This window comes from Tiliqua scincoides, chromosome 5, assembly GCF_035046505.1.
Source record: "Tiliqua scincoides isolate rTilSci1 chromosome 5, rTilSci1.hap2, whole genome shotgun sequence".
NCBI classification, from domain to species: Eukaryota; Metazoa; Chordata; class Lepidosauria; order Squamata; family Scincidae; genus Tiliqua; species Tiliqua scincoides.
In genome coordinates, this window is record NC_089825.1 from 121,234,366 (window position 1) to 121,304,773 (window position 70,408).

Consider the following 70,408-nt stretch of genomic DNA (forward strand, 5'->3'; position numbering starts at 1 on the left):
AAGTTACACTGACCATGCATTGAGATGGCTAGAGATTAATGATTGGAACTCCTGAGGTTAGTTAACTGACAAATGTGTGTGTGTGTGGGGGGGGGGGGTGTTGTCATGTAGATTTTGATCTACACTGTCATTTCAGTCACACTCAACAAGAAGGGGGAAGCAGGACTGCACCCACCAGCTCAGCCCCTGACATTGGGGCACTCCCACACCCAACCCCAACATCAATGTTCAGCAGAAGATGGGCAAAGGAGCACTGTGACGATACCACTGTAAGCACATACCTCTCCCACTTCAGACAGTCTACTGCATCTATGGATGACAGACTGGGAACAGGAAGAACACCTCCATTTCCTCTCTCCATATATTAAGGGGCAAGCTACCCATCACAACTGCATGCAATTGCCCCGCCCCAACAGCTGTAAATTAGGAAAGGGGCCAATCTTGATTAGAACCTCAACAGGGGCAAGAGGGGAATTATCCACACATACCCATGTACCCTGGGGTCTTGATTTAGAACCTCCCTCAGCTATTGGGAGGAAACAAGCACACGCTTGTCACTACAGGGTATGTGCAGCTTGGCCCCAAGGATAGTCATGGAGGGGTTTGTAGAAACATCTCTTACATTTTAGGAAGAAATAAAAGTTCAGTGTTTTAACTAGATGAAAACAAGCCACAGTAGGCTATTGACATGAGGTTTTAAGGGGAACAATTTTTTTAAAAATATGAATAGGGATGATATAGCAAAACACATTGCAAACAGACCAATCTATGCAGTTGTTTTCTTTCTGTGCTAGAGGTTTAACCCACTCCTGCCATGTCACACATGCACCCACACACCCAACCACAACAAGACTACCATGTACAAAACCAAAGTACAGCTGTTGCCAGTTATGGTGTGTTGGGTGAGCAGATGGGAGTTCCTGGGCAAGGGGACAGGGACTAGAAAGGGTCTCTGTGATGCCTTGAATGAGGGTGCAGAAGAGAAGCTGGATGCTGGCGGACAGAGGCAAAACAGAGTTCAGCCCTTACTGCTGGAAGACACTTCCTCATCTGGATTTCCTGCAGGGGCGAGGCTGGGCCAGTGGGGAGAGAGGCAGAGCAGGCTGGGAGTGGCAGAGAGCTGCACTTGGGAGAGGGGGGAGCTGGCTGCACATTATCCATATAAGGCCAGGAGAAAATCCCTCTTTACCCAGGAATGGACATTTGGTTTCAATCATGCTTCACTTCTGAGCTGGGGGGAAAAAATGAACACACTTCTCCTGGGCTTGCAGCCAAGCACACTGTCTCCCTTCCGCATCACCTCCCAAAGAGCTGCAGCTCCCTTCCTCTTCTCTCTCTCCACCATGAGACCTGTTTCCTCACTGACAGAATCCAAGAGTCCAGCCCAAGAGCTACAACTTGGAAGCCAGTCCCTCTCAAGTCCTGCAAGCTGGCCCTCATCACCACCTTGCCATAATGCTCAGGGAGAAAAAGAAAAAAAAAGAGGCAGTTGGAGGAAGGATAAAGGCAGGGACTGTGGAAAGGGATAGATTAATAATGAAAAACGAGGGAGGTGGTGTTGCACTTCAAAACATACCCAGAACAAACCGCAAGGCTCCCGTGAGCTGGCCATTCTCTGCCTATTATTGCACCATGGCAATTGTGCAAGTGCAAAGAGGTCATCAAGGCAGTTTTACAGGTCAGAACACAAAAATGAGCAGCCAGGACATGACATGGGCAGTTCTTGGAGGTCCAAAGGGGGAAAGTCCCCAACAGGAGAATCAACAAAGTCACCCAGCCACAATTCACAAGCCCAATACATTCAGCAGAACCCAGCAACTCCTACTGGACAGCCCAGTTCAGGCTGCAGGGGAGGAGCTGTGTGCCTGCACACTCCCCTGCCAAAGACCCCTCGCATATAAAAACCTAGTAAGTCAGAGGAAAGGCCTAGCCTGGAATGCTGCTTTTCTGTGCTGGTCTTTCAGGAGGTAGCAGTCAACATTTAATCCCACCACATGCAGCCTGAAGCAAAAGTATTCCAGGAAAAGTACTGTTACTCAGTTCTGCTATATGTGTGAAGTGGGCCTGGGTGAAGGACTCTTTCCAATCCTAACCTAAGGTGTGTTGGGAATAACAGAGTCAAAATTATTCTTGGCATGCACCCCAAAATGTTCTCCTAACAATAAAAGCTGTACTTAATTTAAAGCACTGCTCCAGCTTTTGAACTATTTATGTGGGGAGGGGGGCCAAAATGGGGAGTTTTTTCAAAGGACTTCTTATGTCATCACAGAAATCTTAACACAAACAGCCGCATATGGTCAATCAATATTATTTCCAGGGCATGATGTCAGGAGCCCAGCCAAGCAACCTGACTCCAGGATCCACTGGCAATAGTAGCCATTGGGCAGCTGGGCATAAGGCCAAGCTTTGCCCCAAGCCACACCGAAACTTGGCACTGATTATTCACATATCGCAAAGGAAGAATGGAGGTTAAGAGAACTGTACTGTAAGTGGCTTGCTAAAGGCCACCTAGTGGATTCATGGCTGAAATAAAATACTGAAATATTATTATGTATAGCATTGGGTGATGGGGGGGAAGAAATAACAATTAATGCTTGATGATGGGTAAACAATCCTGCCTAGGTCAAATAATCTTGAAAACATAGCTTCCCTGGTGACCCAGAACATGAGCAAGGAAACATTCAGAGAAATGTCATCTGTTACAGCAAGAAACTTTCAGTGCATAGAGGCGGAAACGCCCAGGGCACAGAGAGGCCTGCTAGGCAGCTTCGGAGGCAAGTGGATGCAGGGCTGAAGTTAACACCCCGGCTTCAAACACCATGAGACAGAACTCTTGGGAAAGGTGGTGTTCCCCCATCCAAAAAAAGATTGGGATATGGCTCCACATTTCATTAAAAATAATAATAAAATCACAAGCCTCAGAGTATGAGGGGGCAATCAACCAGGGAAATGGGGTTCTGGGGCTCCCAAGAAAGGTGTTTGTAGAATTAGAGGAGGTTCAGGACATGAAGGTTTCTCCTTTATGGGTTCACTCTTTTTTTGCATATTAACAGTCTTGAAATATTCGAAACATTTATCCCATAAACTTCCAAAGAACACAGTATCTGGATTTGCAAATCATGACACTAGCTAGGAAGAAGGGATTGTTCTCTTCAACTGGAAGAGGAAGGGTTAATTTTGTAGCAAGCTTGTTGCAAAATCCCTGGGCCTAATCAGTTTATTACCCCTGCCTCCATCCCCTTTCCTCCCTCTGTTTAGACTGAAGCTCAGATGCCTTGTGCATTAGTGGCTTCTCTATAAATACTGTAATAATGGTGCAAAGAGCATGTAGTAGAGCTGAATACTTTGGGGACATTTCTTTGAAACACTTCTTTGCCCATTCAAGTTGTTCAGTTTACTGACATTTGTTTTAGGCTGCCTTTCAAGTCCTTTCAGACCAGGCTTTTTGCTGTTGCTTGCCCTCTTCAATGGGGTTGTATAGCATTGCTAGAGGTGCTTGAAAACAGTGTCATCTGTTTTATTCAGAAGAAAGCCCACTGTGCTCTGTAAGACTTATGCCATAATCCTATCTTACAGGAAACAACTCTTAAGCACTGTTGATCTTATCAGATTGTGGTGTGTATGGTTGCTACATGATTTTTATCTGTATCTATCGTTAGTTGGCAACCTTCAGTCTCGGAAGACTATGGTCTGGATGGTGGTTCTGGCACAGCGTCTAGTGTGGCTGAAAAGGCCAATTCGGGAGTGACAATCCCTTCCACACTGAGTGCAAGTGTAGTGTGTCCCTGGTCTGTCTCCCTGGCTATGGGCCTTCCTTCTTTGCCTCTTAGCCTCAGACTGTTGGCCAAGTGTCTCTTCAAACTGGGAAAGGCCATGCTGCACAGCCTGCCTCCAAGCGGGCCGCTCAGAGGCCAGGGTTTCCCACCTGTTGAGGTCCACTGTATCTATATATTGTTTCTATTATTTGTGTTTTTTGTAAGCTGCCTTGAGTGCCCCTAGTTTGGTGAGATGAGCTAAATAACTAAGGCTGCAATCCTAACCACACTTTCCTGAGAGTAAGCCCCATAGAACAAAATAAGATTTACTTCTGAGTAGACCTGGTTAGGATTGTGCCCTCAGTGTCCAATTAGGTTGAAGGTCCTGGCCTTCACATAACTGCTTCCCTAGTCACCTATAGCAGATAAAGAATAACCTCCAGGGAACCAGGGAAGACTTTCTAAATTGGAAAGAGGGAAGTGTCTGTGTGCCCTTTTCAGGTTATCAGAATGTCACAAATGAGTAACAGTATTCATGAGCTCTTAAATCAAGCCTGCCAGAAATTCAGGTTGGGAGGTGACTACAATACAGTGAGGAGATCTAATTCCAGAGAAATTAGCAAACACTTTCTTATGCATGCCGTTTTCTTCCATTAAGCATCTGCCCTGTTAAAAAAAAAAGCTCATGCATACATGCCAACCCACTGAGCTTTCCACCACATCACAAATGTTTAACAATGCCATATCACACTCTCAAAAGCATGGCTTCCAAGCATAGCATGCAGTTTATGATCACAAATGCCCATCATTACATTACATACACACATCCATTTGCAAACTTGATCCTCTCCAGAAACCAGCCATCCTGCTTCTTACATGCACACTGTTACATGCGCAACACACTGTTAAACGCAATTTCCATCTTGCTAGGTGCAAATGCTGCTGTGGCCTGCAAGAGCCACACCCCAGGAGCTGTACACTTTAATAGGATGCTGGTTTACACAGAGGTTAAGTCCCACTGCAATGGAAGGGGCTTATTCCCCACCCCCCCCAGCAGGAGCACAGAGGATTGCAGCCTCTCTCTGCAGGCTTTCCTGTGCAAGTTTCAGAAGAGGCAGACACTGTACTTGCAACAGACCAAAAGCCTTGTGGGTTGTGTGACACTAAGAGATCTGTTGCAACACAAGCCTTCACTTAATCCCACTTTGTCCAATGAAGTGGACTCTCTAATCCACTAAAGCTTATGCCACAACAAGTAGCTTAAAGCACAATTATGTATGTTTACTCAGAAGTAAATTCCACAGGTTTCAGTAGGGTTTGCCCCCTATTAAGTGCATTCAGAGGTGCACGTTCAGATCCTAACGACACTTTAAAGTCCTTGTGGCTTATATTTGCTTGCAGGCGCTCTCCATAACACGCCCTGTTACAGATACACGCCCGCACATACCATCCGCACATGGCGCAGCCAATATTACGTTCCCAAGGCATTCAGGCTGTCTCCAAACTTTAAGAAAAAGGCAGGGGAGGAGAAAACAAACCCGATTAAACCCCAGGAAGTTCTAAAGCCCTGTATGACTATCCCTGAAAAGTTAATTGAATAGGATCTGCATCGTTTAGTTTTAATCACACATTGAACAAGCAACAAATTATCATGGGGGGTGTGGCAGTCTAAAAGAGCAGTGTAGCAAAGCTCTCTCTCCCCCACACACACCCTAAAGAGGGGGCACACCCTTCTCCCAAATTCCCTTGAGGGACTGGAATGCAATCCATCCTCTTTATCACCATCGCCCCCCAGCTATGGAATCCCAAACCTCGTGCCCTACGGACAGACCATCACACCCACCCCTCCTTATTGCCGCGTCCTGAACCCCAGCCCAGGGGAACGCAGAGGTACGCACTCCCCAGGGAACGCAGGACGGGGGGGTCCTCCCCTCTCTTTTAATCCACTAGAGCCCACCTTAGCTCCCCACTCTGCATTTTAACCCTTTCCTCTCCCCCCGGAGAACCCAGGAGTTCTGGCTCCTTTAACCACTTCATCCTCAGGATCCTCGTTGCAACCGGGTGCTGGTTCTCACTTGTAGACTTACTTGCAAGGAGGACGCCTGCAGGAAAGTGGTGCACGGCAGGCAGACAGCTCCGATGGGGCCCCGAGGCGAGGTGAAGATGCTCTGATCTAGAGAAGCGACCAGGCGGGAGGGGAGCAGGGTGGGGCAGGCGGGAGGGAGGGAGGGAGACATTTGCAGGGGAGGAGGAGAAAAGGGCTGGGATGGGGGTGGAGAGGGCGAGGTGGAGGAGGAGGAAACCGAGAACTGAGTGGGACTTTGTTGTGACTGTTGCTGGGAGCCAGAAGCATAACAGACGTGTCCTGCAACCCCCCAGGCTTCCTGTATCAGATCAAAATTTCACTTGGCTCAGCACCGTCACCCATAGTGGCAAAAAAGCCTCTCCCACCCAGTGGTATACTATCTCTGCACTTGGAGGATCCGTTTGACTTTCCCAATAGGCATTTTCTGCCCTGAATTAGTTTAATCCTTGCAAACTTAACCACTTCAGGTTAGGAGCAGGGTGGTGGTAAAACTCCTTGCAAACAGAAAGCTAGATATCAGGGAGAAAGGTTGAAGATCAGCTCTTTTTTTGCCTGTGGTGCACGTTTTCTGCTTGCAGGGAGTTTTTAAACAAGTGCAGCCCGTTAGGTCAGCTTCACATTCTACTGCATGTGTACATCAGGCCCAAAGCCAAGGACAATCACCCACTCTTGTGGCAGAAACTGGTTAAAACACCAGTCCAACATACAGCATTTTAGTAAGTTTTGAACCAGTTCAGCTACCTTGAAGATAAATGGATTGGAAAATCTTTCCATGCTACATTTCTCCATTCAAGTCTGTTGTTAAGAGGCATAAAAAGCTTAAAGGGGGCTGCTGCATCAGTAGAAGTAGTAGAACTTTATTACGGTCATAAGACCAGCCACGACAGAGCATGTTATTTCCTACAATGACCAGATACTCTCAGGGAGTCTACAAGTAGAGCATGAGGTTGTTGCTCCTCCACCAACTGGAATTTAGAGATACACTGCCTCCAACCAAGGAGGCTCCATTAGCTGTCATAGCCCATGTTTGGTGATAGGCTGCTCCTCCGTGGATTTATTTAATTTCTCTTTAAGCATCTCAGCCAATAGCACTCACCACATCTTGTGTCAACCAATTCTGCAGGTTGTGTCAAGGAAGAGGGGAAATGTACTCATACCAGTGCTAGTCTGTACCTTGTGCCAATTCATTTCTGTGACTGACTTCAAATTCAGGTATTCCTAGGCAGAACAAATATATGTCCTTTTGCTTCTTCACTCCACACATGACTCTTACCTTTAAGTTACCTCCCTCCAATAGCCTTTCCTTCCTAAGCAAAAAAAGCCCTAAGCACTTTTAGCTGTTCCTCACATTGGGCATGCGCACCAAGTCCTTAATCTTTGCCCTTTTGGACACCTTTTTGAGCTCAGGCTTTTTGTTAAATTGTTGTCAGTTCTGTGTGCTCTTTGCTCCCAGACATCCTGCCCAGGCTGAAATTTTGGCTAGACTCCCATGCCCACGATAAAGATCACAGGCTGATTCTCTTCCAGCAGACCTGTCCCCTCCTTCAGCATTACTTCCACTCACCCTCTCTGAAGAACAGAGGGTTTCTTTTACCCTCAACCTCTTTTTTCTTTATAAGCAGGGGGAGTCAAATTAGATGGCCTTTCCATGTAAACACAGAAGGCCTTTTTCCAGCACCCAAACTTTGTTGCTATATGTCTCTTGCCCTTCCCTTACCACTAACAACACTGGAGGTGGTGGGAGAAGCTTCACCTTTTCCCTCTAATTAAATTCTGGATGGGTTCAAGAGCACTCTCAAGAGGTTGGCCTCTGTGAGGGATAACTTGGGGGGTGGGGAGTGCTGGCTTCCTATGTGCAATTTAATCAGCAAAACAGCCCCACTTCTCCCAAGTATTTCTGATGCGGGAGATTCTATGTTGCTTTCACACCATACATCTTTAGCACTGCCAGGGCATTGCTTCCCCCATAATTAGCTAGAAATTAAATCAAGTGCTGTGTAGAACGTCCATTTGGAGACATTGCTCCATTATCACACCACACCCATCTCCATTGCCAGTATAGTACCCTAGTTCAGCAACAGGAAACAATAACTTTAATAACAATAAGAGATAGGACCAGCAAACAAGATACTTTTAATTAAATCTAATTAATTAATTAATTAATTAATTAATGGGAGCCCTGAAAAGTCTCAGTAGTGCTTGGCCAGTCCCACATTGGGTAGGCTGGCACTTTTTGCTCTCCACTCCCCCTCTCCTGCATTCTCTGAAGAAAAAAAAAACCCACAGGTCAATTATGCCTCTGGATTCTGGACAGAGTGAGTGAACAAAAAATGGCAATTTCAGAGAGGATAGTGTGCAATGAACCTCAGGCTGCAATTCTAACCCCACTTTCCTGAGAGTAAGCCCCATTGAACAAAACAGGACTTACTTCTGAGTAGACCTGGTTAGGGTTGTACCCTCAGTCCCCACCCTATTAACTCAAGCTTATTTAAGGCAGGTTAGTTACTCCATAACAAATCTCCACTGCCTTGTAAGCAGAGCAAGGTGGATGAAGATTTGTTCCAGACAATACATTTTGTAGACAGTTAACAGGTAACATTGCAATGGGTTGCTTATGGGCAAAACAGGGGTTCTGGTCTGCAGAATAAAGGGATGATCCTTGCTCCAGATTACTTAGTGCAGAATACCACAGGGTGATCCAATATATAACCCCTTGGGGCTGGGGGATAAGAATAGGCCCTTGGTTTGGCTGTACTTGTCCTAAGAGGTGACTAAGCAGCCACCAGGTAGGTGGGGCTCATCAGCCTGGGAAGGCAGCTCATCGGAGAGAAGGAAAACTCTGGTCGCAAACCTCCACTGCCTTGTGGCTGCATCCAGTTATGGAAAAGGCTTCAGGAGTCAATCTCGAGGCAAAATCTGGAGCCGGAGTCCCTGAGGCAGTTCATGACTGAACACAGTCATGTTCTGGCAACTCTTGTGATGCCGCTGGAACCAACTGTATTGGCTTCCGCCTTTCCATTGGACCATTTCAGCGACGTGGAGAGGGGGGATTTGCTGCATGGGTAACAGCATATCTACCTTACCCAGGTTTCGCGCACTGGAGAGGACACTCTGTTCCAGAACCACCATTCAGAGCGTGATACCATAGTCTTCTGAGACTGAAGGATGCCAACAACATGATCCAATATATGAGGTGTCACACAAAACTCAGAAATCTTGGCTATCAACCTTCAACTGCTTCTTAATTCATTGTACATACAACCATCCCAGATAACCCAAGTATTCTAGCAATTCACCCCCCTTTTTTTCCAATCCACCACACCCCACTCCATAGCTCTTCCTGAATTTTCAAAATTGTTTTGATTATTAACTACTTCCCTAGTATGCTGCTGCTGACACCTGGTGGCTACAAGTGGTTCTGCAAGCAGAGCCTCAGGCTTGCCCATTCTCTATGATAGCTCAAAGCATGGTCCATCCATCTTATCTCCTTTCAATAGTACTGAGGGTTCTTTCTAAATGAAGTGAAGCTTGACTAAGCACTACTTAATGGGATTTAAAAGTCAGTCATGTCTAACTTGTCTCATTGATTTCTAATTGTGCTTAGTCAGGACACACCTTCTTTGGAAACAGCCTTCAGCAGTAGCAAGGGATGAAAAGTCTGAAGCCCAGTAATACAGCAGAAGATTTGAATGTGGAAGGTCCCAGATTCAATTCCAGTTCTAAGTATGAGCTCATAAAAATGTGGCTAGCAGGGTTAGAAAAATGTCTGCTTGTCTAGATCTGACTAGGCCTCCTGTTGGTCAGAACTTGCAGTTCACAATCTCTGTGGGTCTTTTCCCTTTCCCTCCCCTGCCCAAACTATTAGAAACAAGCAAGGTCTCACCAGTTCAACATTTTAATTATCTTGCTTCCAATTTACACCGATAATCAAAAACAGCAGTACAATCTTTTTCCGCTCCTTGCAGGGACTGTGGGCCCTTCTGGCACCAGGCTCATTTGTGTGCCCTCCCCACCACCACCACCACATACCACCCCCACATTTCACGCCCACGGGAATGGCAGGATCAGAAAGAATGCGTGTCCATTTTTCTTCAGTGAAACAACTGAAAATTTCTTCTTCATGATGATTATACATTTGGAATGGGAACATATTCCCCAAGATTCTTCTCTGGGACATTGTTGGAGGGCTGAAAATAGACTGGGTGGGAAACAGGATTACAGGGAAAGAATGGGAGGCGAGGGGAAATGAGGAGCAGATTTTGAAGATATCATTCTTGGCGAAATAATTGAGGATTAAAAAAATTCTCCCATACTAAATTCTGGGTTAAGAGAACTTAAAAATATAAAAGGAAATTTCCCCATACACATGTACCACACAAAATCCAAACAGTTTTGATGTGAAGATTACATGTGAGAATGAACATCTCTTGCATATACTGCTGATGAGACTGGAGCTGGCAGCAGTAGAGAGAGAGAGAGAGCCCTGTGTGGGCTTGATGCAGCCTCATATTGGCCACATGTGTGGTAGAAGAAAACCACATTCTGCAGAACATACTAGGTTGCTATTTTTAAATGCCAGTTAAATTTGTGGCTGAGTTTTAACACACCCAGTTCCCTCTCAAACACATCAAAACTAACGCTGTGAACCTTTCTTGTGCCTCAACCACTCTGTTCAAGAGTTTGTGAGTGTCTTTCCTGCACTGGAGACTCTAGCAAATCATAGCGTGAGGAAGTAGATGGGGTAATTTTCTGACACAATATGACTGCTAGGGAAACAAAGAAAGTTTCAGTCACTGGATCCTAGTCTGATGGTGGCCTGTTTTAGAATTGGGCTCTTGCTCCAGAAGGCTTTCAAAAATACCAACTCAGAATATTAAAGACCCACGGGGCAGCTTCCTTTGTAGGAGAGGTTACAGGCAAATATACCGTTAACATAGACCAAACTATTTTAAGATACATTCTCTCTTACCGTCAAATCAGGGGGCTTAAGGGAACAAGCAGCACAGGGGCATTCTTAACATGCACACAGTGTATTACACATCACCTACATAGTCCTGATTAAGTGAGCCTTCAAGAAAAGGGAAGTTTCACCAAGAAGAGGAAGACTTTCCAGGATCCACAATAGAGCAAGGTTCCTTCAGGGTGCATCCAGGCACACCAGTCATCCCAAAACAGGAGCAAAGCTGCAGAGGGCACTGGTGGAAAGGTAGCAATACCAGGAATATCCCTAATGCAACACCCTGCCAGGGACATCACAGCCTCTGTCTTTTGCATAGCTGGGCAACGATTCGAGTTATCTATTTGATGTCAAGTTGAGAGGCATGAGGTTATTTTTTGTTCATGTTTCCGCTTTTCTTGAAGGAATGTGCTTCTGCCTTGCTTAGGACCTGGAGGCAGAAGAGAAATCCACCGCGTTAATTCCATGTAACCAGTCATTAAGATATGTGCTCACTACATCTCTGGAGGAAGTTGGGTAGAAGATTTACAGCACTATGTTTTACTCTGTCAAAGTATCTGATTAGGTATCATATGCCTGGATCGATGGTCCCCTCAGCAAAAGACTTTTGCTTTATTATGAATTATTTTCATTGTGCCTTTGATGCATGTAGCACTTTACAAAGAACAAGAACAAGTCAAAAAGAACAAGTATAAAAAGAACAAGTCCCTGCCAATGAGTAGTTTATGATTTTGAAATGATGCAGGAAAGACCAAAACATGCCCTGAGAGGTTAAAATGGGGAGAGACCAAAACCATTATTGTAAAAGATTGCATATTTTTAAAAGTATGTGTCCCTCTTAAAAGAGGACACATTCTTAGCCCTGAACTGTTTATTCATGAAAAAGGTTCCAGAGTAAGGGCCTGCCCCACCCAATTCCAAGGGGAGAAAAGTAGCTTCGCTCTGTAGAAAGCAAAGCAAAAGAGATTTCTGGGAACTCAGCCCATGACTTCACAGAACACAATCCTCCTTTAGACTGGAATATAGTCCAGCACACCAACAAAACAAAAAAAAAAGGCATGAAGGCATGTGCTTCCCAGGACACACAATCACACATGCCTTTCAAAGAATTCCAGAATGGTTTCTTTCATCTTCCGTCTTCACCCACTGCAAGTGAACTCAGAAACCTGGTATATACTCACATCCTTCAGGACTTTTTCTCTGAGCTCTGTGTGACTGAGGGGTCTCTGGTCTTCTTCTGCTATTGATTCGTGGCTTATTCTGCAGACGACAAGGAAAAAAGAATGGTGAAGAGAGACCCCCTTGCACTAGTCACTATAAACTGATCATTAAAAAAAAAAAAGAAGACAGCTCCTCCTAAAAACCAGTAGACCCATTACATCCCCCAAAACCCAACATTCTTCTGAGGACTTCTAACTTCCAGCAATTCCTTTCTCTTATTTAACCCACTAAATCCAATTTTCCCTTAAAAACTTGCTCCTGCTCTAAGCAAGGCAACTATCTCTAGGCTCTTTTAACAGCTGCAACAAGCAAGAAACAACACACACATTTAAAAAAACTCTTAAGAAGTACAACTTTTCCCCAGATACAGAGATGCAACAACCGGGAACTTGCACCAGTTGACTTTCCACCTGTTGTGCATGGCACAGAGCCTTTTCAACACACATACAACGCAGCCTTCATCTTAACCCACTACTCCTCAAACAACTTCTAGTTCTTCCATGCCTCCTTTCTGCTCATAAGGATCGCCACATTCTTGAATCCCAGACACATTCACTAAAGCTTCTGCCTGGCTTTTAGTTGGGAGGACAGGGAAACGAAGGCATCCTAGAATTTATTTATTTATTTATTCAGGAATTTATATACTGCCTTTCTTTGGTCGTCAGATTTCTCCTCAGACTTTAATCCAGGGCGGTTTACATAGGCAGGCTGTTCTAAACCCCTGTAGGAATTTTTTACAATTGAATGGCAACCTTCAGTCTCGAAAGACTATGGTATAAGCCTACAGTACCCGGTATTCCCAGGTGGTCTCCCATCCAAGTACTAACCAGGCCTGACCTTGCTTAGCTTCCAAGATCAGACAAGATCAGGGATGTGCAATTGAATAGCTTTCATAGAACTCCTGGATCCCTGGATCCAGCTGGATTCCTTCCCGGTCTGGCCTCCCTCTGGCCCTTCGCCTCCCACGCTCCACTTGACGGCAACTCCTCTCTGCCACTGAGGGTCAGCTCATCAGTATATCAGCTTGTCGTCAGTTCTCGGGTACTTCCGGTTATTTCAAACTGGCAGCCTCAGATCTTCAGGCATACAAGGCAGCAGCTCTATCAACTGAGCCAGACCTCCTGCCAGAATGGCACTTAGCCTTGCCTCACTTTATATTTTAAATGTCATAACCCACCTTGCTACCTGAAACAAGCATTCAAGGTGGCTTGCAATGGAATTAAAAACAACTGGCTGCCATAAAACCATTCAAAAAGAATTGCACACAGAAGCTGCCTTGAACTGATTCAGACCTTTACTAGTCCAGTACAGTCTACAGGCAGTGGCTCAGGCACAAGAAGTGCATCTGGTCAGACCTCATCAAGAGTACTGTGTCCAGTTCTGGGCACCACATTTTAAGAAGTATGCAACCAAACTGGAGCAGTTTTGGATGAGAGCAATGAGGTTGATAAGGAGCCTAGAAATCAAGTCCTAGGAAGAAAGACTGAGAGAACTTGGTAGGTTTAGCCTGGAGAAAAGAAGGCTGAGAAGGGGGACGATGAAATGTTAGCACTCTTCAAATATCTGAAGGGCTGTCACATGGAGGAGGGCAAAATTTCTTTTCTGCTAGCTCAGAAAGCAGAATTAGATCTAATGGGCTTAAGCTGAAGGAGAGTTGATTTTGACTGGGTATCAGGAATAAATTATTAAATGGTAAGAGTTGTGACCTGAGAGAACCAATGACTGAGGTAAGCAGTGGGTTCCCCTTTGTGGGTCTTCAAACAGAGGCTTGACGGGCACCTGCTGGAGATGTTCTAGAAATAATTTTCCTGCTTTTGGCAGGGGGTTGGACAAGGTGGCCTTGAAGACCCCTTCCAGCTCTAAGTCACTTGCGATCTGAGCCCTTCAGTCAGCTGGCAATGCAGGAGATTGGACTTTGGGCCTTCTACTGCTGAGCCGTGACCCCTCAAATCTGTTTAAAAACCTTCAAAAGCCAGACCATAAAAAATTAACAAAACAGGTAATTGGACAAGGGACACCACAAGTCTTGAGCAAAGAAAAATGTTCTGAATTGGCACCTAAAGCTTACTAATATAGATGTGTGTTCAATGAGGTAAGGAAGAACATGCCAGAGAGCATAAGAACATAAGAACAGCCCCGCTGGATCAGGCCATAGGCCCATCTAGTCCAGCTTCTTGTATCTCACAGCGGCCCACCAAATGCCCTAGGGAGCACACCAGATAACAAGAGACCTGCATCCTGGTGCCCTCCCTTGCACTGGCATTCTGACATAGCCCATTTCTAAAATCAGGAGGTTGCACATATACATCATGGCTTGTAACCTGTAATGGATTTTTCCTCCAGGAATTGGTCCAATCCCCTTTTAAAGGCATCTAGGCCAGATGCCGTCACCACATCCTGTGGCAAGGAGTTCCACAGACCAATCACATGCTGAGTAAAGAAATATCTTCTTTTGTCTGTCCTAACTCTCCCAACACTCAATTTTAGTGGATGTCCCCTAGTTCTGGTGTTACGTGAGAGGCTAAAGAGCATCTCTCTATCCACTCTATCCTTCCTGTGCATAATTTTGTATGTCTCAAGTCTGGGTGCTGCCACAGAAAAGGCCCTGTTCTCCACTGGCACTCACTTTAGCTCTGCAACCTGGGGGTGGACCAGGCAGGGCCTCAGCAGAAGTGCTCAACAGATGACTGTGGGCCCTATCCTATCCCATTTTCAGTGCCAGCACTGCTGTGCCTATGGGGTATGCACTGCTTCTTGTGTTGGGGAGGCAGTCTTGGAGGCCTCCTCAAGGTTTGGGAACATTTGTTCCCTTATCTTGGGGCTGCATTGCGGCTGCCTTGGTGCTGGAAAGTTGGATAGGATTGGGCCCTAAGTTCACATAGGAACAACAAGTCCTACTTACCCAGTAGTGGGTGGCCGAATATGGTGTGGATGAGAGGGAATCTCAGGCTGCTGGCCCAAGAGCAGCTGCACTGTCTCCAAAGTATCGTATGGCCGGTTGTTTTCCTAAGAGACGAGACAGAATTTGAGTTTGTGGTCAGAGTTGATTGTTCTCCCACTGAAGAACTAAAGTGAAGAAAATTAAAAAAAGAACAAACCTATAAAAGGCTTTCCCTCTCTATTAACCCAGCTCTCTCTGTTTCCTCGACTGGGTTAAAAACTAAACAACATACTGGTAGCGGCTCAATCTTTTATTTAATACATTTTTATCCTGCCTTTCCCCTGCATAGTGAATGTCCAAGGCAGCTAATAACATTTTTTTTTAAAACCCAAAAAAAGGTATACTTACAATACAAGATAAAAGCATTTCACAGTAAAAGCTCACAGCATTAAAAAAAACACTCTTATACGCATCAGCAATAGGACAATGGAGAAGAGGCTCATAATAAAGAACCAGTGGCATAAAACATCATAAATACATAAAAACACAAGCAGCAGCCACAAATGATACAGCAGTGCAGGTTAAAATGTAGCAGTAAGCACATAGACATAAGAGGAGGAGCATAAGGGAGTCAATGATATCAACATGACTCCCACCCTAACTATACAAAAGTGAAATGAAACAAAAACATTTTCATTCTCTGCTGGAAAACATCAACAGCTCTCAAATCTCCAGGGAGGGAGCTCCATAACTGCAGTGCCACCAGTGAAAAGGCCCTACCTCCCTTCCATACTCCATCAAATACAGAGCCTACAGGAGGACCCACTCAGAAAAACTGAGGATATAAGCGAGCATATATGAAAGAAGGTGGGTCCCTCACATGATCTTCATTATAAAAGGCTTTAAAGGTTGAAACCAGCATCTTGAATTGGGCCAAGAAACAAACTGGAAGTCAGTGTAGTCACTGGAACAGCAGTCAAACCGCCGACATCCAGTAACCATACAGACTGTTGCATTCTGCATCCGTTGTAGTTTCCGAACTGTCTTCAAGGTAGTAGAGCCTGTTACATACCGTAATCTAACCAAGATGTCAAAAAGGAACAAACCACTGTGGTCTGGTCTGACCAACTCAGGTATAATCACAGCTGTTGCACCAGCCTAAACTGGGCAATCCAGGAGAAGCTGCTAATCTAGTACTCCCGAACCTGCATACCTGTTGTTGAAGAGGGAGTGCAACCCCATTCAGAACAGGTGGATGAACTACCACCTGCATCATGGTTTTAGACCATGAAGACCTCTGTTTTGTCTGGATTTAATTTCAATTTGTCAGCCCCCAACCTCCTCCAGATCTTGCCAGCCCCTCCACTATTTGATGAAGAGATAGAGCTGGGTGTCATTGGCATATTGATGGAACCCCACTCCAAATCCCCAGGCAGATGTCCTCTTCCAGAGGTTTCATGTAGGTATTAAATAGCATGAGGGATAAGATGGAGCCCTGAGGCACACGACACTGCAGTGGTCAGGGTGCCAAACAGGCACCCCTCAGCACCACCTTCTGGGACCTAACAGGAAAGAAAGTACAGAACCACTCCAGAGTAATGCCTGCAAGCCCCAATTCAGCCAACCATGTGAGCAGGGCACTACAGCCAACTTAACTGAAAGCCACTGAGAGGTCCAACAGGACCAACAGGCTGTCCTCCCCATCTGGTTCCTGATGCTGGTCACTCACCAGGGCAATCTCTGACCCAAAGCCTGGCCTTAAAGTAGACTGAAAGGGAGCTAGGTAATCTGTCTCATTCAGGAATCCCTGGGGTTGGGATGTCACCACCTGCCTGATCAGCTTGCCTAGAAATGGATGGTTCAAAACTGGCCAAATATTTTCCATAGTAGTGGGATCTAGGGAGGGCTTTTTCAGGATGGTGCCAGCTATTGCTATTTTGAACTTTTTAACACTGGAATCCTGGCTTTCAATTAAAATTAATGGTTTCAGCCCTCATAACTGTAGAAATGCATTTGGGAACACTAAGCATACAACATGCTAAGTTCAAAAAACAAAACAAAAATAAAAGTAACAGTCCAATTTTCAACTATCATGAATATCACTGTGTAGCTTTAATTTTTTTCCCCCCTACAGTGGGGCAGTTAAAACTAAAGCAAAAGTGTTGAACTGATTAAAGTAAATCAATTAATATACTCAACTAAAAATGTTGTTGATTAATTGGAAAGTTGGTTTTTAATATATTATTTTTAAGTGTAAGAACTTATAAAAACTGTAGGTGACAAGTTCCATCTGGAAAGAGGGGCTTCCCCTTTTCTCTCACAATTGAGGGAATGTCTCTTCCACAATGTATGCCTGCTCTGAAATCAAAGGAAGTTTGCTTCTTTCTTCAGAACTACTGCATTTGCCCATATGCAAATTTACATAGATGACTCAGGGCCCAAACCTATCCAATTTTCCAGCACTGGTGCAGCCATTGGAACAAGTACTCCCATACCTTAAGGAGGCCTCTGTGACTGCCTCTCTGCCACAGGATGCAGTGCATGCCCCTTTGGCACAGCTACACTGGCACTGGAAAATTGGACAGGATTGGGCCCTCATATGGGTTTTAGTCAATACGTGAACAAAGATTTCTTCAACTGGGCAACAACCCCAGTTAGAAACCATTGCTGTATTATTATTATTATAGAAATTTATACCCCGCCTTCCCTATAGGTGTGAATACATAGGCTAGGACAGAAAAGAAAAATCAATATAGATTTTATGGGAGAGGTCTGTGGTCTCCAATATCCAGCTGCCACACCTTTCTGGCAAAGGCCACATGGATCTTCATATCCAATAAAACATTTTTCACATGGCAATTGCAGCAGCAGGACTGAGCTGCACTGCTGGAAGAAAATGAGAAGAATTTCACTTTGTCCTGTTTCAGGGACTTTAAGAAACTCTTCTCTCCACAAAATGAATCAGCTGGAAACATAACAAACACACACACCCTCTCCTCTATCCCTAGTTGTTTTGTCCTGCCTATTCAACCCTGCCTACCTCAGCAGACAAGAAGGAGTACATTGCCAACAACTCGTTTGTCTTTTTCTCAATCAAGCCCAGATAGATTGGAACATTCTCATCACGTGCAGCCGTCGTTCCCCCCAGCAATTTTTCCAGTGCTGAGCGGTCGCATTGCAGCTTCCTGAAGAGAGACTCGATCGCTTTAAGAGGAGTTGGAGAGAAAGCGAAAACATTTCAGACTTGGCTCCCCAAAGCCCCAACTCTACAATGCTACTGCCCATTCCCCTCCTAGAGAGCCCAGGGGGCTTGGGCTCAACATCCAAGCACTCTGATAACAGCTATCAGCTGTATGAATTCACTTATTCTTCCTTTGAAGGCATCAGTCCATGTAGTGATTATGAATTCCACAGTATAGACCAGAGTCAAGCAACAGTTCCCTCCCCCGAGTTCAAGGCAATTTGAAAGAGCGCTCATCCCACTTACACCTGCTATAAATAGGTTTTTGTCATATTTCCAAAACATGCAAACCTTTGACCAGAGGCAAAAGAGAAGCAGATGTGCACGTGCATGTACTCTGTGGCAAGCAAGGTCTCTCAACCCATTTCCAACCCTCTCAAATGCTCCTGTCTGCCTCTAGTCTTAATTATACACTGCATGAAAGAAAAGACAGGCCTCCTCGCCTTTGCCCTGAGCCTGCTGCCATTCCATTCCACTGGAAAAGTCCAAATTCTGGCATCTGGGGAGAGAAAATGTGTTCCCTTGCTCTAAGCCACTTTGCCCCCTCTGATTGACACAGGAAGCCACTGCCTATTGAGTCAGGCACTTGGCCCATCTAGCACTCCTGCACTGACTAGCAGCAGCTCTCCAAGATCTTTCCCAGTCTGGTCTGGTGTAGCCAGGGGTGGACTATGGAGCCTTCGCTATGCAAAGCCTGTGCTCGACCCAGGGTTGTCATTGGGTAAGGAGGCTTGGGCAAATTAAAGTAAATCAATCAACTGGAGTACAATAAATCAACAGGCCTGGGCAAATGAAACCATTGTTGTGGGGTGAGTGGGTTTCTGGTATTTAAAATTCATGAGGGCAGCTCCCAGGTAAACCAACCTAAGGGGGGGAGGGACCACTGGAAAGGCCCAATGACTCACTAGGTGGGAATCCTGCAGAAGGACCTACCCAGATGACCTGAGAACTACCAAACTGTATAAGGTTTTAGGCCAGGACAACCCCAGCGTTCTGTAATGCACCCTGAAATGCACAAAAACTCTGTGTATCTGTTTTACAACTGACAAGATGTTTTATGCATATCCCATGTCAGCTGACGGCCTGCTGTATTTGAACAAACTGAGTGCCCAAATGATCTCTAAAGGCAGCCACAGAAACAGCATGTCACTGTTGTTTTCTTTGAATACTGAACACAACATAACAACCAGAATTGGGGGCGCCAGTGGTCCCCATGAGCAGGAGATCCACATTTCTGGTAAAGGCCCCCCAAGGTGGGAGGTAGGGCATGAGGTAGCCCACAATATATCATTGGCTGGATGTTTCCTGCACAGCATCCAACATGGAACATGGTATCCTGAAAAACTGAGAGTCAAATTAGACATGATGTTGAACACATCATTGTCATTCCATCTTCTTTATTTTACTGATTTTTTTTTAGCAGCAGCCTCTGGGGAGACTGATCTGGACTCTGGGAGAATTATGATGTGGGTGGTTATCCCCCCAACACACACACACACAGCTGCAGTTCCAATGAAAATCACACACACACACACACACCCCCAAACTGTTCTTTGTCCTGGGAGGGAAGGTGCTGTTAGCACCAATAGCAATTTACCTCCTAGGACAAAAGCAACTCTGAGGAAACAATTTTCATTAGGACAGTGGCATGGAATGAAAGAATTAAATGCCCCTCCACCCATGCTGTCATCCTGATCCAGATTAGAGGCTCCCACAACTCTTTTTTTTTTTTAAAGGAACAGAAAATTGCAGTTAGTGACACATCAAGTTTGACATTCAGCTTTCATTTAAAGAAGTGAGCAAGTTTCTAGTCTTCAAGCTTGCAGAGAGAAGTTACAAAATACAGGATGTTTGCATCCCTCCCTTCCCAGATACAGATAGCAGAGTTTCTGCAATAGCGCCTCCCCACGGGTAACACCTTATCACACCCACTTCCTTACCACTTTTGAGTTGTTCCAAAACTTTGCAGGTGCTCTTCAGCTGAAGCTCAATCAACTTGGCCTCATTCACTGTTTGCTCCTGTTGCATTTCAGTATCCTTCAGTCGCAACCTCAGCTCCATCTTCTTCTGGTCCCCCAGCTCTCGGACCTCCTGTATCTCATGGTAGATCTGAAAGAGTGCAGGGAAGGTTCTGAAGCGTCCTGTTATTTTTATTGTTCCAGAAGTTCAGCAGAAACAAAGAGTACTGGTGTGGGAAAAACATTTAATCAGCAGGGAGACATCATACTTGAGAGCACCCTGTCTGAAAAAAAAGCTTTGGGCTGGATGCCCACAGACATCTTGAAAGGGAAAGAGACACAGCAGAGAGTATGTGTGATCTGGGGGTGGCCAAAGGCTTATTTGACAAGCAGAGATGTGCACACTGCAATTCCTTAGGCTGTTTCTGCATGATGAAACTGGGAACCAGGAACCTACCAAAGCTTCCTTCAGTGGGATGCAGCAGTGATCCCCAGTTTTTGCAACAGCTAAAGTCTGAGAATATGGTCAAGAAATGAAACAAGGAAGTGGTATTAAGATAAGAGTAGTGATCAGGAAAAGAAGAAAGAGATGAGACACTCCACCTCCTGACCACTTGCAACCTCTCTCTGGCTCTTGAGATTTCATCAGGTATTGCTTACAGATTTTTTATCTCCATAACCACAAAGGTTAGAAGCATAATGTTTCTGTGAATTTTCTTTCTTCTAATGAAAGCGATTACTTGCCAGCTGCCAATCTCACAATCCTCACTAACAATCTCACAAGCATATTGCCAGGGTATGGAGCATAGCAATTTCAAGAGGAACATCTGTGTTCCTCTTGAAATTCTTGTCCAAGCTTTCTGTTCCACAGTGCTGCTCCTCATTTTGGAGTCTAGAAATCAAGCCAAATTCTGCCAGCAGACTGACAGACATCCTGCACAAAGTGGAACAGTTCAGCTAATCCACTGCACTGGCATCCTTCAGTCTCGGAAGACTATGGTATCGCGCTCTGAATGGTGGTTCTGGAACAGTGTCCTCTCCAGTGCGCGAAGCCTGGGTAAAGTAGGTATGGAGGATAGGCTGTTACCCATGCAGCAAATCCCCCCTCTCCACGTCGCTGAAACGGTCCAATGGAAAGGCAGAAGCCAATACGGTTGGTTCCAGCGGCGTCACAGGAGTTGCCAGAACGTGACTGTGTTCAGCCACGAACTGCCTCAAGGACTCCGGCTCCGGATTTTGCCTTGAGGTTGACTCCTGAAGCCTTTTCCATAACTGGATGCAGCCACAAGGCAGTGGAGGTTTGGGATCAGAGTTTTCCTTCTCTCAGATGAGCTGCCTTCGCAGGCTATCGAGTCCCATCTACCCAGTGGCTGCTTAGTCGCCTCTTATGACAAGTACAGCCAAACCGAGGGCCTATTCTTATCCCCCAGCCCCAGCTAATCCATATGTATATGCTATATACTATGATCCCCAGATCTGCTCACCCCCAGCCTTTTATCAGTAGGAAAGTTCATTTCCCTCACTGCACACAACAGACAATGGGCTACTTGTGCAGAAGCCATAGGGGCAGCTGTACACAAATGTGTGTGTGTGTCCCCAAAAAGAAAAGAAAAAGCAAAAAAAAAGGAACTCTAATCCCCTTGCTTACCTCATTGATTTGTTCCCATAGCAGCTCCTTCTGATTGTTTTGCTCATTGACATAGTTGAATTGAGCAAAGTTCCTTTCCTCCGCTAAGGTAAAAAGTAAAAGCATCAAACAGATTGGAACTCACACTCTGCTGCCTGAACCAGCCAGTGCCAATTTGCTCCTGCAGCCCTCTGGAGGAGAAGGCCCCAGATCCCTTCCAGTAATGCTCTCTCAAGCAAGGAAGTCCCAAATGACAGGAAAATTGCCCCTTCCATACAGCCTCCCCTGCCTCTCATGTCACCTGTAATATAGTTATTCACTGCAACATCGAGGCTGGTCATGCCAGGTAGCTCCAGGATCTGTTTGAAGGCACGGTTGTAAGAATCCACCAACTCTTCCTCCGGGTCTCGCCGTCTGTGCTCTTGCTCTGATGAGAAAGAACAGAATTTAGGACAGGGTGGGCAGAAGAGAGATCAGAATCTCTGGGTGTTGCGCAATATAGCCCTATACTGCTCTGGACCAGGGTATCTTAGAGATCGCCTACTCCCGTACAATCCGGCTCGTCCTCTTAGGTCATCAGAGAAGGCCTTTTTACAAGTGCCACCGCCTAAAGAGGTACGTGGGGCGGCTGCAAGAAATAGGGCCTTCTCAGTAGTGGCACCAGCGCTATGGAACTCCCTTCCCCTTGACTTGAGAATGGCTCCTTCTCTTGAGACCTTTCGGCGAGGCCTGAAGACCCTTCTGTTTAAACAAGCCTTCTGAGTTCTCAGCCTTTTAACATCTTTTTAACATCTTTTAATATTTTTACAGGCCTGATTCATTTATGACTTGCTGCTGCTCTATGCTCTTTTTACCTAGTTTTTATTCTGACTGCTAGTTTTTATTCTGACTAGTTTTTATTCTGGGAGACAGACCAGGGACAGACTGCACTTGCTCCCGGTGTGGAAGGGATTGTCACTCCCGAATTGGCCTTTTCAGCCACACTAGACGCTGTTCCAGAACCACCTTTCAGAGCACGATACCATAGTCTTTCGAGACTGAAGGTTGGCAACTGGTATTCTGACTGCTGTTTTTTATGATGTGTTAATATGTTTTTATTTGTTTTTAAATTATGTTTTTAATATGTTGTAAGCCGCCTTGAGTCCCTTCGGGGAGAAAGGCGGGGTAAAAATAAAGTTGTTATTGTTATTGTTATTATTATTATTATTATTATTATTATTATAGACTGACAAGGGTTTCCAATTCCTCAACGTTAGCAGCTACAAAACGGAGTTCCTTACCCCTCCTTTCTCAGTTATGCTACTGACATGGAGAAAACTTTATTTTAAACCAGGAGTAGATTTTTGTTTGAAAGGACTAGAAGCTCTCAGTTCTGTGCTGGAAGGAAGCTCCTGGGTTGCGCATGTTCTCAGACACATGTTCTTTACTTTCAAAAAGTGTGGTCATCCCCTGAGCCACTATTTCACACCTGGCTCATGGATCTCTTAACATGGGTCAATTAAGAAAGCAAAGTAGCAGCTCAAATCATACAAGGCTACAATCATATCTACACTTATCTGGGAGTAAGCCCCAATTGACCATAATGGGACTTACTTCTGAGTAGACATGCATAGGCTTGGGCTCTTAACCATGCCTCAGGCACCTTGACTACAGGTGCAAATAGTTGGTTAATGTTTTAAGAGGTAGATAATCCCTGTTAGGTGACCTTGGGCACACATCCTCACAGCCAAACCAGACATAATTTTAATCCCGCCAATGGCCCTTGTGAGTTCTTTAAAAAAAAAATGTAAATAGCAGCTATGCTCTCCCCACATTGGGATGCAGGGGGGAGGGAATGGTTATTTACTCCCTCCCCCATGCCATGGTCCTGACCTGGATCAGAAGTGCCCATGGCTACTATTTACACATTTCAAAAATCAGGACAAGGGCCAATGACATAAGCTCATGTCTAGTCTGGTACTCAGACAACCTGGAATTTGGATTCTTTGAATCCCAGAATTTTCTGCTTCAAATCACTAGATTTTCCCAGTTACAGCAGTTGCTATGGCACTAAGTTCCCCTGCTATCTGACATACCTCCCTCCCTGTATTCTGGCTCCTAATACCCCCAACACACCATGTTTTTCCTTGGCCTTCAACGCCTCCTCGGTGAGAGCCCGCTCCTGCAGCTTGATGGTAATGAAATCACTCATCTGACGGTCATGGTCTAGGATGCGGTATAATTCTTTTGTCTCTTGTTCATACTGAGCAAGGTCCTTTGCTGCCTTGTCCTGCAACTGACCCAGGCGAGCCTGTGCCTCATCCCTGCGTTTGCCCCAATGGAAAAAACACAAGGCAAGATTTGTGGGAGAGAAGAAACCTAGGGTTCCAGTTCCCAACACTCCACATGCTATGAAATGCACTATTCTCATTTCCCCCAGAAAGCTGGTGTAGCAAGAACTGGTGTAATATAGTGGCGGAATGTGGGAGTTTGAGATTCATTTCTCAGCACCTCAGTTGCAGGACCAGGGCTGGGAAAGGCCTCTCTTCAAGACTCTGGGAGGCTATTACCTGTCAAGTAGATGAACTGATGGTCCAATTCAATACCAGGGCCATTATGTGAAGCTATGGTGTGAGAGGCTTGTGATTCAAGGAAAAAAAAACCCATCCAGAATTTGGCACTGGGCAAAAATTGAGCACCCCAATAATAACTTTGAAACAATAGTTTCCAGTTCTTATGCTTGCACATATAGACTTGGCACACTCTCTGAAACTACAGGGAGACTTTTGGGGACTGAAGCATCAGGCTTCAGTGCTTCACATAATTTCTTTACCCTGTCCCTCACCTACAAACAGATCAATGCAAATTAAATACAGGTGTCCATAAACAGACCAAAGACACAGAATTCTGCTTTTCTTGACAAAGAATTTGATTATTTGTCTTTTTTATCTCACCCTTTCTCCAAAAAGCTCAGTGCAACATACATGGTTCTCTATTACCTCATTCCCTTTCCATTTTCACAAAAACAGAACTCCTCTGTAATATAACTTAAGTTGAAAAAATACTGACCCACAGTCATTCAGTAAACTTCATGGCTGAGTTGGGATTTGAATTCTCATCTACCCAGTCTCCCATTGGCTCTAACCACTACACCATACTGCCTCTCTTTGGATTGTCTTGAAGCAGTTGTTCATTCTTTTACTAAGGAGGATGCAAAGCCCTGCCTATAACGCTAGAGACCAGAGCTAAGGTTTTACGCTAAAAGTGAGGATTTGAGAAGCAGTGAAACTAATACTTCTGAAGCTATCACAGTGCATTAAGAAGTGAGAGGCAGCAGGGCCACTGAGGAGTGATCAAGGACCAGGGAAGGTTATACCGATGGGTGAGGTTCCAGCACTAAGGGGTAGAAGAATTCTCCTCTAGTGCATAAGAGTACCCCCTTCTACGAACCTGGCATCATAGGCCGCAGAAGATGAGCGAATGATGGCCCCAATGGCTTGGCGTGCTGTCATCAGCTCCTAAGGAAGAAAAAGAATGGGGCCTTCAGGTCCACCCCCTTATGTAACAGGATGGTCAAAGCTCCTCTCCCTCGCTTTGTGTTGCCTAATCACAGCTCTTGTCTCCTCAAATGATTGTCCTATGATGATCCATAGCAGAAACACAGGGCCAATGCCTAGATTTTCCTTCCTGTGTTTCTCCCCCCCCCCCCCTCCTAACCCTATGTAAAACCACATTAATCAAAACTGGTCCTGCTGATAACTCATACAACTCCTCAGTGGGTTTTTTTTTCTTTTTCTGCTTTTCTTTTTTTCCTCTCCTGCCCAGATTGCACACATAATTGAAAAGGAGCGTTTGGGAGGTTTTCAGTGGCATGCAAAATTGCAGGTTGCATTGCACAGAACAATTCAGACAATGCCCTAAGCCAGGGCTTTTCAAACTGGGCATCGCTATGCCCCAGCCTGTGAACCCTGGCTGCCCCCTTAAGGGGTGGGGGTAGTCTAGAGGCAGGGAGGAGGCAGCGGTGCGATCCCCAGGATTTCGCCGCCCAGGGGGGGCTGCAGGGGCTTGGGTGCACGTACCCAAGCCTCCTGCAGCCTCCCCAGGCTGCGGGGAGCCCGGGGCGACCTGCAGCAGGGCTCCCCGCAGCAGTGGAAGTAAATGCGGAGCGATCGCGCTCCTCTTCCACTTTAGCGGAGGCGGGGCGCAATTGCTCTGCATCTACTTTCACTGCTGCGCCCACGCAAGTACTTAGTGGCTCTCAAACTCTCTGGGAGAGTTTGAGAACCACTGTCCTAAGCAATGAAGCCATCTAGGAGAGATTTTTTTGAATAAGCAAGAAAAGAAAGTGGCCAGTCATGAGCAGAGCAGATTCAATGCATATGTAGACTATGGAACAGCCACATTTGGAAAACTCCACAAGAGTGAGGAAATTAAATTCTTATTTGACCGGGGATCTTGACAGGCTTTGAACTATTTAGAAGACCCCTTTAACAGAAATTCATTGAAGCCTGATTGATTTGAAAATGAGTGAAAAAACAGGTGAGGGCGACAGAGGTTAGCAGAAAGTGCTCCTATGAATTGATCTTAAGAACATAAGAACAGCCCCACTGGATCAGGCCATAGGCCCATCTAGTCCAGCTTCCTGTATCTCACAGCGGCCCACCAAATGCCCCAGGGAGCACACCAGATAACAAGAGACCTCATCCTGGTGCCCTCCCCTACATCTGGCATTCTGACTTAACCCATTTCTAAAATCAGGAGGTTGCGCATACACATCATGGCTTGTACCCCATAATGGATTTTTCCTCCAGAAACTTGTCCAATCCCCTTTTAAAGGCGTCTAGGCTAGATGCCAGCACCACATCCTGTGGCAAGGAGTTCCACAGACTGACCACACGCTGAGTAAAGAAATATTTTCTTTTGTCTGTCCTAACCCGCCCAACACTCAATTTTAGTGGATGTCCCCTGGTTCTGGTATTATGTGAGAGTGTAAAGAGCATCTCTCTATCCACTCTGTCCATTCCCTGCATAATTTTGTATGTCTCAATCATGTCCCCCCTCAAGTGTCTCTTTTCTAGGCTGAAGAAGCCCAAACGCTGTAGCCTTTCCTCATAAGGAAGGTGCCCCAGCCCCGTAATCATCTTAGTCGCTCTCTTTTGCACCTTTTCCATTTCCACTATGTCTTTTTTGAGATGCGGCGACCAGAACTGGACACAATACTCCAGGTGTGGCCTTACCATCGATTTGTACAACGGCATTATAATACTAGCCGTTTTGTTCTCAATACCCTTCCTAATGATCCCAAGCATAGAATTGGCCTTCTTCACTGCCGCCGCACATTGGGTCGACACTTTCATCGACCTGTCCACCACCACCCCAAGATCTCTCTCCTGATCTGTCACAGACAGCTCAGAACCCATCAGCCTATATCTAAAGTTTTGATTTTTTGCCCCAATGTGCATGACTTACTGACATTGAAGCGCATCTGCCATTTTGCTGCCCATTCTGCCAGTCTGGAGAGATCCTTCTGGAGCTCCTCACAATCACTTCTGGTCTTTACTACACGGAAAAGTTTGGTGTCGTCTGCAAACTTAGCCACTTCACTGCTCAACCCTGTCTCCAGGTCATTTATGAAGAGGTTGAAAAGCACCGGTCCCAGGACAGATCCTTGGGGCACACCGCTTTTCACCTCTCTCCATTGTGATTGGTTCAATCTTCAGTTGAACCATATCTGGACTGACTGCCATGACAGGAAAAGAATAAAGTACTATAGCTGTCTGTGACAGAATCTAGTTTACCCATTACAGTCTTCCATCAAATAACAATAACAACAATAAATCAGAGGCTTTCTAAATGGCTTAATTTGATTTTATGATAAATTCTCTCTCGTCCAATGAGAAGCCTCAGTGGTATGGTTCCATCCTCAACAGCCAATCACACCATTCCATTCCATACTGGAGTTCTCACCAGGCAACCAGCAACTAGAATTCCAAAACAGAACCTCCATTCGCCTATCATATCACTCCAGCCCCTCTCAGAAACCAAGTCAGCACATTACATCCCAACTTCCCTCCCCAATTCTCCCTAGTATAACCTGGTCTAGATGTTTATAAAGTTGATCAAAGTGATCATGGCCAATCTGGAGAACTTCTAGATCTTCTCGTAGCTGTGCGTTCTCAACAAGCTGAGAACTGAATTCAGAGGAGACCTGGAAACAGAAGGTGGAATGAAAACTGGAAACAACTTGGGAACCCTGGCTCTCAGCCTCCCCCCGCCCTAGCAGTGACAGCCATTTTTTACCCTGTCCAGCTGGTTCTCCATGGTCTGTATCCTGTGCTGCAAGTGGGCCCTTTGTTGTTGGAGCAAAGTCTCACTGCCTACCACCTGCTTCCGGTCATCCACACGCTTCTTCCAGGTTCGGATCTGTCATGCCAGGGAAGCAAAGGAAAATAAAAGAGACTACAGAAAGAGGACATGTCAACCTGTTTAAGGTATGAAACCAAAATTTAGGATGAGGCAAAAAAATTATAGATCATTGCTCCTCTGCGCCAACCAGTAACACCGAGGAACCCTTTCTGCATTCTTGCCCTCATATTTTCATCCTACCCTGTTCCCACGGAACTTTTTCCACAGGCTTCCAATTTATCCTTACTTGGACATGGAAAAGAAAAAAAAAAGAGGCAAGAATGTGATGTTTTTAACCCACTCCCAGGGCCTCACATCACCACTCACTACCTGTATTCACTGTTCTTTTCCACTGCACTCCAGTTCCCTCACAGTCATGGCTCTCAGCTCTATTGCTTCTGCCCTCTAGGCCCTGCACTTCCAGAAACCCTGAGCTTCTTGCTTCTCAAGAAGCTTCTCAAGAGGTCCTGCATACCTCTTTATCAAGCTGGGCCAGTTGCTTCTTCACTTCTGCTATCTGTTGCTCCACCTCATCCCGCTTCTCCAGCATAGTACGCAGACTGTCGGCTTGGGATTTCTCCCGCTGCCGGTTGAGGCGACCACTGGCCACGGTTTGCCGGCGTTGCAGCTCTTCATTCTCCTTTTCTAAGCGCCTCACTTCTGCCCTGTCCGAGACACAGGGGAAGGAGGATGTGATGGATGGCAGAATGACACGGCGGGATGCGGCTATGCGGGCACGAATGGGAGCATCATGACAGCAGTGATGGTGGGTTTTGGTTGGGATTGGTGGCAGCGCCAGCTCAGAGGAACTCTGGGGACACAGCTAAGGGAGGAATGACAGAAGAGCTGGGGATCCAAGGTCAAATGTGCATCTCATAAGCTTTAGATGACACAAACGGGTGTGCAACAGAGTACATATACTACAGAAAATGCAGGCTTCATGGTTCACTGTCACAAAAATATGTAAGACAGAACAACTGCATCTGGCCCTTTATACCAGGTGCTCTGTCTGTATAGTTCTTTGTCACTGTGAAGCAAATGGGGCTGGAAACAAGAATTTCAAATTTGCTTAAAAAGGAAATAAGATTTTGACAGCCAAGATTAGAGGGAAGGAGGGCAGCCCTTCAGCTATCACTAGGTGAGGAGTAGAGTTTAACAGACTAAACCAGAGTAGGAAAGCAGGCACTCCTGGATTCTCTGAGGCTACACACAAGGAATCATTGATATTGCATTAGAACCCAAGGCAATAAATAACCTTGCTACAGATAACATTGCTACAGTTAAAACATCAAGGCTGGGCACATAATACATTGTGGGGTAAAGCTTAGGACCTATTAAAAGGTCAGCTCTTATGAATACACACATTCATCTGTGTCTGGTGTGACCAAATCAGTTGTCAATTGTGTGTTGCCAGCTGCATGTGAATTGTCATGTGTTATGTCAGTACCTACATCAGCACATGGAGGGAGAAGAAAGGGAAAGCTCTTAATATCAATTTTTTTAATTATCTCCTTGCAGTTGGAGGTACTATATCTCCATCAAATTCAGAACTGGATGTATCAGAACAAGACATAAGACTGAGAGAACATGCATGGCGGAACATCAACACAGCTCCACTTCGGAGACAAGACAGATCACCCCTAAGTGAAATGAAGACTCTCACCAAGTGGTAAAACAACTGAAAACCAGAGTGCAAACTGGGCATTCTGAGCAGTTTAAGGCTGGAGACAGATAAGAAGCTATTTCCCCCAGACCTAAAAGTGTTTAGGGTTTTCATCCCACCAAGTGAATTGATTCAGTAGGCAACACAGAGAAGGGGAGATGATGGGGTGGGGGGCAACCCTGTTCATTCCACCAAATGAATTTATTCAGTAGGCTACACATAGAAGGGGAGACCATGCGGTGGGAAGCCAGTTCCGTTCATCCCGCCAAGGGAATTTATTCAGTAGGCTATACAGAGAAGGGGTGATGGGGAAGAGCAAAGTGAATTTACGCAAAAATGTGTGAATGCTAAGCCCCCTTAAAAAAGTAATGAAAATTAGTGTTCATTGACCTCTTTTTGGAGATCCCCTGAAACTGGTGCAAAAACAAAAAAATTGGCTGTGGTGCGAAAATGCACCAGTCTGTGCCTGACACCCCCCCTTCAAGTGATGCCCAAGGAAGATGACTCCACTTGCCACATGCTAGATACGCCACTAGCTTTGCATAGAGAAAGTCTGAGATTCAATCCCTGGTGGGATCCTCATGTCTGAAACCATGAAGAAATGCTTCCAGTCCATGCAGACAATACTGAGATAAATGGACCAAGGGTCTGACTCAGAAGAAGGCAGCTTCCCATGTTCAAGGGAGGAAAGTATGACTATGACAGGACTGCAGTGACAAAAATAAAACTGTGTCACTCCCACCTTTCTCTAGGGGGGTTTTAAGACACAGAGTTTTAAGACACACTTCCAGGGAGTCAAAAATTAGAAAAGGATGAGAAGTGAATACATACATCTGTCTGCGTATAGTTTCGCGGGATTGCAGGGAATAGGCATGACGGTCACCTTCTAAGAGACGGAACTGGCGCTGGAGTCTGGCCAACTCACTTTCAGCTGGTTGACAGCAATAAACAACAAGGAGACAAATGGAAAGGACAGTTAAGAATGTCCAGCAGCTTCCCATGCTGGGTTTGGCACAGAGACACAGCACTTAATCCAGACAGATGCAAATTGCCCCCACTGGTATTCCATTTCTCTAATTAACTCCAGCCAGTTCTGTATCATCACTGGACATGTTAGGTTGGAGGCAGACAATAGCTTTTAAGATAAATTTAAGTGGTTAGGGAGAAGCTTCACTTCCATGGTGTTTGCATACATTGTTCTTTCCTACTGTGGTCACCTGCTCTAGCAGCTTTTGCAGGCTTTTGAGACAACACAAAAACCTGCTACATCTATTCATGACCAACGGAAAATGTAAGGTGAGCATATGTGCCACAATCAGCTATTCCTCTTTCAAATAGTCTTCACCTCTGGGGAAAAAAACAAAATAGATCTGTAGCCAGAAGTGCCAGTGACCTTTGTAGTATCAAATTATTTGCCAAAGAGGCTTATATTAACTTCCTGGATCAGATCATCCTTCAGTTCTAAGCATCCTGTACCTAGATTACCTTGTTACTGAAGCCCTGGACGTTTTGGGGAGTCAGGACAGCTGTTTCTGTGCTCCAGTGCCAGACAGCCTGCACATCTAGAAGTTTTTCGGCTTGCTGATCGGAGTCAATCAGCACACTTGTCTAGGACCAAGTGCAGGTCTGATGGAGGACAAGCAGAGCCTCTGAAGTCCACACACACAGAGCTAGGTCTTCCATGCTCACAGTGGAGGCACAGCCAAGGAGAAACAAGCACCTGCCTTTTTCCAGAACAGTTCCTGATTGTGCAGTGCAGTGCCAAGATAAGAACACACAAAGCTAACAGATAACTTCAGAATGAACTCTTATTCTACCCAGCTGCTTCCACTCTCAACTTGTCTTCTCCCTTCCTCAGAGACAGATTCTCAACTGACTATCATATTTGCTCATCCCCAGAAGAGTTAATGACTCACTCCCTGGATCCTCTCACAGTCACTAATGCTCGCCCACATGTGTCCCCTGTATGCAGGCCAGGAGCTGGACAATTTGTACCTCGGCTACTTCAGTTTAGTCCCTGCCATATTTCAAAGCCCATATTCACTGAAGGGGCCTGGTTCAGAGCATAATTCAAAACACCAACCAAGGCTTATGGAAAACAGCCAAGGTGCCCCAGTTCCATCTGTCTGGCCTCATTCTTTGGATACAAAGGCCTTGTTCTCGTTGCTCTGTTCCCTTTCAAAAATGACTCCCTTAACTCTCCATGGAAACATTTTAGCTTGACTTAAAAAAAGAAAATCCCAGAATCCTTTCCTGGTTGTCCTGGCAATGTTTGAGAGAAATACCTATAATCTGATTGGGCTATCATAGATTTGTCAGCAAATACCCTCTTTGCTCTAATTTTTGTCCCCTTAGATTTGCAGCTCGTTTCAACTGGGTGTAGACTCGTTGAGAGTTCAATTTAGTTATATACATTCCACTAAAAGAGCCAGCCACCAGCCTAAATGTTCTTGGCAGGAATCGCTCTTTTTACTGGCTTTGTGTTTTTACACAACAGGGCATGTACCCAGTGCACTGACACTTTGGAACAAGGTTATAGAAACATGTCTTCCCTGGTACATTTATGATACAGCTAGATATACGACTAAGGGTGCAATCCTAACCTACTTTCCAGCAGCGAGGCAAGGGCAAAGCAGCTCCGAGGTGAGGGAACAAACATTCCCTTACTTTGAGGAGGCCTCCATGATTGCCAACCAACTGCAGGATGCAGCACATGCCCCATTGGCACAGCTATGTCAGTGCTGGAAAGCTGGTTAGAATTTGGACCTAAGCTTATTAAGCAGTAGCACAGGCACTTCAGAGCAAATTTAAGCAAAAGGAGAATGAAAAACAATGGAAAGAACTATACCCACAGTAAAGGTGTGAAAATAGTGTAAAATATGTGTAACTAGTAAATAGTAAATAGTGTGAAATATGAATGCATAAAAATATGCAACAATTCAGGAGAACCTTCACTAGACCGAAAGCATGAAAGGTGTGACTGCTCTGTGAAATAAAGAGAATTTTTTCCTGTCTTTTTCTGCAGCTGAGGAAGGGAAATTTTTCGCACATGGGAAAAAGTAAGTGAAGCAGAAAAACTATGAGAAGTGTCAACTCATCTGGATTCCCACCCAGAGTCATCACAAAGGAGGAAATGGTACTACAGTATGCTAGGCAAAACTCGGGCAGACCCTCACCAAATGCATCCTGTAGCCAGGGTGGCTAAATGGAACCTTCTTCATTCAGTTGCAATATACCTCTATTACCAGATGTTGGTGAAAGCCACCACCTTCATGTCCTGTTAGTGAAACATCGGGCCATTTGCTGGAAATAGTATGATGGACCAGGCAGATTTCAGATCAAATCTTTGATTCAGATTACTCATATGTTCTGTCTTTGTAATAACAAACTGGAACAGAGAACACCCTTTCTGCCTCCCCATTGCAACGGAAGGAAGAATAATAATCAGATTTTACTTAGACCCCAGTGGTGTAGGCTTCCCGCAACAGTACTCCCAGATGTTCCTAGATCTGTTCCTGCCTCCTCCTTCCTGCCCTAGAAAATTACCAAGGCCTTCCAGGTCCAAGTCGCTGCTGTCTGAACGGAGGCTTGCAGCAGATTTGAAGAACGGCATCTTCAGTTTCTTCCTTCTAAGAGAAAGAATGAGAAAACAAAAAGACTAGAAGGTGAATATCCCTGTGTCACTTTCTGAATCTACTGATACATAAAATTCAGTATGGTATATTATAGCAAACAGAGAATTGGACTTTGAGCAAAGAGATCTGGATTTGAATTCTGATCAGTCATGAGATTTCCCATGTGGCCTCAGGACAGTCATTATCTCTTAGTCTATATAGGAAGGCAACTAGTATCTCAAGAGCTGCTGGTAGCTCACATGCCTGTTTTGGGTAGCTTATAGCAGACAAAGGGCTGTGACTGCCTCCTCTGTAGCTGATTGGCACTGGTCACTTGGGAGGAGAGGAGGAACTTATGCTTGCTTCTCCCTCTCCGTGTGGTGTGCATGGTTCTGGCAGGCTTCTCTGGATGAGTGTCTGTGTTTGCTACAATCCAGAAGAGTTTCCTCCCCCTCCTCTCTATTTTCCCTGAATTCCCTACTCTGTGTTGTTTACTTCGGCTGGGTGAATGTCTGTGTCTACTGTAATCCAGGAATGCCTCTTCCTCCCCCCCCCCCATTGGTTCTGAGATCCCTATTCCATGTTAATTTACTTCTGCTGCTTCGGGGTGACTGTGTGCATGCTACAATCCAGGAATAGGGATGAGTTGTTCTGTGTTGCTCCTGGGCTGATTGTGTTTTTCTGAGAAGATCCTGGCATGAAATAGAGGAAAACATTTTGCTTTTACCACTGCTGGGTGGGCTACTTCGTCCACAATCAGCCTTCTGTTTTAGCGTATAATTTAAACCAGAGCTTATTATGGACATGTTTTGGATGGTAGGCATATGTGAAGCAATAATAAAATAGAGCTGTCTCTGAGTATGTGCAGAGTACAGTGCATTTCAGGCATCACTCTTTAATTGGGTATCTCTTTGACCCTATCACTGAAATGCCTGAGTGTTACCTGGGTGCTTAGAAGGCAAACAGAATGTGCACTTCAGCTTGTTCAACACACCCCAAGGAGCTAGTAGCTGGGCTAGGTAGCAGGAACGGCAGAGGTTCTTATGGCTGTTATGTTTGTGTTAGCATTTCATAGCAGAGTTTCGCATTCATTTCTGACTCCTCCTGAGATATCACCTCTCTCCAGGCAGTGGCTTCCACAGGTAATGTTGTTCCTTGTATACTTGCAACCTTTCAGTTGACAAGTTACCCATCCATCTCCACGCTAGAAGGAGCCACCCCAATTTACATATTCCTCCAGTATCCGAGCTGTACATTTGCACAAATAAGAAAGTTTATCTTTGTTCTTTCCCAGTCATTAGAGCACCCTGGTTCCAAAATCTGAATTTCCAGAAAGCTGAGCTGAGGTATAGTATGTACTGCCATTTAGTGTGTACTCCATCTCTCTCACCCACATCACCTCCAGTGAATGCTAAACTCTTTTTGGCTCATGTGGCACAGTGTCTGAGATAATACACTCTAGACTTAGCACTTTTTAGCAGCAGGTCCCACTCTTCAAACAATTTATTTTTAATCTGCCTTTTTAAAAGTATGCAAATAACAAAAAATCCAATTTTGACTACTTCATACATCACAGCAGATCTTCGGCAGTAAGCCATTTTGTTAAGTAGCTCACACATATCCATTGGTTGCCTACCCCTGTCTTAGTCTAACCTACCACCCAAGGTTGTTGTGAGGGTAAAAGGGGAAGGGAGAGGACCCTTGTAAGCTGCCCTGAGATTCCTGGAGGAATCAAGTCGCACATTTTGCAAGCAAGTAGTACATCTTTAAAAACAGCAAAATGACAAACCCCAAAATTTTATTCCACAAACTCACATTCATCCCTCATTACAAACATTTCCCCAAAAATGTGCAGGTCCCTACAAAAACTTCTCCCCAGACACACAGGGGTTTCTGATCCTTCTTCTGAGTAATCCTTAAATTTTGCTGTTCAGCAGACGCCTGTTATTTATTGTATGAACTGCCATATTTTCTTCCATTACAGTAGCTTGACATAATTCCAAAATAGCCATAACATGCAAGAGACTAGAACTGCAAGTAGCCACTTCCCTGGTATTTTGTGATGGGCAAGAATTGCCACCCTAGGCAATCAAGCAGAGGAAGCTTTACATACGTTGGAAAGCCAGTGCCCTTTAATTTTATGCCCACAAATGAATAATACAGGTACATGTGAGTAAGTGGAAGATTTAAAGTGTTATGGACTAGTAACTGGTGTACACTTAGCTGCAAATCTGCTCAAAATAAAGATTGAATGAGATTCTCCAAATGATGCACACAGCTGAAAGTTTCTCACGTGTTACAACTGCCACACAGAGTAGCTGCCAAGATGAAGCTTCTCAAGTAGTCCTCAAGTCTCCTACATGATGACTATCACATAACAATCAGCCCTGAAGAGCAGGGTCTTGACTGACAATGTCTCAGCAACACAGAAAATGTGCAAACCCAGTAATGCTTACCCACTTCCCTTTCTTGTCTCCTCACAGGTTCACTTGATTGACTGGAGAACCAGGCATACAGCTGGCCGTTTCTGTGATATTTCCACTGTAACTTCACAGCTAAGAGGCAAGTTATTTTTATACCTTATATTTGCCTCCAGATTTCAGCATTTTCCTTTATTACTTCCACTGTGGTTTCAAGGATCACCTGAAAGACTATCCAAGTCCACAAGCGGTCCAAAGACTACGATGTAAGAATTGCCGATCTAACTCATTAGTCCCAACACACTTCCCAGAAAAACTCTGATTCCCAACACCCTCTTTAGTATTTATGCATCCCATTCTTCCTCTAAGAATCTAAAAGTAGTGATTCAACCCCCACAGCATTCTCCTAAAGCAGGTTAAGCTGACCAATCCTGAACCTTTTCTGTGCACTCACTGCTGCTGTCCCCCCTGCAAACTCTCACACCCCAAATCAGCCCATTCTTTCCATCCATCTCATGCTCATTGCTCCCATACCATCTGCCCCAAACACACTCTTATGCACAAAATCCTGAAACTGTAGCCTTCCCAGAATCTGCTACCTGAATTAAACCACCCCCATCGGCAAAAACAATAACTAGAAATACCTTGCTCTCTATGAGAAAAACTCTAGGACAGATATATGTTCAGTGTTTATGAAGTCTGTTTTTGGTATGCTCTGGTGCGACCTCCTGGTCTCTCCTGCCAACATCACCCTTTGTCAACTCAGTTGTTAGCAACCATCTCCAGGAAATGCATCAGCTCTCCACCAATCCTGATGAAAGATGGAAGGAGGGGAAATAAAGAGAGGAGGTTATGCACAGCTGATCACAGAGGAATTTCTAGGATTCCTGGGTTCTCAGGAAGGATAACCTAAGAAGTCAGTTATCAACAAGGATGCAGTGCATCTACAAGCTGTAGAACACAACACTGAGGATAATCTGGTGAGGTAGAGTGGGTTAGGTGTAATCAGAATATTGTCAAAGGCGACTGAATTCTAACAGAATATAAGGAAGTAAGCTAGATCTCCAGAATTCTGAAAGACAAAGTGAGACTGAACACATTGCAAACCAACAGTTCCTGAGTTTGCCCAAAAGGCAGAGGGGACTAGTGAGTTAAAACAAGACTGAAATTCATACATCTGTCATGTAAATCAGAAATGCTCAGAAAACTCACCAAGGAGAATGGACCCATTTTTCTCCTTGCCCCACCTGGCATTTTACCCCACAATTTCCCCAACAATAGTATTTTAAATTTTCATCATGTGCCCTTCAGGCTGCAACTTTCAGACTGCACATTAACATTAACTACCAGAGCATATATATGACCATATGAAGTAGCCTTACACCAGGTCAGATTGCTGATCCATCTATCTCAGTATGCCTAAAATGAGCAATAGAAGTTCTCCAGGTTTTTAGACAGGAGATCTTATTTGTTCTACACACTTATATCCCGCTTCTCCCTAACAAGCAGTGGCATCCAAGGCAGCTTACATCAAAGATTAAAAACAGTCAACATTGCAAAAACAAAGAAGAAAACATCCCAAATCAGATAAAGTGGAAAGAAATAGGTTTTTAAGTGCTGCTAAAACACCAGCAAATAAGGGTGCCCACCTAAGTTAAGGGGAGACGTTCCAGATGTAAGGTGCTACCATGGAAAAGGCCCTCCCTAACATCACCACCAGCTAAACTTCTGACAGTGGCAGCACTGACTGGAGTGTCCCCCCAGTTTACCCTATGTGGTAAGGCCATGTCATTCATATAAGGGGAGGTAGTCCTTCAGGTAACCTGGCCCAAAGTCATGTATGGCTTTAAAGAATCACCAGCTCCTTGAACTATAGGAAGAAACAGACTTACAACTAGTGCATAGCACCAGCACGACCAAACCTAACCTCCTGGGCTCAGTCATCAAAGCATAGCTGCATTTTACACCAGCTGAAGTTTACAGATAGTCTTCAAGGGTGGCCCTACATAGAGCTTTCTCAGCCCTATCTTAAGATGTCAGGACTTAAACCTGGGATCTTCTACATGCAAAACAGGAGCACAACCCTAACCCCTTATGTCAGTGCTTTCCAGCACTGGCATAGCGGTGCCAGTGGGACATGTGCTGCATCCTGCAGTTGGGTGTCACTAACTGAGGCCTCCTCAAAGTAAGGGAATGATTGTTCCCTTACCTCAGAGCTGCATTGCCCTTATGTCAGTGCTGGAAAGATGGCAAACTAAGGGCGCAGTCCTAACCCTTATGTTAGTGCTGGAAAGCACTGACATAAGGGGTTAGGACTGCCCCTTAGTTTGCCATCTTTTTCATTCTTCCTTTTGGTATTTTTGTTCATCTGCTTTTTAACAACAGAAATGTAGCTTTTTTTCCCCCCCCCACAGCTTATCTTCCTGCCAGAAAATGTTTCAGGGTGATGTTAAAACCACAGGAACATTTTATTTATTTAACTGGGCATTTATATGGTACATTTCCAATTCCCAAGAGACTCAAAGTGGCTCACATTCTGCTACAAACAAAATATTAATTGAACATTATAAAACAGTCAATTAAAAGCAAAAAAAACATAATAAAAAGGCAACCTATAGGAATAAAAAGTGCCAGAAAGATAGCACTGAGGCGGCCAATGGAGCTCCAAGGAGAGGAGTTCCAAAGCCTGTGGGCCACAATTGAAAAGGCTCATCACATGCAACATTCCCTTTAGTTTTTGATGGGAGCACATGGAGCCCTACCATGGGTGTATGGGGTCACAGTTCTAGAGTGCTCAGTATCATAATTGTCGAGATGCAGTCTGCCAAGAAAGAAGCTATGCAGCTTATAGGAAAGGCTGGTCACATGACCTGGCCAATCACACCTCTGAAGGAGGGGGAACACAGAGCAAGGCCCCAGCTGATGACCAAAGTAGGAGGACAGATTCCTATGGAAAGATGCTGTCCTTCAAATATCCTGGTCCCATGCCATTAATTGCCAGTATATTTACAGTGTGCCAATAATGAGGCTGCGTAAGATGGGAGCAATATGTTTCCATGCATGGCCCCCACTAGGACTCATACCTCATCATTTTGCAACAGCTGAAGCTTCCAAGGGTGTCCCATTATAGAAGACAATACAAACTTTCAGTCTGGTTGTAACTAACACATGTGTTACAATGATCAGATCTGCCTTCCTTAGAAGGGGATAGTTGGCAAACTTTTGCAAAAGCCCCCCTGGCAATAGTCACCACCTGCTTATCCCGAAACAGGACCAGGTTCAGGATCACTTCCAAACTGTGAACCCCACCGGTAGTGGCAGTACCCATCAGAATAGAGTAAACATTCAATTCCATGTCTGCTTTCCTACTCTTTCCAGTGAGTAAGATAGGTTTACAGCCTAGTTTTACTGAACACAATTGGCTTACTTCTAAGTAAAATAAATAACACTGTTTGCAAACACCTCAACCCATGATCAGCGACATGTCTATCTTGTCTGGATTTGGTCACAGTTTGTTAGCCTATGTCCAACCATCACTGTACTCAGACATTGGTGTAGACTACCACCTCCCCAGGATCAGACAACTGTGGTCCTGTGGAGTGTCACCAGCAAATCTGATTACACTGAAACTCAACCCCCAGATAATCTCTTCCAGCAATTCCATGTACATGTTAAACAGCGTGGGAGACAGGATGGAACCCTGAGGGACCCCATAGGCCAAAGGGTAACTATATCCTAGCGTCACATACTGAGACTTAGGGCCCAATCCTAACCAATTTTCCAGGGCCAGTGCAGTTGTGCCAATGGGGCATGCACTGCTTCCTGTGGTGGAGGGACAGTCACAGAGGCCTCCTCAAGGTATGGGAACATTTGTTCTAGTGGCTGCACTGGTGCTAGAAAGTTGGATAGGATTTGACCCTTACCCTCCAGAAAGAAACACAGCCACTGCAACACAGTACCCCCCCCCCCATCTCAACCCAGTCAGGTGATCCAGAAGGGAAGGATACCAAGGTTAATGATATTGAAAGCTACTAAGACATCCAAGAGAAACACACTCCACCGCATCTGGTTAACAAAAAGGCAACCCTAACCCAGCATTCACTATTGATAGATGCTCAATAAATGCTCACATGATCCCTCTAAGTCCTCTCTACTCGCTGTCCCAGCATATAATATCAATGCCTAGGCCAGTGTTTCTCAAACTGTGGGTCGGGACCCACAAGGTGGGCTGCGAGCCAATTTTAGGTGGGTCCCCATTCATTTCAGTATTTTAACATATTAGACTTGATGCTACCAGGGTATGTGACTGCATTTGGGGAAGTGTTACAGACCTGTACTTTTAACAATGATAGTCAATGGGACTTACTCCTGCATAAGTGTGGGTAGGATTGCAGCCTAGGATTGTTAAAAATTTGACTGCTTGATGATGTCACTTCTGGTCATGACATCACTTCCGGTGGGTCCTGACATATTCTCATTCTAAAAGGCAGGTCCTGGTTCTAAATGTATGAGAACCACTGGCCCAGGCATACCAATGCCCAGGCTGTGATTCTCCAGGTTATCAGCTCAGCTGTGGTTTCAGCAGGTTATTGCCAAGATTCTAGGACAGATAAGACCCCATAAGTAGAGGTGTTTGTTTCCAGTGAGCAAGATAGGTTTACAGCCAGAGTTAGAGGCATCAAACTCATTTCATGTAGTGGGCTGAATAGCATTTGTGGTGCCTGCTGAGCTGCAAATGAGCAGCTGATGAGGGCCTGGAAGGTGTTATGGTTTGGGGGTTAGGCCTGGAAGGTGCAGGTTCAAATCCTGCTCAGCCATGAGGCTTCCTGGGTGATCTTGGGCCTGTCACCATCTTTGAGCCTCCCCTACCTCACAGGATTGTTGTTGTGAAGAGAAAAAGAACCATGTAACCATTTGCAGGCACCCAAAGGCCTTTGGGGCTCACACCAGACCAGTCTCAGGAGTGTGGCCTCCCCAAAGCTCTCCCACGGGCATGAGCTTCTCCTGCAACACACAGCTGAAGGCCCTGCCAGCTCACCTGCACCCCCAAGGTCTAGGCAGGTCATGCTGAGGCCCTGTGCAGCCATGTCCCTGGGGGGCTCCAGCCTGACAGCCCTGCAGGCCCTGGACTACCAGGGACGCTCCTGCAAGAGCTCAGCCTGCCCACAACGACCCCCCAAGCCCCTTGGCTGCCACCCCTCCAACACCAGCCAGTCTGTACAGAGGACCCAGCTGCCTCTAAGCCCCACCCCTTCCAGTAAGCCCTACCCCTTACCTTACAGGCCTGCGCGCCCACCATGCGCATGTGCGAGTTTAACAGTCCCTTCCCCCTCCCTCCTCGAGTCCTCTCCCCCGCCCCTCCAGTAGGGTGTGTTCGATGCGCATGCGCAGATGGAATCTCCACAGTGGCGGGCGCTAGAAGAGGAGGGAGGAGGAGAAGGAAGCGCCGGGGTTGCCATGGCAACTTTCCATCATAGCAAATGCGTCCCGTGCAAAACCGCATCCTCTCCCTGAGTGTTGGCCCGCTGCTGCTGGTTGCCATGGAGACGGCATTCAGAAGGGAAGTCAGCGAGGGTGGGGAAGGAGGCTGGGGGGGCGGCCGTGGCCGGAAACCTATTTCTGCTCAACTAGAAGAAGCTCACCGCCTTCCAGCTGAGTGTCGGCAGTGAGGACAGACCCAAGAAGGCAGCGCTTCACCCAGCGCGTCATTGGTCTGGGGACCTCCCTGCCACAGGATGTGGGGGTAGCACCCGCCCTGGATGTCTTTACAAGGGTGTTAGACAGGGGGGTCCGTGGAACTCCTTGCCACAGGATGTGGGGATGGCATCTGCCCTGGGTGCTTTGACAAGGGGTCTGTGGAACTCTCTGCCATGGGATGTGGGGATGGCATCTGCCCTGGATATCTTTACAAGGGGGTTAGACAGGGGGTCTGTGGAACTCTCTGCCATGGGATGTGGGGATGGCATCTGCCTTGGATGCCTTGACAAGGGGGTTAGACAGGGCGTCTGTGGAACTCTCTGCCACTGGATGTGGGGATGGCATCTGCCCTGGATGCCTTTAAAAGGAGGCTGGACAAATCTCTGGAGGTAAAGCCCTTCACAGGTTACAAGCTGTGATGGGTTTGTGCTACCTCCTGATTTTAGGAGGAGGCTACCTTAGAAGTCCAGGTGCAAGGGAGTGGCACCAGGATGCAGGTCTCTTGTGGTCTTGTGTGCTCCCTGAGGCATCTGGTGGACTGGATGGACCACCTTTGGCCTGATCTAGCAGGGCTCTTCTTATGTAGACACAAGGAAATATTTCTTTACCCAGTGTGTAATTAACCTGTGGAACTCCTTGCCACAGGATGTGGTGATGGCATCTGTCATGGATGCCTTTAAAAGGGGATTGGACAGATTTCTGGAGGAAATTCCATCATAGGTTACAAGCCGTGATGTGTATGTGCAATCTCCTGGTTTTAGAAACAGGCTACCTCAGAATACTAGATGCGAAGGAGGGTACCAGGATGCAGGTCTCTTGTTGTCTTGTGTGCTCTTTGAGGCATCTGGTGGGCCACTGTGAGATACAGGAAATTGGACTAGATGGGCCTCTGACCTGTTGCAGCAGGGATCTTATGTTCTTCCACTCTTACATTTCATATGCACACAAGAGTCCTCTTGAAATGGACTGGTGAGAGCCTCAGAGTCTGTTTTTATCAGTCTAGTCCTCATGGTTATGAGTAGAGTTACCAGATACAAAGGAGGGACAGATTGCCTCTACCTTTAACCTTTGCATAGAAGAGGGAATTTTTGGCAGGTGCAGCTCAACATTGGAGGGTTTAAGCAGCAGACTGCCAAAATTCCCTGTTCTATACAATGGTTAGAGATGGGATGGAGGTGGCTTTTTTGGTGGAGTAGGTCATTGGCAGGACTAAACCTGTGTTGAACTATCTGAAAATCCAACCACCACCCCGCCAGATCTGATACAGGCTTACTGAAAAGTATTCAGAGCTCTTGGATTCCAATGGGATTTCTTTGGCTCCAGATGAGAGACTATAATGGGCAATAAGTAAGGTTACCAGATAGAAACACATATGATGAGAATCTAATCTAGTATTGCATGTACAGTATTACTGAAAAGTGATAGTCACGAGTCAAAATACAAAGCAGTGTGCCTCACCTGTTGATCTTTTTCCTTCCATTTTTCAACTCTGTCCTGGAAGAAATTGATTTTGATCATGAGTTGCACAAAAAATATCTCTAAATTATCTTTATGAACAATTTTTATTTAATTAAATTTCTAGGTGTCCAGACTCAGAGCAGGCAGCAATATATTGTTCTTGCCTGTGTAACGACCTTATGGGGAAAGTCACTGTTCACCCCATTTTATAAATGGGGAACTGAAGCTGAGTCACAGAAACCTGTTTAAGCCAACCCCATTCCTGAGTAACAATACTCAGTCAAGTCAAGGTTGAACTTGAGTGATAGGTTTAGAATTCAAGTTGAATTTTGGCATGCCCTTCTTATGCATTTTGCTTAGACTCAGAGTAACCCTTTTGGTGACCAAGTATCAGCTTGGAGAATATCATGGGATTAATTTGAAATGGGTGTTAATTTCTGGTGAACTGTGACAGGCCTGATCTGCACAGAATGTAGTGGTAGATCAGATTTCAGAGAGGTGGTACCATTTTTGAACATTTTCCTGTATTTAAAAAAAAAAACAAAAACAAATCTGTCAGTAGAAAAACACATCAGGAAATAGATCGGGCTGGAGTATTTCTCCCTGATGTGTCAGATCTTTACCTGCATGCAGTTTTTTTTTAAAACACAGGGGATTATTCAAAAATTGTATCCTCCCCCACTTGCAGCAGAAGGTGGTACAGTCTACCACCTCAGGATTCTACTCCTCATTCATCTGCATGTTTAAACCAGGCAATTAAAAGGAATGCTTTTGGGACTATATTTTCATTCAGGCCATTTCTATTTTTGCCCTTGGGCTTATCTTTCCTTTTTTTTATAGATAAATAACTGTATTGAGAACACCCTATTCCTTTTACAGCATTATCTTGCCAGGTTTTCCATTTCCCATATCTTCCATCTCACTCCATTCTACCTGACATATACAAGGATCACACTTGTATTCTATTTTAATCTAGAAAAGCAGGTAACTCTTTACCAGCAACCGACTTAAATGCCCCTTGGATAGAAAGTTGGACTATATATAATAATATATATATAATAATAATAAATACAGTTAATATATATTTAAAATACTAGATATTTTAATAGTATCATAGGGGGTGACACTTAACCCGCAATTAAATTGCTTGTTATCATTATATGGGAGCCACCTTGGGAATCCTTCTGATTGAAAATGCATGATAGACATCAAATAAACAAAATTCATAATAAATCATTCCAGCTTCATCCATATACATTAACTAAAAGAGTTGATAAAATCCACCTTTTTATCATTCTTTAACTGCCCTGATTGTAAATTTGGCAAGAGGTTAATGGATACAGACAGTTGTGTCACTGTCTCAAGTTTGCAGTGTAAAACATCTAAATAACTGCCAGTCTCACAGCCTAATCCTATACATGTCTACTCAGAAGTAAGTCCCACTAAAGTCAATGAAGCTTACTCCTAGGAAAGCGTGGAAAGGATTGGGCTGTCATTTGTATCTTGTCTTGTTCTTCATCCAAGAAACGCAAGGCCTTACATGTGGTCATTTTATTATTGTATTTTTCATTTGTTGTTGGCATCCTTCAGTCTCGGAAGACTATGGTGTCACGCTCTGAATGGTGGTTCTGGAACAGAGTGTCCTCTCCAGTGCGTGAAGCCTGGGTAAAGTAGGTATGGAGGATAGGCTGTTACCCATGCAGCAAATCCCCCCTCTCCACGTCACTGAAATGGTCCAATGGAAAGGCAGAGGGCAATTCGGTTGGTTCCAGCGGCGTCGCAGGAGTTGCCAGAACGTGACTGTGTTCAGCCATGAACTGCCTCAGGGACTCTGGCTCCGGATTTTGCCTTGAGGTTGACTCCTGAAGCCTTTTCCATAACTGGATGTAGCCACAAGGCAGTGGAGGTTTGGGATCAGAGTTTTCCTTCTCTCAGATGAGCTGCCTTCCCAGGCTGACGAGTCCCATCTACCCGGTGGCTGTTTAGTCGCCTCTTACGACAAGTACAGCCAAACTGAGGGCCTATTCTTATCCCCAGCCCCCAGGGGGTTATTTATCATTAAGATATTGATATTCCACCTTTCCATACAAATCACCAAAGGAGGCCTACAACATTATTTAAAACAATATTAAAATACAGTCTAGAATTAACAGTCCAATCTGACCACCTTTCCAACACTAATGCAGCCCCAAGGTAAAGGAACAAACATTTCCTTACCTTGAGGAGGCCTCTGTCACTACCCCCACCACAGTATGCAGCATGTGCCCCATTGGCATGGCTGCTTGTACTGGAAATTAGGTTGGGCTGTAAGTAAAAGAAAGACAATATGCTCATGAGGCAGGAGTTTACAGATTTCCTTACTCTGCTACCTAACAGAGTAGGTAGACCCCAGCCTGCACTTAGATTCATCACAAGCCTTTCTCCACCATGCTCCATTTGTTGTTCCCACTGTTTTATCACCCTGAGCTCCAGAAAATCAGGGAGTCATTTGGGCCTTCTCCTGAGGAGTAATCATGCCAATTGAGATCTGATGTAGTGTAAAGGTTAAGCGCCTGAGCTGCAAATCAGAACTGCCCTGGCTGAATTCTTGCTCTGCTATCATAAACTCACTAGATAACCTTAAGCAAGCTGCTCCCTCTTAGTCTCAACCTTCCCCATCTGCAATATGGGATAATAATACCTTCCAGCCAGGGCTGTTGTAAAGACTACTATGAAATCATTAATATGAAACACTTTGAACTCTTGGAAGTGCTGTACACATTCATATTTCTAAAGCTCTGTGTTCCCCCTGTGTTATTTCCCCAATCCAGAGATCAACAAGGGATTTACAGAACTGGCTGCTATGGCAGTAGGACACTTACTCAGGGCTGTCAAAAAACATCTTGGATCCCTCAGCCTCTGGGGCTTATGTGTGGACCTTTCTAATAAACATACCTGCTGCAACCCCTGTAGAGGTAAGACATTGCAAATAAGTGCCTAAAACCAAGAAGAAGAAGAGTTCTGCTGGATTAGGCCAAAGGTCCATCCAGTTCAGCATCCTGCTTCCCAGAATGGCCCACCAGCTGCCTCTGGAAAGACCATAAGTAAGAGAGAAAGGCACACCCCTCTCCTGCTGTTGCTCCCCTGCAGCTGGTAATCAGAGGGACACTGCATCTAAACCTAGAGGTAGTGTACAGCCATTGTGAATTCCAGATCACCACAATCCCATCCTCAATAACAGTGTTTCTCAAATTTCAGGTGGGTCCCCATTCATTTCAATATTTTATTTTTAATATATTAGACTTGATGCTAACATGGTACATGACTGCATTTGGGGAAATGTTACAGATCTGTACTTTTAACGGATTGCTATGTATATACTTTTAACAATGATAGTAAATGGAACTTACTCCTGGGTATGTGTGGGTAGGACTGCAGCCTGGAATTGTTAAAAATTTTCCTGCTTGATGATGTCATTTCCGGTCACAACATCACTTCCGGTGGGTCCTGACAGATTATCATTGTTAAAAGTGGGTCCCTGTGCTAAAAGTTTGAGAACCACTGCTCTACAAAATAAATCAATTAATAAAAACAAAATCAATTCACTAAATGGCTCCTTGTCCCAAAAGGGCTGACTTTCTAAAAAGAAGCAGAAGAAACACCAGCAAACAGTCACCAGGAAAGACACTGAGCTGAGGTAAAGAGGGGCAGTTATTCTTCTCCTACTACTTGAAAAAAGTGCCTCTTTGCCCTGCTAGCAGGGATAATTACCAAAACTCATACAATGGATCAACTTTCTTTAATCAAGTGATTTCCTCTGTGTCATCATGTGGAATGAAATAGTATGTGCAAGAACCAGCCCATGGTAAATGAAACTGTTGCAAGAAACTGTGGGATGTGTTAGTGACACATGAAAACAATATTTTAGACCTGAAACGTTTCCAATGGTTTGATTTTATTAACCCCATTCCTGCCGGAACCCACCCAGAACAGAACTGGCTGGAATGGACTCATTATAGTGCAACAAACAGTGGAATCTGTTGGAGACAGTATTTTGGAAATAAGATGTATACATTATTAAAATTGTATTAACGTCATCTCAATCAAGGCCCATTTTTAAGGAACAATAGATTAAAATTACTGGCTTGAAGGCACCAAATAAAGCCAGATTCACACACCAGAAAAGGCCAGGTGGAAAGGACAGAATGAGTCAGAAAGCCGCCCCCCCATCCATGTTCCTACGCATTGGCTTTTACGCTGTGCAAAATAACTCTGTTCATCCCCAAAATGTCACAATTTTCAAGGCTGTTTCTTAGGTGTGTGAAAGCGAAGACCTAATTTTTCAAAAGTAGCTTCAGGTGGCAGAGCAGGACTGGGGCATTGCCACGTGGAACTGCTCCTCCTTTCTCCAGCGTGTGCTTTTATGTTTCAACAGGCAGAAATCCAACAGATGCAGATTTTTCCCTGCAGGGAGATGAAAGCCTGCAAAGGGCTGCGTTTCTGCGGCTGAGATGCCCGGTGGAGCCCTGCCACGGAGAGAAGAGGTGCCAGCCTTCGAGGCACTGGAGGAAGGAGGGCGCCGGATTTTGCAAGGAGCCGGGCGGGGCCCCTGCGGCCCCTCCCAAAGCCGCCCACCCCCTTTCCCGCTCCGCTCTGTGGGGCATCTGGCCAGCCACGCGCTCGCTGATCCCACCCATGTGGCCCGATGCCAAGGGCAGGGTTGGGTGAGCGTGGTACGTGGGGAGATGTGGATGAACTAAATTGGTCAAAAAAAGAGCGAGACAGACAGAAGAGGAAACTCCCGGAGGAGGCAGCAGCAGCAGCAGCAGCAGCAGCAAGGGGTGGGGAGACCGCCTGTACTGCACCTCCGGCCTCCAGCAGCTCTGCCAGGTATCCATCCCAGGGCGGGAGCCGGGGGCCAAACTCCTGGGTTGGGGGGCAGTCCTGGAGAGTTCTTGGAGTAGCTGGAAACTCCTGATCTGGCGGGCGGGGGAGGGAAAGCCACACCGAGTTGGAAGAGCGGGCAGCCCAGGCTTGGCCAGAGTTGGGGGGGGGGGGAGAAGGCAGTGAACTCCAGGCACGGTCTCTTCGGTTCGTGATCGATTGGAAGAGACGGGGAGAGGCACCAAACGTGACGCCTTGGACGGGGGAAGAACAGCAGCCCAGCAGGAGACCACTCCCTCGATCGGGTTGCCAGCCCCTCCCCCTGCATCAACCCAGGAGAGCCCCTCGTTCCACTCCCCTCCCCTCAAAAGCCACCCCCCATCTCCCCCCAAGAGAACCCAGGAGTCCGGAATGCCTCCCCCCCCCCCCGTGCAGAGACCCCGATTGCTGGCCGCTCCCTTCAGGCCGCCGCTCGTCCTGTTGCTTGCGGTCCATTTGGGCCAACTCAGCCGGGTTTGCAAAGGCAGGAAGAGACACTCGTTTCCACCCTTTAGTGGCGTAGCTGCGGGGGCGCAAAGGGCTAGGTTTTGCAGGGAGCCTCACCGCTGTGTGCAAGGGCCCCTTTCCCTCCCCTTCTGAGCCATTCCAGGCGGGGGGGGGGAAAAGCAAAACAAGCAAAAAGAGGGGCTATGGCCCCTTGCACGCTACGGTGCGGCTCCCTGCAAAACTTAGTGCTTCCCCCCCAGCTACGCCACTGAGCCGGGTGATGGAAAGAAATACGCCTCTCCCAAGCGTAGCGGGATCTCTGGCTGCGCCAGAGGTGGAGTGAAGGAAAGTCTGAGACTCCTGACGAGGTTTCGTCTGTCTGCCGTCTAGTGTGTGCGTGTCCGGGGGGGGGGGGGTGAATCATGTACAAAACACGATCCAGATCGTTTTCACATGAGGTTAAAAACTGTTTGCAGGAGCCCCTGGCTACAATTCTATGCACACTTTTCAGGTAGCAAGCCTCATTGAACATAATGGGACTTACTTTTGAGTAGACCTCCTTAGGATCAGGCTGCCTAACGCTACAGTAACATTTGTAATGCCTAGAATGTTGCTGGTGTTATCTACAAACCCCCCCCCCCCCATTTGTGACTGAAACAGGTAGAGAGGTTGAAAAGCCATTAAGTAGTCTTGAATGGTGGAGAAAGGATCTAGGTGTTGTTAGAGTCATGCAGACGCCATTCCCAAAGAGATGTGTAGTATGCAGTTGAGGGGGAAATAAATCACACTTGTTTAATAAAAAACAGACTAACATACAATGCATGTTTGCTCAGAAGTAATTCCCACTGTGTCAACTAGGACCTATTCCTCCCTAGTGGAGCTTACTTCAGAGTAAACATGAACCAAATACACTGTATGGGCATTTTCCACTCTGTCTGCAAGTTCTGGTAAGTTTGCAGATCTTATACTGTGCATGTGAGATTCAAGTTATGCTGTTTTTTAAAGTATCCTTGTAGAACATCTGAGCTCTTGGAAGGAAGTCTGCTTTGATTGAGCAGTTCCGCTTGTGCACACCTAGGGTTGTGTATCTGTGCATCTCAATCCTGTGTGTTGGAGTGGGCTGTTAATTGCTAATAAACTCATCCAGCAACTTTGGTGGCCCAGAGGCAATTTCACAAGTGAAGAATGTCTTTATAGGCTGGAATGCATCACTTGTGGCTGTTGTTCATGCAAGACTGAAAGGAGAAAAGAACCATTACAAAAATGTTAATTCCAGTCCCCATAGCTTTCCCATCCAGTTTACAAATGAAGGAAATTAGGGGGGGGGGGTATAAATGTCACTTGCATAGAGGAGGAAGCAAAATAGAATGAAAGCCAACCACAAAAACACAAGTAGCAGAGAAATAGATAAACTCTGTTATCAGTACACATGCTTCTTTTGTACTTCCTGGATTCTCCCTTTGCCGTCTGACAAGCCATTTGAGGGCCTTCAATGGGGTTGAGAGGGTGGAAACTCAGTTAGGCTGTTGCTACCTCCACCCCTGGCGAGCCCGCTGCTCACATGACTGCAACATCTGGATCATATTAGGCAAGGCCTGAAGCCACAGGAATGTGAGCTGGGTGGATGAGCTGAGATCCTGGCCCCCTCCAGGGTGAGGAGGAAATCCACATCCAAGGAGGGCTTTGAGCTCCAAACATCCTGGGACAGAGCAAAACTGATGAAGTCTGGGTAATGGCCTGGAAGGAAATGTCCGATGTGTATGTATTGCGGAGATGGGATTTGTGAGCCCTTCAGGAGAGATGTGGCAACTAGTGACTTAGAATGGGGGGGACTGGGGGAGGGGTTCAGGATTTCTGGGTTGCCTGTAGGTAGGATTCTGAGCTGTGGCAGGAATGGGTGGTGCTGGGAGTTGGATGGGGAGTGGGAGAGTGAGGTGGGACTGAAAACCTGGCTTCCTCTGTTCCCTGGGAGGACAGTAATATCACTTAGAGAAGAGCGGGGGCAGAAGCTGGTTGAAGGAGTACATGGGAAACCTGGCTTTGGAGAACCTTGTTAGAGACTATGTGGATTTTGCGAACTCTGGACCCGAGATTAATAGAAAACACCTCTTTTACAAGTGTTTATTTAATGCTGCCTCCCCTTTTCTTCCCAGCATCCAATTGCAAGAATGAGTTTCCTCCTTTTTGCAGTCACTGCTCTCCACGTCCTCATTCTCATTTTACTCTTCGTGGCTACATTGGACAAGGTGAGGAGGGGAGTCCAAAGCCCTGGCTTACAGTCCACCTATTGCAAGCCTGTAGTTCAGGGTTGATCAGCTAGTGGCCCATGAGCTGGATCAGGCCCCTGAAACAACTTTCCCTGGGCCAACTAACTTTTAATCATGGTATGGCAAAAAAAAAAAAAAAAAATAGAAATAAAAATGGCTTACTGGTAAGGAAAAGAAACAATCACTCTCGCTCTGGGTATTTTGATGTACTGATTCATGCACCTTCTGGAATGGCCAAGAACCACTGTCTGCCTGTTTCTTGAGGAGATCTCTCAGGAATTCTTTACTGTTTGGTGATACCAGCTTTCTTATGGAGCCAGCCATCTTGGTGTCCCCTTGGATAGTTCTGGTTCTTGGACTCTGTCCAAAGAAGCCTTTGAGAGTAAATACATTGGCCATCCTTGCTCTAAATAACCAGTGGCCACTAGGCTAGAGCTCAGTACCTGGTCTGCATTCTTCTGGTCCCTGTAGTAGTTTTAAAACCCAGCTATAATTTTATTTTTAGAAGTCCAGATCTGGCATCCTTAGTAACAACATATTCTTGACTGTCCCCCTCCCAACTGAAGAAAAGTGGAGCTATTTTCCTCAGACTGGTCACTGTGCCAGAGTATGCATTTGAGCTTGCACTTGGGGGATGGATACTCAGTTTATTCTAGAAGCACTTCTGCACAAACTTCTCTGTCTTCATTAAGCCCTGAGAAGTGTTCCTCTGAGAGTTGGCAGTCTGTTGAAAATGAAAATGGAACCTGCTAACATAAGTAATGAACTGTACTATGAGCATGAGTTTCACTTCCACTTTGCATAGACATTATAGGTGACCCAAAAAAAACAGAACCCACAAATCTTTGAATAAAACTGTCAATTTCAATTTTTCATCTTTTTTCTTTCTGGGTATACAAGTCAACTTTGTGCATGAAATATTGGAACAATAATCTTCCCCAATATGTCTTGGTCAACCAAGGAAAAGACATTTCTTGAAATTTACTGGACCTTTGTAGGATTTAATAAAATTTTTATGGGTTCTGTTTTTTTTGGGTCACCCTGTATTTAAAAAATCATTTAATAGCTCCAATTTAATGCTATGCTCTGACTGCAACCTGAAGCAGCAATTGAAACTAGACCCATAAACATCTGAATCCTACATTGTTTTAGGATCAAGCAGCTTGTTACATCAGTAAAATAAATCTTGTTTTTTGTTATCTAAATAGTAGTGGGGGAAAGTGGGGGCTTTTTGCCATCCTCTCAATCCAGATCTTCCATCTCCACAGCTGCTATTTGAATAATAAAAGTCAAGCACATCTGTGCCAATCTTGTGGTTGGTATAGCATGTAGCTTGGTATTGTGTGTGAGCCTAAGAGGTCTGCCTGGGATAGATAGCTGAGGGAACAGGCTTTGACAACTTCATTTGCCACAGTTGCGGTGGCCTCTGAGGAAGGATGATCTCACCCCTTCTCTTCCCTTCTGTGTCATTTCTTGCTTGTCCTCACACAGGGCTTAAAAAAATGAACTGAAAACATGAGATTCCCAACTCCAAAATTGTTTCACAGAATGCAAATGTAAGGGGGAACTGCAGGGAAGAATTGGTGACCTGGAATGCTGAGCCCTTCACCTGATTCTTACCCTATATTAGCCATTTGTGGCCCAAAAGAGGGGGAAAAGAACAACCTTTGGTAAAGGTTTTCTGTTTCCTCAGTCACCTCAAGGTAGTCCTTATTCAGCAATGCTCAAAAAATCAACCACACTGCTTAGTCCCCCTGGCTTTAGCATTTTATTAATTTCAATTTTTCCCTCTTCCAGTCTTGGTGGGTTCTACCTGATCACCAAAGTGTTAACATCTGGTATGACTGCCTACTTAGGAATAGTACCGCTGAAACCTGGGTCTGTCACTCGGTTTCAGACAGTGGTGAGTACTGAAGAAGTTAGTGTAAATCTTGTGGGGATGAATCCCTGGATTAATCCTGAGGAATGCTGCATTCACACAGTCTCCTGACTCTTGCTTTTTCGTCCTTCCTAGAGTGGCTGTCTGCAGTCCAGGCCTTTATGGTTTTAAGTCTTCTATTCTCCAGCTTTGCCTTCATCATCTTCATGTGCCAGCTCTACACCATGAAGCGGGGAAGTCTGTTTTATGCCACTGGAATCTTCCAGCTACTTACAGGTAAGGGTCTGTTGCAGTGATTTGCTCTTTAGAATTCAGCTTAATTTATCTCTGGGTGGATATCAGATCTCACAGGGAGATGGGGTGCAGAGGAGCTGGGCAGGAGAGGTCTGTCTGGGATAGATAGCTGAGGGAACAGGCTTTGACAACTTCATTTGCCACAGTTGCGGTGGCCTCTGAGGAAGGATGATCTCACCCCTTTTCCCTTCTGTGCCATTTCTTGCTTGTCCTCACACAGGGCTTAAAAAAATGAACTGGAGGAACAGAGCATACTGGGTTCTTTCTGTACATTTTACAGAAAACTCACATGGAGGACAAGCAAGGAGGTGGAATGGAAAGAGTGGAATTTTCTTGCCCCACGATTCCACACTGATGTGAGGGAGGGAAGAATGGGGTGGCTCTCAGAGCAACACAGGTTTGATTTTATTTTTTTTTTAAAGCGAAAGGAGCTGGTAGTGCTGCCAGCTTCTTTGGCTTTGAAAAAAGCTTTAAAAAAGGACAGCAGGGGCAGTGGATAGCAGCAGCACCTCCACAGTTATGTTGCCCAGGGCACTTTTCTCTCTTGACCCCACCTAGGTACACCAGTGAGCATCAGATACTCCCAAAATTTGGACTTGGGCAAATGTACAAAGGAGTGTCTATGAGACCCTGCTTTATACAACCTGTAGGCATAGGCCCTGCTTTACCTGTGGGATTGGATACTTGGAGTAATTTGAGCCATTTGAATTTTCCACTTCTGAGAATCAAGTGAACTGAATGGTCTAATGATCAGTAGCTCAAAGGCAGGTCCTTTGTTTACCTGCTAGTTAGGGAAGAAGATACTCAAACAGTAGACAACAATACACACATGGCTACTGTCTGTGAACAACTCAGCAGCCCCTTCCAGTTGGTGATGTATCACAGAAGCCGCTGACAGAATAAAAAGGTCCCAAACAGGTTTAAAAAAGGGGGGGGGGAATCAAGAATTTTCACCTCAGCTGGGAAGGTTCATATAAGCAGAGGCAGTCCCTGAGATCAGGACTCCATCTGTTTATGGGTTTCAAGATCGGAATCAGCAAACCGGACTTGGAAATAAACTGACAGCCAGTGCAGTATTTCAAAATAGGTGATACATGATTATAATACACCTGTCAACAAGAAAGTGGCAGTATTTTGCACTAGCTGACGGTTCCACGCCATTTTCAAAGACAATCAGTCACATGTAGAGCGCATTGTAGCAGTCTACGCTGAAAGTCACTGAAGCATGAATGGCTTAGTTTGTTAATTTATACCAAGACATTTTTTGCTATAGATTTAAAAAAAAAGACAATGCATTATTAAAAATTGACATTGTAAGAAAAACACAGCAGAACAGATACATTTCAACCATGCTCATCAAAACGATATAATCTTCAGTGCCCTTCTGGAGGCAGGTAGTGAGGGGTGCAGGTGGGAGGTCATTCTGAAGTTTGGGGGCCATTCCCAAGAAGGCCCCTGTAGACACTCACTGTACATATAAAGAACGGGAAACATGAAGGAGGACTGACATGGAGGTCCTCCAAAATAGATCCAAAATAGGTATATGTATAGGTATAGTATATGTAGGAAGAGGTATTCTTGACATACTTTGGGGAAAACCACTTAGGGTTTTGAAGGTCAAAATCAGGACCTTGAGTTGAAACTGGAAACTAGTAACCTGCGAAAATAATACAAGATCACAGGACATGATCAGACAAAACCCTGTTGGTTGAGTTTGAGTATCACATGAGGCAAAGTGACATTGAGGGGAGGGGGTAGAAGCTAGCCTTGTGAGGAAGAAGTGAGACAAGTGATGTAGGAGGAGTTGTGCAGGTATACCTTGTGCCCCAAGCACACTAATTTTAACTAGGAGAGCACTGTTTTTTGGGTAGATCTACTAAGTAAATAATTACCTGAAAGGTTTTATATGCCATCCTCTCTTGGCACTGAAGGGGACGCAGGGATATCTGTTGTGGATCTCAATAAGTGTGTCGGTGGCTCAGGATGCCCTTTAATGTTATAAAAGATGAAGCAGCTTGCAGGCTGAAGCCACTATGGGGAGCAAGATGGAGTCAGGGACCCAATGCTAACTTTCTGTCTGGCTCTCTTCCTAGCTTTATCAGTGTTCACAGCTGCTCTGATCTATACTGTTCATGTGGATGAGTTCCAGGTTACTCGGGAAAAGGGTGGCTCCTTCGGCTATTGCTTTGTGCTGGCATGGCTCTCCTTCCCTCTGGCTCTCGTCAGCGGAATTGTCTACATCCATCTTCGAAAAAAGGAGTGACTGTCCACCAGGAGGACTCTTCATTTGCCCTGGAAAGGGGCCTGTTCTTCTTTGACTTTAGCTCTGTATTAACTCTTTGCTGTTTTCAAAGGCAGTCATGGTACAAAATCATACGCGATGAGTGGCTTGACCCATGGAGTTTATCGCACTGTGGGTATATTACCTTGCACTGGGCATTTCCTTGGTCTCTGAGATGTTATCATGCTTTAAGCATGTGAAGTTTTTGCTAGCAAATGATGTGTCTGGATACCATGGTACGTGCTCATTCAGGGAACATGTCACTGTTCTCCACTTTTAGCTCTCTTATACTTGTGTGAGGCTTCAACTAAAAATGGTCACACATTTTTGCAAAAAAATGGAATATATTTTGACCTTTCAAAAATGGGAAGTTGTGAATCCTCCCCCCCCCTTTTAAAAATATTTTGTAGTGTGGCCAACACTATTTTTAATGCTTATTTTTTAAAAATAATGTGTGGGACAATTGATAGGCTCCCCCCCCCCCAATTTCTGTTCCTAAAGTTTGGCAAAGTGAAACACAGACTTACAGACATCTACCATGCTTTTAGAAAACCCTCCTTTTAAAACAGAATACCCTTTTTGTAACATTTTTTTGTTTAACTTGCAACATTTCAACACAGTTGCAGATCAAAATATCAACTGGAGGGGGTGGGAAGCATCTTTTATGCATTCCAGTTGAAAGTCCTGAATCCTTGTTTCAAGAAGAAAATCTGTAGAAATAAGAACGTTGCAGGGGCAACATTATTTTTTTTTTTAATGAATTAGAATTTGCAACAATCTCTTATTTTCTAATTTTGACAGCACAATCCTATGTATGTTTACTCAGAAGTAATTCCCACTGTGCTGGACTTCTGAAAAATGTAGTGGAGTGAGGGGAATGAAACTAATGATAGCTACCCTAATACTAAAGCAACAAGGGGAGGCATATGGCCTGCCTTCCCTCTGGCAATTATGTCCACATGTGCAGCTGAGGTGGAAAGTTTTTTTTTGCCTTCAACAGCCTCCAGGGCAGCTTGCTTGAAAGCATCAGAAACGGGTTCCTTCTGTGAACTATCTGTAACAGTATTATGTGTGCTGACTCCCCCCCCCAACATCCCTTTTTACCTTCTTGTCCTCTATATTTTATATGCATTGAAATATGAAAAACAGTTCAATGAAGTCATGTCTTCTTTTGTGTTTGGAATTATAATCATTCCTATTTACAGATGGTCTGGGATGGGTAAGTGTGGAGAGGGCAAGTGCCCCTCAGACAAGTAACTCATCCATCCCCACATAGCTGAATCATAACTGAAATTAAGCCCGTGATCCTAAACATGCTTATTTGATTATCATTAACTCCCAAAAAAATGGGACATTGCATAGAAAGTATGGTTAGGATGGGAGCATTAAAGTGAAATATTCAGATTTTCCCCTTTCAGAAATCTAAAATATAGGATAAATGCACTTTGTGCCTTTTATGCTCTCCAATATATATTTTTTCTTGTGCTATCACTATTCCAATTTTCCCCATTCCTTGAGAAATGGGGAGTTCCAGGCTGTCTTCGTGGAACTAGTCTGCTTTGAAGAAGACAGCATTTAAGATTTATTGCACTCATTGTAAGTTTACAAAGGTGCCAGTTGATACAGGTGAAGAAGCAGGTATGCAGGCTCAGCCACATTCATAGCACCCTAAATTCTTAAAAAGAAAAACAAGACAAACAAAAAATGCTTTCCTTTACCATAAACCCACAAGCAACTCTGCCGGCTGCTCCCCCTATTTGCCCCAACTTCTTGCATTCAGGCTGGGTAAGCAAGCGTATCTTACTTATGTTTGGATAAAGAGCAGTCTAAGCCCCCCAGGAAGACAAATTTACCACCCGGTGATGTGTTGATGAGCATGTGTGTAATTAAGTACTAAATCTTGGTACTATTTAAAGTTAGCTCTCTACCTGCCACTGAGGAGGTCCTCCTCTTGTATATTGCAAAACTACAAGCAGTCCTAGAAGAAGCAATATTTCTGACACAGATGTTTCAGGGTATATATTTATCTGTCCGGTGCAGAATCTCAGGCTGTTCAAATACATGTCTAGTCCTCAAGACATCTTGAAAATATGTGCAGATCTCATTCCAGTGGTTCACAAACTTTTTAAAGGCCCTAGAGCCTGCTGCCTGATTTCCAAATGTCAAGGGGTATGGCTATAATGGTGATTGGGCAACTGCTCTCCTGCCAAGTAGCGCCTTGTTTAACCCTTGATGCACATAGCCTAATCTGTCCTGTCACGACCCACTGATGGTGGGTTCAGGATCCACAGCTTGAGAACTACAGCAGTATTCAGAGGTGAGGTGATCCATTCCAGATTCTGCACACTGCCCTTCCTCATTGCTTTTTTGATGTGAGAAGCATCTACATGCAAGGAGCTATCCTCGTATGCATTCATAAAGTAGGAGGGGATAGAGATGGTAATATGTGCCATTGCTTTGGTCTTTATGTTTACATTTCTTCTCTCCCCCCCCCACCTCCTCTTTTAACCCCATGAAAATATAAATTGGGAAATGGCTGTTTTCAACTTTTCCCTACTACAGGTGTGGGAGGCTGCAGTTCAGACTCCACTAGATGGGCTACCTTGGTGAAGGGGGGGCGGGATTAGAGATCAGTTGCTTTTCAGAGAGCATAGCCAATTACTGGGGAAGGCACAAATAGGAGGGGTGGGGGAAGATATTCCAGCAATTACCAGTTGAGTGTCACAAGGAAGGCGCGTGGAAGAAGGGAGGATCATCCCAGAAGGGAGTGCTGTTTGTGGACAGGAAGAGTGGCTTGGGTTGTGCTGCATTAGAGAGAGTTGCAAGCTCTCTTGCAACTGTAAGTTGTGCTGCACGTCCAGCAGGTGGCAGTTCTGGGGCCTGGAAAAACGTGCAGAAAGATCATCCCGGGGAGAGAAAAGGGCACACGTCTGAATCAGGAGCTACTGATGTCAAACAGAGAGGCGCACCTCTTGTGTGCGAGATCGACACTTCCCAGGCAGCCCCTGGAAAGGGGGGGATGCTAACATTCTTGGAAGGTGCCAGGGAATGCTGGGCTCCTGCTAGCCTAGGGTGCAAAGTTGCATGGAGGTGAGCAGATGGAGCTTTGGGCAGGGAGCAGTGGAGGGAACAAAAACACCACCAGGAGAACCAATGGATGCTGACTAAAGAGTGTTTCCCTTGTTTTAGCATTACTAGAAACAGCGTAACCCAGAGTTTGTCAAACTGTGGGTTGGGGCATACTAGGTCGGTCACAATCCACTTTCAGGTAGGTCATATAGCACCTAGCTCAGTCGCCACTGAAAATACAGAGCTGCTGGGCAGAGTGGGCTCCAGGTGGGAGAGAGACGTAGTGCTTTGCCCTGAATCGGTGGGAAGATGGGATGCTGGAAAGGGGGGAGGGCTGTGCTTGGCGAAAGATCCAAGCCTGCGTTCTCTGACTTCTGAGTTGGAATGACTGAATTTCGAGCTGTGCAAAATCACAGCACGAGTGCACTACATAAGGGGATCTTTAGCTAATCATGGCTTAGATTTGAAGCCGACATTGATGATGTCACTTCCAGGTCAATGACATAACTTCTGTTGGGTCACAGCGCTAACATGTTTGAAAACTGCTGGCTTAAGAACTGCACCAAAGGGAAGGCTGCTACCTGTTGTTGCAGCTTCTCCCATATGGGTAGCCTTGTGATGAGGTCTTTATCCCTGGCTGCAGCTTTGAAAAACTTGTCACCCTTTATTACCCCGTTACTTTCCTGGAGGAGAGAATAACACTCCACATGCTTCAGTTACTGTTTTGTAGTTACAACAAGGATCAGGGCTACTCAGGCGGTCTGTGCCTTTAGGAGTTGCAGAGAGGGTAGTAGATGGGTCCCATGGAGTGGGAAACACCACCCAGCCTAGCACTGTAGTGACAGGAGATGTTCCACCTGGAAGTTTTCATTCTGTCCAGCTCTTGGGGATACAGAAAGCAGCTGCCACTCTGTCAATGCAGCGATGTCCCCTATAAGTTTGATTCTTACATTGCAGCATTCTGGCTCTAGAGTGCCAGCTTTTATAAAATCCATAAAACCATTCAATAATTTGGTTCAGAAACTACAGCTGTTCCTTTTGTGGTTTCAGCCACTAGAATGTGTGTACTCTGGCTAGTTTGCAGTCTGCAGAAGAAAATGGTTAGCTGGAATGCTAACTTGTTGTATGAGGGATTCTTCATGCCCTAAATTAAAATGTCACATTTCCTGATTTTCTCTAGTAATTGGCATGCTATAGATCACGTGTGAACCTGGTTTCAGTCTTTTATCTGGCCTGGAAGTCTCTAATCGCTCATCTTGCTCTCCAGGTTAGCCTCCTGGGCACCCTGGAATGACTGTAAAGGTTTATAGGAACAGTCCTTTGAACTCCATTTCTAGAAAGAGTCTAGCAAATGTCTACACACACGTAAGGTCTTAGGGCTCAGGAGCACAGTGCCCTGATTATTATTTATAAATAGTTTATTAAATAAAAATTTCTTTCCAGAATTATTTTTTTTGTCTAATGTAATGGTTCTCAAACTATGAACCATGGCTCCCCAGGGAGCCACAGAAACCAGACAGGGGAGCCCAGGAATCCTAGCAAAAAACCCATTAACCTATACAATGTATAGGAATGTAGCCCTAATGGGGAGCTATGGCCAATGGCCCAGTAGGTCAAGGGAGTTCCAGGCAAAAAAGTTTGGTAACCACAGGTCTAGTGGGTTGTGATAGATTGTCGTTTTTAAAAGTGGGTCCCAGTGCTAAAAGGTTTGGGAAGCCCTGCCCTAGATGCCTTCTCCCACAAGCAGCTTGTAGTTCCCAAGGATGAGTCACAACCTGGCTGTAGTTCCTCCCTACCATCTTCCATCCCTGCCATGTAGGAAGAGTGAGAACAGTGGTGGTCAATTATGCCGCAGGCTCTGACTCAGTGCATTGGTGATTACAATACTATGAGCATATCTACATTAGAACACTCTTCCCTTCTGTAGTTCTGTTTCACACCACTCTGTTTTCCAACAGCGCCCCACAGTTGTAGGAAGTATTACTGCACAATAATAGGAAGTTATTATAATAGTAAAAGGAAGTATTACTGCACAGGCCATACTAGGCTACCTAGCCCAACTGTCCAAAACCCTCTGTTGCAGTGTCCTATGTAGCTTCTATGGCAGTGGTTCTCACACATTTAGCACCAGGACCCACTTTTTAGAATGAGAATCTGTCAAGACCCACCAGAAGTGATGTCATGACCGGAAGTGACAGCATCAAGCAGGAAAACATTTAACCATCCTACCCACACTCGCCCAGGAGTAAGTCCCATTGACTGTCATTGTTAAAAGAATATACATAGTGGCTTGTTACAAGTACAGGTCTATAACATTTCCCCAGATGCAGTCACATGCCATGGTGGCATCAAGTCTAATATATTAAAAATATTGAACTGAATAGGGACCCATCTGAAATTGGCTTGCCTGCCAACTAGTGGGTCCCGACCCACAGTTTGAGGAAACACTGTTCTATGGGTAAAATGACAAAATTTTTTTTACTCAACATGCAGTTAGTCTGTTGAACTCCTTGCCACAAGATGTGGTGATGGCATCTGACCTAGATGCCTTTAAAAGAGGATTGGATAAATTTCTGGAGGAAAAATCCATCATGGGTTACAAGCCATGATGTGTATGTGCAACCTCCTGATTTTAGAAATGGGCTATGTCAGAATGCCAGATGAGGGCACCAGGATGCAGGTCTCTTGTTGTCCTGTGTGCTCCTTGGAGCATTTGGTGGGCTGCTGTGAGATACAGGAAGCTGGACTAGATGGACCTATGGCCTGATCCAGATGGGCTGTTCTTATGAAGAGATTCCTTGTTGGTTCAGTCTTGCATCTTATCAGTGGTTCTTTAGCTTGCATTGTGCACAAACAAAAGGGGAGAACTTCAGAAATGTCCTTGGCTGGGCACTGACTTTGGTAATGGTATGTATCAGGTGGATTATTTTATTTGCCGTGTTATACAGCAAGTTCTCACTTAACATTGTTTCACTTAATGTTTCTGAGGGGAAAAATGGCCATGAGAACTGTAAGGCTTTGTGTCTTTAATGCAAATATGTGTGTTTACGTATGGTTAGTCCCCTGGCTTGGTCCACCTTTTCCCTAACCCAAAGGATGCCCTGCTTATGACTCCCAGCTCTCCACCCTTCCCTTTACATATGGCGCTGTCTTCCCCATTCCAAGCCCCAAGGGTGGTCGCCGGTGCTGCAATGTCTTATGCAGCCCAGCAGCAAGGCACCACCTACTGGCACATGCAGTAACCATAGTGGCTGGAAGCCACAGCCGCTGTCAGTTTCAGCGCTTGCGAGGCTGTGCCCCCACATGCTTTGCATGGTCTGGGGCATCACTCAGCTCCACCAGGCACCATCATGCAGTTTGACTGGGATGGCTAGCCCCCACTGTAGGTGGGGATTGGACATTGGCAGGCAAACCCCAGGGAGGCTCTGAAGTCCAGTAGGCATGGACAATTCCTTTATTTAATCCTGTAGAGGTAAGTGTGAAACATGCACTGTGCCACCTTAGGAGCTTTATTCTTGTTTATGGACTGTATACCTATGGCAAAATCGGTTTCATTAAGTGAAACAATGAACAGTATAAAGTCACACTTTTGAAGAACCCATCCATGATGTTAAGTATATGGTAATTGTAAGTGGCTTTGGAAGACAATAATGCTGAATGGGTTTAAAAAAAGAAACTAATCTGGCTTGCAAATAGAGTGTTTGATATGCTCATGGCTAACTTAAAAGAAGAGTGCTATAGAGCAGTGCTACTCAAAGTGGTAGTCTACAGCCTGGTACCAGACCACTAGCCATTGGCTGCTGGTCTGCACTAAATTTCCAGGAAAGAAAAACAATTGTAATATGGCACTTTTATGGTAGCCCTGGCATATTAGGAAAAAAACATTACTGGTCCTCTCCATCATATAGTTTGAGATACACTGGTACAGAGGAAGTTGTGCAACAGAACCACGCCCAGGCTAGTACAGATGTGTTTGAACTCTGACTCAGTGCTTTTGCAGCCAGTGACTCTCTAGAACAAACAGTTGCTGACCTCAGATCAATTCAACCAAGTTCTAAGGCAAGTTCTATAGGATAAACCAGCTCCAAAATGAGACTGAGTAAAGGAATAATAAAATACAGGTATTTATATACCACCTTTCTTGGTCGTCAGATTTCTCCTCAGACTTTATTCAAGGCGGTTTACAAAGGCAGGCTGTTCTAAATCCCCATAGGGATTTTTACAATCGAAGAAAGGTTCTATCTTTCAAGAACCACAACATTTCAGATGGATCTTTTTGATCTGGTATCACATTCTGGCCTCTGGTTTCCTCCCACGCAAGCTGACAAGCAGCTCCTTCATCTGACATGGAGGGCAGCCAAGATGCTTCTTCACTCACACCAAAGAGCAGGTGGAGTAACTGGGCTCAGCTTGTCAGCTGCTTCAAGGTCTCACCATTCAAGGTGCTGGTGGCCTCAAACTGGCGACCTGCAGCTGTTATCTTCAGGCAAATGGAGGCTCTAGCCTCTAGACCAGACCTCGTGGAAGGTGGAAGGAAGCAAGCAATCATGGATGTGGTAAAATCTTTTATTTCACAGAAGAGATAGTAGAAATTCATGCATCTCCTGTGAGCCATAATGATGTCCCAATGTGGGGGAAAGAAGCTATTTTAAGACTGCGTTCATGCTAGCTGTAAGGTATCAGGCTTAAAGCTAGGCCAGTGTTTTGCTCTGTTCAACCCATTCTATTGTAATCGTCAGCAAATAGCTCTATTTGTAAATCAAGGGCAAATAAGTAACAGTGTCCATCTATTGCAGTGGTTCTCAAACTCTCTGGGAGAGTTTGAGAGCCACTAAGTGCAGGCAGCAGGAGAGGGCAGGGGGAAGACAGAGACAAGATGCTCAGCATTGCACCTCTGATCTGGGCTCAGGGATGTGCTGCCATTCACCCCTGCCTGTAGCAGCCTCCCGGGGGTTGGGGGAGCCCAGCACCAGCCTCAGCAGGGCTCCCCACGCAGTGCAAAGCCCTCCAGATCACAACAACTTCCTGTTTCATGATCACAAAACGGGAAGTGGTCACCATAGTCTTCTGGAGGGCTCTGCGCTTAAGGGAAAATTCTTAACCACTCTTCCCCTTAAGGGAAAACTACCCAGGGCTCTCAGGCTGGGGCGTCGCAACGCCCAAGTCTGAAAACCACTGATCTATTGGAAGGAATTCAAAGGAGTGGCACACAGGGTGGACCCCCATATCTGCAGATTCATTTATCCACAGATTGGGTCCACATGGCCCCGCCATGCACCCCCCCCCCCAAGCTCTCCTCCCCTTACCTCTGGAGGATCATCTGAACCCAGCAGAGGCCATAGACATCTCAGTGACCTCTGCCAGGCTCAAACTGAGCCCAGTAGTCAAAAAACACAACTTTCAGTTTCAGCTTCCCCAGGCCTTCTAATGCTTTATAAGGCATTAAAAATGTCAGTTTTTCCATGAAACCAAAGTTGCATTTTTTTAATTGCTAGGCTCTGTGTGAAGCCCAGGAGAGGCTGTGGATGGACATCAGTGGCCTCTGCTGGGTTCAGGTGACCCATTGAAGGTGAGGAGAGCAGAGCTCTGCTTGGCCTCAGAGGGTGGGGGGCAGGAATTCACCTGTATCCTTGGTTTCATGTAACCGCAGGGGGTTTCAGAACGAAATTCCTGCAAGTAAGGGGCATACCTGTAATAGAACAAACTAAAAGTCAGATATATTACCCCATTGTTACTTTTATCTCTTACAATAGTAGATGGATACACACAATAGTACAGTGAGCCTTTGGTATCTGCGGGGATCCATTCTAGAACCCCCCACGGACACCAAATTCCTCAGAAAATGAAATCCATGGCTTGAGGACCTTCTGGTCATGTCCAGTAGGTGTTCCGAGGCACTGGGAGGCCACACATAGCCTCTGCACCTCAGAACACTTCCTAGACGCAACTGAAGTCACCAGTGCAAACCACAAGTGCCTTCTGGTCAAGTCCAGGAGGTCCTCTGAGTTCCTCCAGCCCTGAGGCCTCTGCAGATTATGACCCTGCAGATGAGGAGAGTCCACTATTTGTTTCATTATTATTTGCATCCTATAAAATGGAGTTTTAGGCTGTTGTATTTGACAGCCATGCACACCATTAAGAATGCTGCTGAATTAAAGTGTGTTCTTTCACTGCATCTCTCCAGAAGGTATGAGAGACCTCTTACACCCATGTGTCCCATGTCTTACACAGCCAGCAGCAAACAATGCTACATCTGCTCATGCAGTACATTCATTAGGCGAAGAAGCAGCTGTCCCAACACAATACATACCCACAGTATAAGAACATGGATTTATGCACAGAAGAAGCAGAGAAGTCAGGTCCATAGTCTGTGAGGATAGTATGAGACCTTATTGCACACAACAGAAGTAGGAGGTAGCAAAGCTGTTTCTGCATCAAACCCATCACCAGCCATCCTTCCAAAACTGTTCAGTACATGTATCTGGACTATTAACACCATGCTATCATGGTAGAATACCACCATTATTATTGGCTAACCAGAAATAGCACAGTCCAGTGGATGCTGGACACAGTCTTAAATCCAGAAGGCTTGAGTTCATTAACTTGGACCTTCAATTTATTCCAAGGCTGGAGCCATTTTCAGTACGGAGGCAGAGTACAAGAGTAGGAGAACCAGTAGAAGAGTGCCTCTGGGTACATGCAGACTCTCTCAGCAGTGCCTGAGCTGACCAAATTGCTAAGACCATACAGTTTGTGTCTCAACTTTTGTTCTCTCTATAAAACAGCAGCAAACAGGAACCTGCTGTGCAGAATGGTCTTCGAGCTCCATATAAGTGTACAGCTTGCACTTCAAAGTGCTATAAAAGTTATTAACCTGGAAAAAGCCCCAGCAGGAAACCTAAGGATGTTTAAAATTCAACCTTGTTCTAAGTACAAGAGATTAATGCCTTTGAGCCATTCTGGTTTCATTGTAAACACCTCCGTTAAAAAAACCACTTTCTTACTTTTCTCAGAGAAAAGAAAACAAACAGCTCCAAAAAAGGGGGGGGGGGGAGAGCAGCAGATAGTAAAAGTGCAAAAACAAGTAGGGAAATTTTAAAAGAAAGTCCCCCTTGCCTATAATCGAGTCCTTAGGGTGTAATATGGCCCCCTTACAATGGGGTCTAATGCTGTATGCCAAATAATATTTTATTCCTCAGTCATGCTGTGATGCATGCCACTTGACATAGACATCCAAAGAGCAACCACCCAGAACGGTGGAAGAAACCATGTGGTTTCTAGATACCCATGCAACATCAGAAACAGCCTATGAGCTTCACTCCTGTAATGCACTGAGAAAATTTAAGTCTTCCCATGTCTGTGCATTCTAAACTCAGAATGTTGATGTTAAAGGCTTGTCAGGAGTCCTGAACACTTAAAAGCAGAACTGCTGGCTAGAGCACACAACCATGGGGCGGTGGGACTTCTACCCAGTCCCAGGATGGGCTGCAGCTGTGGGAAGGCCTGCGCACCCAGCTCTGAGGTCCCTGAGGTGCTTGCAGGCACGTTCAGCACAGAAGGTAAGATCTAGCCCAGAGTGGAGATGCAGCCAAGCTTGAACCTCTTGCCTCAGGTGTTCAACAGTTTTAGAGTCTGGGGACAGAAAAATGTATTAAACTACTTATATCCCACACTTTCATTCTCAAAGTAATTGTTAAGGCAACTCATACAGTAAAACCAAAACAGATAGGTCAAGAAACATGCTGGTGGCTAAATCCCACTCCCAGAGATAATGTTACGATCTAATCTACGGATTGGTGATACATCCATTGATGCTTATGGATCAATTATGGATGCTTAAGATCAATTAAAAACTGGGTGTCTTCATGAAATGATTGTGGGCAAGTGATATTTGACTTGCTTGCTTAGCTTAACAAGAGGCCAGGAGAGAGAGAGAGAGAGAGAGAGAGAGGAGATCTGGTGACCACAGATAAGTTGATCAAACCACATTATATCATAAGAAGAATTTATCAGGAAACAAGACTAAACAAATTGTAAGGTTGCAATTGTGGGTTTTAATCAAGCCGATGTCACCTACTAAGTAGGATGTTTCAGACATCAGGATTCTCAGAGGCAACATAGTCCTCACCTCCTTGCCTAAACATAGCCCTCAGGTGATAAGCTTGGTGTTAAAGACATCTGGACTATCATGTGCCAATGGTCAGAGTTGGGTAGTGACTAGCTGGTGTAAGGAAGAGTGAGTGGAAAAGTATTGTATTGAGTGAGTGGAAAAGTATGTATTACAATGCATTGTAATGGCAGCGGAAGGACTAAATAACCAAAGGGACAGACTCCATTTGGACAGAGATCAGCAGGGCAAGATCAGAAATACCGTGTCAACTGCCAGAACTCTGACCCCTCAGAAATCTTCTACAAGTTTAACTGGCCATCTAGCTGTGTACGCATGCATGAGTAGGAACAAGGAAATGTAATTTCTGTAATGTAATTTTATCTATCCTATAACTGGCAAATAAAGCGCTTTTAACTTAATTCAATTCTGGTCTCTTCAGTCTACTGAAGATCTTCATACTACAGAATAGTGGCTTGATCACCCACTACTAAGCATTCAAATCTGTGATACTAGCTCTAGTTTTCCTTTCCCAACCCATAGAACCAAAGCTGAGTAATACCTATGTCCTCCTTCAAGGAGTATTGCTGGTGTTCCTGCTGCTGTTGAAGGAAGAAACTGTGTGCCAAGATGACCTCTTTAGCATGCTCCTCCTGGGCACGCAGAGCAAGGGCGTCCAGTAGCTCTGAGTTGTTAGATGTGCTGCGATAATATAGCATGTGCATCAGCTCAAGGGAGTGAATGTTCCGCCGTTGGCCAAAGACCTGATCAAAGAGAAAAAAGAATATGCAGAGATGTCCTCAGAAAGGCAAGGTGAGTGGCAAAGACATACCACCAGCTTGGGGAAGGAATAAACTTGGATCCTGGTTCCTTTGGTTCCCCAACAAGGCTGGAGGCGAGGTATGTCTCCGCCTCCCAGCGGTCCACATGACCACTGAGTAGCAGAACACCAGTGTTCCACTGGCACTAGCCCAGCACCGGCCGGTGCTGGGGTAGTTCCGGCGCTGAAGACTGAAGACATGCCTTACGGCATGTTTGCAACACTCAGTGCCAGCAGAGGACCAGCGGTAACAGCTCAAGATTGAGCTCTCACACTGATAAAGTTACGTGTGGTGTAGTAAAAGAAACTTTTTCTTTCACAATACTAGAACTAGGGATTATCCAATACAACTGATTAGGTACAAACAACTTCTTAAAAACCCTCTAAAACTAAGACATCATTAAACTGCAGAACAAATCGATGAAGCCAGGATCCTTCTTTGCAGGGAAAGTGCAAACTGTATAGTTGCCTGGTTTGGAAATAACAGCAAACTATGGTTTCTCATGAGCTAGAACTATGTAGTACGAACATGCAAGAGTGTCTAGCACTTGACCATGTTTGTCTGTTACATCTGAACTAAGTCCATATAGCTCCTGTTGTTTTCCAACATGTTTTATTGTAGCATTCCCCAAGTCTCTCATCTTTATTTTAGCATTTACACAATGCTTTAGTGTTTCAGTAACCCAGTGGTTCTCAAACTGGTGGGTTGCGACCCACCAGTTTGTGTAAAGGTTTCCCCATCTCTTTAAGGGGCAGGGGAAGGGGAGAAGCAGGGAAACAATCCCCACAATTGTGTCTCTATGGGGGGTGTGTGTTTGCACTTGCATTCAAGTAGTTAGGACTGCAGTAGGCTGCAGGAGGTTCAGGAAGCCCTGCGCAGCCCGCTGCAGTGCTCCTGAGGCTTAGAATCTTCAGTAAAAGCAGGCACAAAGCACTTCCATTTTGCAGAAGGTGCTTTGCACCTGCTTTTACAGAATGTTCCAAGCCTCGGGGTGCGCTGCAGAGGGTAGCGCAGGGCTCCCCAAACCTCCTGCAGCCCTACTACTTGAATATAAGTGAAAACACCCCCCTCAACCTCCCTCAGTGACATGATCCTGGGGATTGCGTCGCTGCCCTAGCCCTTCCCCCTACAAGGACTTACTGAGGGAGTAAAGCTCCCTCAAAGTGTGAGAACCACTGCAGTAATCCATACTGCAAAAACAGCCCTGTTTTTGTATTTATTACATGTACATCCTGTCTTTCTTCCATGATGGAGCTCAAGGCAGAATACATAGGGTACCAAGGCGATCTATTATCTAGACCTAGAGTTGCTAGCCCTCAAGAAGGTGGCTGTAGCATGCATCTTCAGAAGCACATCCATATGAAATACAGGTCAATCTGTGAACCCACATTTTGTATCCACACATGCATGCAGAAAGTGATAGTTTGCCCAAGGCCACTTAGTGAAATGGAATTCATAGCAGAGGTTCATAGTTGAGTCTTTACTACTACATTACAGTGTCATTTATGGTACTCTGGTGTACAAGTCAATCATTGTCCATCAGGGAGTTCTAGGTGGTGTACATTCCCAGGCATTCTCCCATCCACAAACTGACCAGACTAGTACTGCAAGACTGTTGCACTGTGTCCTTGATACTGTGCCCTGAACTATATTTCCCTATCTGCTCTGGGACAGGCGATGTTTTCCAAATGAGAGAGGGCCAGGGATCTATTTCAGAAGCAGGCTATCCTTCCTACCAGACCCCAGTTAGCACTGCAACTTGCCATCTTCTGGGAGCAGAGGTTGTAGTGATGTACATACCTTCCAAGCCCGAAAGGCCATGAAGGCAGCAAAGAAAATCAGCAGAGAAGTGGTGCCAATCTTGAGGTCACTAAGAACCACCATGCCCACATTGACAAAGACCGCCAAACCGCTCACTATCAACATGCTGTTCAGAAGGGCCCGGTACAAGATGGATGTGCGGACTTTAACAGATGGCAGCAACTGCTCCAGTCCTTCCAGAGGTATGTCTTTAAAGCATTTCAGCACCAGGTGGCCATTCTTGATCCGGGCAGCCACCACCACGCGTTTGAAATAACGTCTGTAACAAGGGGGTAGAAAAAGATCTAAGTTGGATTCATTGCACTAATTGATTAAAATTTGCATATGGGCAAAGAAGCAAGAAGCATACTTATTCTTGGGAAGTACAGGCTTCTTGGGAAGAAGGCACCTAGGGTAGATTGCTTTGCCCACCGTGTCTTCTTCCAACGCATTTTCTTGTAGCAAATGATTGGCCCTATACTAGCCAGAATACATTACTCTCACTGGTGCAATTCTAGCCAGAATATGCAGCTTCTTTTGGCTGAAAGCATGGTGCAGACAGCTGTACTTTCCTGTACCAAGATCGGGAGCTGGCGCAGGCCCAAGAAGACCCATTGGGGCCAGCTGAATTCTGCATGGGGTAAAGAAACCGATGTTCCCTTCCCCCGAGGAGACTCAGTCAGTTGCTCTGACCCCGTGGGATATAGCGGCAGGATACAAAAGTGGCCATTTTGGCACCACTGTACCGTGCAGCACTAGGCAGCTTAGAATTGGGCTGTAAAAGTCCTTAAAGCCCTGGTTGGCTACTAACAAAGTAAATTAATTAAATGGCACAGTCCAACAAAGAATACAAGGCATCTGTGAACTTTGCTTTTAGATTATGCAGTCACCCCCTTCCCCATTAAATTCAAAAGAAAAAAAATAGTTTTTCCTAACTAAAAATGTCAAATCCTTTAAAGGAGAATTTGTGTCCCCTGGGAGCAAATAAACTAAAGTTGTCTACCTGCAGAAATTTCAGGTTTCATGAAAAAAATGTCATCACTAAGACAGACCATAACCACTTACTAGTCATCAAGCACTTCATATACACTGACTCAGCAATTCTTACAACAACCTTGCAAGTTTGTTGCTTCAGCAATTCAGCTACAAGCCTCACCATAGCTTGTAACCAGTGTCCAAAAGATAACAGGGAAATAAATTTTTCTTGCCTATCTCCTGGAATCCGTGATGTGCCAAAGAATCCCCTCTGGGTCTGCAGCAGAGTCATCACACGCAATGGTCCTATTCGCTGCCCAAGAGCCCAGAACCTTATGTATTCATACTGATCCAGATTGACAGACACCTGCAGAAAGGAAGTCAGGTCTGGCTTGAAAATACAATTGTTTGGGGATAAACATACCTAGTACTGAGGTGCAGCTGCCTCTAAGGGACACCCCATGCCTAGTTGGCATTTGTTTTAATGTAAGTGAAAAATTTCACATTTTTAAACAATGTTTTTTTTAAAGAAAAATGCAAAAACATAGCTTAAATAAAGACAACAAAACTAATCATTAAATCCCAAGCATGAAAAAGCAATAAA

General features: G+C 45.3%; 4 protein-coding genes across 10 annotated transcripts in view; 1 reads left to right on the forward strand and 3 right to left on the reverse strand.

Moving 5' to 3' along the window:
- MYADM (myeloid associated differentiation marker) overlaps nt 1-5,957 on the reverse strand; it is a 10,760-nt gene extending 4,803 nt beyond the window's left edge. Inside the window, exon 1 of the mRNA XM_066627956.1 lies at nt 5,843-5,957. The gene's annotated coding sequence lies outside the window, so the exon portion shown is untranslated. The remainder of the gene's footprint in view (nt 1-5,842) is intronic.
- Nucleotides 5,958-9,720: 3,763 nt separating this feature from the next.
- Nucleotides 9,721-41,135, reverse strand: ODAD1 (outer dynein arm docking complex subunit 1). 4 transcript variants are annotated; one of them, XM_066628682.1, is made up of 16 exons: nt 40,846-40,900; nt 36,452-36,618; nt 33,320-33,402; nt 30,605-30,704; nt 28,586-28,775; nt 28,006-28,128; nt 27,800-27,913; nt 25,156-25,223; nt 23,842-24,029; nt 22,028-22,153; nt 21,748-21,830; nt 20,082-20,250; nt 17,941-18,104; nt 14,922-15,025; nt 11,980-12,058; nt 9,721-11,228 (listed from the first exon to the last, which is right to left on the reverse strand). In XM_066628682.1, the coding sequence occupies exons 3-16, from the start codon at nt 33,384-33,386 to the stop codon at nt 11,169-11,171; spliced, it is 1,635 nt and encodes a 544-aa protein (XP_066484779.1). In that variant the 5' UTR covers nt 33,387-33,402; nt 36,452-36,618; nt 40,846-40,900; the 3' UTR covers nt 9,721-11,168. The 4 variants fall into 4 exon arrangements, with proteins under 4 accessions (XP_066484779.1, XP_066484783.1, XP_066484782.1 ...); XM_066628686.1 differs by lacking the exons at nt 36,452-36,618; nt 40,846-40,900 and adding an exon at nt 41,083-41,135; XM_066628685.1 differs by lacking the exon at nt 36,452-36,618 and having other exon boundaries at nt 40,846-40,893.
- Nucleotides 41,136-45,786: 4,651 nt separating this feature from the next.
- Nucleotides 45,787-56,180, forward strand: EMP3 (epithelial membrane protein 3 (MAM blood group)). Of its 3 annotated transcripts, XM_066628273.1 has the most exons (6): nt 45,787-45,916; nt 47,377-47,831; nt 50,465-50,557; nt 52,376-52,481; nt 52,593-52,733; nt 54,845-56,180. In XM_066628273.1, the coding sequence occupies exons 3-6, from the start codon at nt 50,480-50,482 to the stop codon at nt 55,012-55,014; spliced, it is 495 nt and encodes a 164-aa protein (XP_066484370.1). In that variant the 5' UTR covers nt 45,787-45,916; nt 47,377-47,831; nt 50,465-50,479; the 3' UTR covers nt 55,015-56,180. The 3 variants fall into 3 exon arrangements, with proteins under 3 accessions (XP_066484370.1, XP_066484372.1, XP_066484371.1); XM_066628275.1 differs by lacking the exons at nt 45,787-45,916; nt 47,377-47,831 and adding an exon at nt 49,951-50,040; XM_066628274.1 differs by lacking the exons at nt 45,787-45,916; nt 47,377-47,831 and adding an exon at nt 49,976-50,069.
- A 6,069-nt stretch (nt 56,181-62,249) lies between these two features.
- TMEM143 (transmembrane protein 143) overlaps nt 62,250-70,408 on the reverse strand; it is a 13,825-nt gene continuing 5,666 nt past the window's right edge. For both annotated transcript variants that reach the window (XM_066631273.1, XM_066631272.1), the window contains exons 5-8: nt 70,038-70,171; nt 68,830-69,109; nt 66,771-66,972; nt 62,250-65,733 (exon numbers count right to left, since the gene is read on the reverse strand). In XM_066631273.1, the coding sequence (XP_066487370.1) occupies nt 65,567-65,733; nt 66,771-66,972; nt 68,830-69,109; nt 70,038-70,171 (783 nt within the window). In that variant the 3' untranslated portion in view covers nt 62,250-65,566. The remainder of the gene's footprint in view (nt 65,734-66,770; nt 66,973-68,829; nt 69,110-70,037; nt 70,172-70,408) is intronic.

Bases quoted from the DNA above. Each gene is read 5' to 3' on its own strand.
- ODAD1 (XM_066628686.1), bottom strand. From the start codon at position 33,386: ATGCCGTTCTTCAAATCTGCTGCAAGCCTCCGTTCAGACAGCAGCGAC. The intron at 20,251-21,747 runs GTAAGCAAGGGG...GCACTCTTTCAG, and splicing joins TATGGGAACAAATCAATGAG to ATCTACCATGAGATACAGGA. The intron at 12,059-14,921 runs GTAAGTAGGACT...TGTCGTCTGCAG, and splicing joins ATTCGGCCACCCACTACTGG to AATAAGCCACGAATCAATAG.
- EMP3 (XM_066628273.1), top strand. From the start codon at position 50,480: ATGAGTTTCCTCCTTTTTGCAGTCACTGCTCTCCACGTCCTCATTCTC. The intron at 50,558-52,375 runs GTGAGGAGGGGA...TCCCTCTTCCAG, and splicing joins TCGTGGCTACATTGGACAAG to TCTTGGTGGGTTCTACCTGA. The intron at 52,482-52,592 runs GTGAGTACTGAA...CGTCCTTCCTAG, and splicing joins TCACTCGGTTTCAGACAGTG to AGTGGCTGTCTGCAGTCCAG.